Below are 55,557 nucleotides of genomic sequence, written 5' to 3'. Positions count from 1 at the left end.
TGCTGGAAGCAACGATCGTACCATGGAGCTACAACGTACTAACGTTAGTAGCTCCATGATCGTACACTCCTTCAGTGTACGATCTTTGCTGAAAGCTAGCTGTGCGCTGGAACGTGTTACACAATACTCGAGAGCGGAGCGTTTCGGCAGGGCTCTGGGTCATCTAGGGTCTAGTAGGGAGTCTCGTCTCGCTGTCATACCGGTTATAATTGACTACTTCTTCCGACAGTTTTTACGAATATTTTAATCCGGGTAACTTCTCTTTCCTTTAGTCGGGAAGATATTCATGCGTTTATAATAAGTCAATGAATGTCGTGCGACTGGTACAGGTTGAGACGCACAAGTCAATGCAATACTAATAGACCGATGCATATGTTTTTGTGTATGGACATGACGTGCCTGGATGGATGGATGGATGTCCTGATAGATTGAGCGGTAATCGTGTAGAAATGCACACCTACCGTTCGCTTCGCTGTTTGTCAATCAAATTTTGTGCAGCTATTGGAGCGATTGGGTATTGAGCTAATTCACATTTACTTATCAACGTGCAGTACACAGCACAATGCATCTGTAAACATTGGCCCTCTTAATCTGTGATCGTTTTGTCTATGGGTACCTGTAGAAATGTATCAAAAAGCGAGTACTTTCGATGTCATTTACCGGAGACTGCTGCTGTCAAAATTCTTCACCCGCGGATGGGGCAGTCCAGCAACTATCAAGCGGTGAGTTCAATTCAATATACCGGCAACTAGCCCCTTGATCTAGTATAACAACAACAAACCAAAACATAGCACACCTCTTTCCATTTGTGTGCAACTCATTATCTTGATAAGAAAATTATTGTTATCTTTTTAAATAAAGCAATCTAAACTTGTAGAAATCTATCACATCGGGTGGAAAAACAACATGACGTTATCCAGTTTGCTAGACAGTCTACTAACTACACGCAGCGCTGTCGCGAATCGCGACACAGTGTCTGGTCAGGCTAGACGGTCTATAGCCCGACCAGACGCTGTTACGCTATGCGAAAACAGCGTCTGACGAGCGCGGCATGCAGCCTCAAAGTGAGGAACCTCAACACAACTACAAAACTTAGGAAAATGTATACTTTTCTCCTTTAAACAGAATACTTTACTCACGTTAAATGCATGTTTCTATTACAGAAGAATAGTTCGCCACACCTGCACACTGGGTCCATGGAGACCACTTGCGATAAGTCCGTGGAACAAATAAAATGACACTTTCTGGCGCAGTTCCATGGTACGTCGACGTACCATGTACAGCAACTGTGCTGTGTTCAAGTGTATAGTTAGGCCTGGCGTGAAAGATTGTGTACCGTGTGGACATGCTGGATATGATGATCAATTTCAGTAAGTTTCATTGCGTACATTTGAATACTGATAGCATCAGATGTAGAGTAAATATTGAAGAGTATATTTGATGAGTTTGAGGTGACAAAAATGATGTTAAGTATCAAAATTCAAAGCTATCGTGATACGATTACGTCGCTCTCCTAGTGGTTGGTGGTCGCGCGCGTACAGCCCTGTCGCGACGTACCATGTACAGCGACTGGGCTGTGTATAGTTAGACAGTCTACATAGTAGTAGTACATAAGATCTGAATCGAATCTTGTTTGTGGAAAAATTGAACGAAGAAACCCAAGCTTCTCAATTATCCTAATGACCCACTAACCGTTACTGCACCATTGAGGAAGACACAATTTAAAAACACAATTTCACTGCAGTTCTCCAGGAACTTTTGCAGAAAGAACGAACATAATAATCAATAATCAGTGCATATAGCGCCCAAATAGGGTGACATAAACAATGATGCTACAAATCAATGAAGATTGTTATCAATATTTGTTCCTTTGCCTTGTATCATGTCTACAAATAGTAGTTTCTGATCTGTTACCGTTAAATACTTGACAGCACCCATTCCATTAGATTCTATTTCTAAGCAAATTTCTCTCGTGTGTGAGTTCATTTTCATGAACTGCAGCCTGCAGGATTGTTTGTATGCTAAAACCAAGAATGCCAATATTCCAAAGTCATTTTGTACATTTATTTACCCTGTGAGAACTGTTTGTTCAATGTTATTGTTAGTCTTAAAGTATGCTCTGGTAAAAGTGAAGTTGATTTCTGTCTTTATTTCCCTTCACATTAGGCAATTTGACTTTCTGCGAGTGCTAGCAGACCGTTCAACCTGCCAGCAACTAGTGGATGAGAACTATCCTGTTAATGTAGACAGTGTAAGTCTGAATGAAATTAGGGGCAACTTCAGTTCATGTTCAAATGGATTTTATGATTTTGTATTATGTAATGTTAATACTTATGATTGAAAGCCAAATAATTAATGATAATGAATTGATGATGATAATAATGAGAAGAGTACAGTCCAACAGACTCAGAGTAAGTTCTGTCAAAGATTGTTCTAAAATCAGACAACAAAAATACATAGGAAATGGGAATTTTATGTTGTGTGCTTTTGCAAATGGGGATATTAGTCTCAATCACTCAAGAATGCAAATTAGATGCAGCTGCTGTCACTGCCTCATGACACTCTATTGGTTTGCACATAAAATAAAGGTAATTATCCATTTTGTCAATATTTCAGCAGCTGTACACTTGCAGCTAGCATAATGTAATGCCAAGGAGATAATTTCTTATGCTTGATTTTATTGCTAAAGGGAATTTAGAGAAGTTTTGTGCATGAGAAAGTGTGAGACTTTATCACCACACCAACTTTGTTTGCAGAAAGAATATTGCTTTAAATACATAACATCATATGAAAATTCAAAAATCCGTTACCATAAGTTCTTATAAATTGCAAATATTTTGAATTGATTTATGGAACTTTTTTGGCCCTTCTGTAAATTTGCTATGTTCCTGTATTCATTGAGATCAGTGTGAACAAGGGGTGTAGCAATATTGCTTTTAATAGTACAGTTGAGTGAAACTGGCTCAGTTGTTAAGTATCAATCAAGCACATTATTCCCATAAAATTATGATATTCGTAATGGCTGCCAACAAAATGTTACTAAATGTGCAAAAAGTTTAGTAGTTGCTTTGTACATGTAATTTTCATCTTAAGTGTGTATGAGAAAGGGTATGGTGATTTGTGTGCACACTTAAAACTTTCTTTCCAATCAATAGTCATGATGTTATCTGCACACATGGTACTTGATTTTCATAATTCATGAGTAGAAATGTCAAAACTAAGACTATTATATTTATTTTCAGTAATTTCTGTGAATGTGTGTTCTGTAAGCTGTTAAACTGCATGAATGTTGCCATTCTCTCTCTCTCTCTTTACCTATCTTTACCTATCTATAGGATGTTGAAAAGGGCGAGGTGCGGATTTTGGAGGGCCATTTTAGGTCCCCATTCGACAAATATCTTCCAAATGTGATGCCAAATGAAGTCAAAACAGCAAGGTGAATGCTTTAATTTTCTTATTTTTTAGGTGGTTCTTTTTTTTTTTTTTACAGGGGTGGAATGAATATCATAGCCACTTTTACTCTCTTACAAATCATACTTCTTTGTTTGATTGTACTTGGTTTTGATCTGGAATCAAATCATGTTAAAAACCTTTCATTAAGAAGTGTAATGTGGTGATGTCTTCTGTAGGCCATTGTAGAATGAAAGAATTGTTGCAAAATTTTATCGCGTTGTTGCCTGTGACTTACCCATTCAATATTACAGTACTTATGAAGTTTGTCACGTACATAGATATATGAGATTTGAATTGCTACTCTTGTCCTGTGGTTGTGTCATGTGCAAATTGCAAGCATCGTAAATGAGCTCTATAACTGGAATCATGTTTGATATCATGGCATCTTTAACATCACAATCCAAGCAAAGATACCCTTTTGTACTTTGTCAAAACAGTCTCATAAAACATAGTGGGACAAGTAAACAAAGAAGTCTGATGTGGGGCTTCTGTGCTGTAACATCCTCGTTAAAGGGAATTTTGCTGCAGAAATAATCATTTTTTGGTCATGAAATTAGCACCCATGGATTTTGCTGCATATCTTTTATTGGAGAAGGATTACCATCGTAGGCGGAACTAGCTGAAGTTATCAAGTTAACTTTTTGGAAAATAAAAATATGTTGCCAATTTAAAAATGAGATACTGTATATGTATATTGAATAGACAAAAAGGAGGCTTTGGGAGATTCCACTTTGTTAAAGAAACAATTATTTATCAACACCAAAGGTTTCAAATGATTTTTTTTTTTCACTCTTCCTATTGGAAAATTTATAATGAATAATGGTGTATGGGTCATATAAAAAGATACAGCCCCAATGTGTATGAATATGGGTTCTACTGGAACTTCTCTATTGTTCAAAGTAATAAGCCATGTTCACAATCCCCATTATCCAAAATCGTGTTATAATTTAGATGAATTATATTCTGTTGGCACTTGGATATAATCCTGGTCAGAAAGAATATGATAATGAAATATTTATCCAAAATCGTGTTATAATTTAGATGAATTATATTCTGTTGGCACTTGGATATAATCCTGGTCAGAAAGAATATGATAATGAAATATTTATTCATGAATACAATGTAAGTGTACCAATGCATACCTTTCATGTCATTTGTAAACATGTTTGTCAAGTGTATGGGGTGGGGACATGATAAAACTGTAAGGCCACTTCAGTCAGGCACACTAAACTCATTTCCAGTGCTGTGTAAAATCTAAGGCAGATAGTACAATTCACCGTCATTTTGATTCCTTTTTAAATGATACACATATATCAAGTTTTTACATAGATATTCTAATTCTCTGTGGCTCATGTCTGGATCAAATTTTGAAGAGTCCAAGTTGAGAATTTTGTGATTAAGATACCAGAAGAATAAAGTTGTTCTAGACATTTTTTTTTTTTCAGCTTACATTCATTGTGTTTGTATTTCTACACCCACTATCATAGGTTTCAGCTTGTGGTGCCTACTCGTTGGCCAACCCATCGAAAACCTGTCTGTATTCACATGGCTGGCACAGGAGATCATGTGAGTAACAACATCTTGTCACTCAAGTGACCTTTCAGAAAAGGGAAGTGAACCTTGAGATTAAGGTTATTGCCATATGATATCTCCAACAGTAGTACTTAGCCGTCTCTTATTTTTGTCCTGTTTGTGGATTTTTTTTCCATGACAGCTTCAGATGGTTTACAGAATCACATCTCTTTCATGATAACTGAAGATTCAGATGCACTTTTTAATTCTTATTCGTATTTCTTCCACGTGATGTGATTAAAACAGAATGTCATCGCATGGAAGATGGCCTAGTCATCATCTCTAGCCTAAAAAATATCAATATAGTTAATGATGTTTCTTTGATTTCTGTGGTACTTGTAATTCTACCATAAGAGAATGCATCTACAATTTGCTAATATCACAGTCTTAACCAGTGCAGTTATCATGGTAGTAGCTGGTCAAGAACCAACATACTAAGTGGTTGGTAGTTGTTCCAGCAGGTTGTCTGTAGTGATGACTTGCTCTTACTTAAAAAGAAAGGCCCATCTAAGCATGGAATAGGGCCAAGAGCATGCTAAAGGACTAAATAATCAAGAGTTGAATACACCCAAGAACAAAGACATGTTTAGCAAGACATTGCTCAGATTCTATGTAAAATAGTCAGCAGTTATCTTCCACAAGTGCTTATTATTAGCTGAGATTTATTTTCGTGTTGAAAATCTTAAAGTCTATCTGCTTTATTTCCCACCCAGTTTTTCTGGAGGCGTCGTACCTTTCTTGCCAGACCACTCATCAAGGAATACGGCATTGGATCATTAATCTTGGAAAATCCCTACTATGGCTGCAGAAAGCCAAAAGAGCAACTGTACGTCATTATTGTAGTACATTGTGTAAATGTAAACACTGACTTCAGCTCCCACCCCAATAAAGGAAAGGACAACAAAACAGCAACAAAAAATAAGCAGGAAAACTGACCCCTACAATGGATAATGACATGATTTTCAATTAATTCGTTGAGGACAAGTCCAGAGTATACTCGGGCAGGTGTCTATGACCCCGTTTACAGTGCGAGGCTCGGCCGCGGCCGAGCCCAGCCCCGCTTCAGTGTAAACGCTCAAAAGGCCAAATGCGAGGCCAAAATTGGCCTCGCATTTGGCCTCGCTCTGGAGGTGGTCTCAGCCGCGGCTCGGCCGCTTCTTGGTGTAAACACAAACTGGGCCAAATGCGCGGCCAATTTCAGTCTGGCTTCCAGACCCTCTGCCCATACTATTTCGCTATTCACGATATTAACCTCCTCAACGTGGAAAACTAGTATAGTTTAAGGTGGTTTTGTCCTGCAAAGGATTTTTCCTTCGGCAAAGGCCTTTGCCTGAACGGCGACTTCGTCGCCACGGAATCCAGTTGGCAAAGGGTCTGAAAACCAGGCTATAGCAAATTGCGTTTGTTTACAAGCAGAGCGCCACTACGACAAAATATTGAAAGGTTTGAATTAAAAGCGCGGCCGAGCCCAGCAGTGTAAACGGACAAAATTGCGAGGCTCGGCCGCGCAATTGAGGCCGGGCTGTAAACGGGGTCTAAGGGAAATGATTGTTGTATCAAAATCAGTCCGTCCTCAATGGGTCAACATGCAGCTTGTTGGTCATGAGAGATTTTCAACTGAATTCCAGGTTAGAGGTCACATTAAACATTCTTTTTGTTTGAAATCTTGACTGTACAATAAAATGGCCCATTCTACGACCAAGTCACCAGTGTTGTATGATACAATGTATGTCTCTGGGTAGCATGTGGTGCAATGTAAAGGGGTATTATGTCACTTGCCTTTGTCATGTCAGATCCAGTGTGTGTCCAGAGTTTCTCACACCCTTCAGGTGAGGTTTTCATGAGAGAGCTGTTTGTCATTCAGATGTGTCTTATGATAACAATAACTATGCAGAAAAGCACTCTGAGAGTGCAGACCTCCGCCAAGCAGCTATACTTTCCACCAATGATCTTACTCTTCCACAGAGATCAGTGATTTCCACCCATACTTATGCATGCTGAAAAATCACCTGATTTCCCAATGTAGAAGTCTTTGTTACATCATAAACTCTCAACTGTGCGGCACCCCTTGCCCTAGCAGAAACTAGTGTATGCACTTTAGTGCGCATATGAAAACCTCAAAAAATGCGCAGCTTGAACTCCCAAGTTCATTGACCCTTTCTGCCGAAATATTGAAAACCCTTCATAAAATCCTCAAAAATTTCTGGATCACTACCAAACTTTAATTATCTCTTCTTTCTGTCATTCTCAACCTTTCCTAAAAGTTTCATCCAAATCCGTGCACAACTTTTTGAGTTATTTTGCACATGGACAAACAAACAAACGATAATGAAAACATAACCTCCTCCCTTGGCAGAGGTAATTACAGATCCATAGGCAAGCGCCCTCCCCCCTTCCCATGTCCCTCCCAACCACCAACTTGACAATATTTTAATATCACAAATGAAAGCAGTATTTGTTTTTGTACTCATTAAGATTTGAATGTGTTGGGCTTTTTTTTTTTCCGGGGGGGGGGGGGGGAGGGAGATGGAGGGGTGTTTTGGAGAGATTGTGGGCTCAAGCTCAAGATTACCAGACTTTTAAAGGGTGTGTACAGTTCTGGTTGAGGTGAGGATTTAGCTTTTAACGTTTCGCGTGATATTCAGAAACCATTCTATGAGATGTCAAAGAGCATGCAGTTCTAAGGGGTATCAAAAGTTTATTCGATGAAAATCGGTTTTGAAATGACTGAGATATCCAAAAACAACATTAAATAAAGAGATCCTAATAAAGTTGTGGCATGTCGCCTTTTATTATTAGCATTTTTTTGGATATCTCAGCCATTTGAAAACCAATTTTCATCAAATAAACGTTGAATCCTTCTTAAAATTATATGCTCTTTCATATTTCATAAGAGGCTTTTCACTATTTCACTTAGGAATGTTCAAAACATGCATCCCCACCTCAACCAGTACTGTACAGTCCCTTTAAGCGTAGTAATTCAAAGTTTGCACAGGTCTTATTTCATCTTTCCTATCTCGTGTTTCCCGCAGGCGCTCCAGTCTGCGTCATGTGAATGAGCTGTTTGTGATGGGAGGTGGTCTCATCCTAGAAGGGCTGGTCCTGCTACACTGGTGTGAGAGGCAGGGCTTTGGTCCCCTCGGCCTTACCGGCATCTCCATGGGAGGACATGTGAGTGACTTAACCATCTTAACCCGGCCATTACCATCGGCAAACTCTTTGTGTACAACGTGTGTGTCATAGTCATATTCAAAGGGAAGATAAACCCCAAGAACAATGTGGATTGAGTGAAAGCAGCAACATTAGTAGAACACATCAGTGAAAGTTTGAAGAAAATCGGACAATCGATGCAAAAGTTATGAATTTTTAAAGTTTTGATGTTGGAACCGCTGGATGAGGAGACTACTAGAGGTTATGACGTATGAGTGGACAACAATACCAAGAAAATATAAAGAAAATTCTGCAAAAATCCATTTTTCATGAAAATTACAAATTCCATCAACTTGATATTAATATATGTTAAGGGTAGCAATTATTCCCCCTGCTTTCTGAAAGCGGTTGGTCTATTGTTTTTTCATAATTCTAGAAAAGTGAATTTTTGTTGAATTTCCTTTATATTATTTTCTTTGTACAGTTGAACCTCTATTATCCGGCCTCCCTTTATCCGGATCTCTCTATTATCCGGACGCAATCTCGCCGTGATTTATATTAATAATTACGGGAAGAAAGGGGGATTCCCAACTCCTTGAGAACTCCTACCCAAACACACATGAATTACATATTACTTCCAATATGATTAACATACATTGCATCAAATTTCCTTCCAAATTGCTTACCTTCAGACATTTCAACATCCCGAAACATCCCCAAATGTAACAATGAAAAGGTTGCAGTATACACATTACTACATGTGGTACTACAATGGGCTACATCAGTACATGTGTATGTATATGTACATGTATAAAGCATTGAGTCTCCCGTATCCGGCCAAATCCCTTATCCAGATGAGCCCCGGTCCCGACTTGTCCGGATACGAGAGGTTCAACTGTATTGTTGTCCACTCATACGTCATATCCTCTAGTAGTCTCCTCATCCAGCGGTTCCAACACCAAAACTTTAAAAATTCATAACTTTTGCATCGATTGTCCGATTTTCCTCAAACTTTCACTGATGTGTTCTACTAATGTTGCTGTTTTCACTCAATCTACATTGTTCTTTGGGTTTACCTTCCCTTTAATTTTGTCATGAGAGGACTAATTCCTCATGATCTAATAGTGTTTGTAATGATAATGGTTATGGTGTTCACCATACTATAGTGAGCCATAATGGTACTAGTGGTCCCATTGGGACATTGAAATATTTATATCCTTGTTAATCTGTCATTTCATTGAAGATATGTATACTATTGTGTGTGTGTGTGTGTGTGTGTGTGTGTGTGTGTGTGTGTGTGTATATATATGTGTGTGTGTTTTATGAATATGTTACTTTATTTATGAATTCATTTATGAGCACCTTGTGAATTGTAGCTCCCATGGTGATAGTAATGACAATCCTTCTACTATGCATATTATAAGTAGTATTATATGTAGTCTTGGTAACGTTTTGCAACTCAGATAATGAGACAGTAATGTATCCATTAATCTATCCTTCTGTATACTTGATTTTAAATGCATCATATCTTGCTGCTGTGCTTGAGAATATCAGAGCATAGTCAATATGGTCAGTTCAAAGTTAAACGTCCATAGTTAAATGTTTGTAGCATCTCTGTAAAACTTGCAAGCCACAGTGCTATCAACTTAGCCCGACGACAGTATCTTACTTAGTGAAAGTTTCTCATTTTTTTAGGCTTGTTTACATTTGTTCAACAGTGAAAATTCATTAATTGATAAAAAGAATCAGAGGAATATTAATCATAGTATTACCAGTACAATCATGTGACCAAGACAACACTTTTAAGATGCCCATGTTAGATAAGCTTACCAACAAATAACACTTACCACTTACTCAAGATCGGTATCTGTTGAACTTTGCTCAGTTTGTCCCCAAGCTTTTGCTTTTATTTTCTGTGCTATTGACAACCTGTGTAGAATTTAAAGATGTGCACTGTGAAACAGTGAGACCATGAAATAATTAACTGTTTTGTTTTTTTTTTTCTCTCCTATACCTACCCCCATCAGATGGCCACGCTGACGGCCACCAACTGGCACAAGCCCATCCCGCTCATCCCCTGCCTGTCTTGGACCAGTGCCACGCCCGTCTTCACTGAGGGGGTGCTGAGCGGGTCCATCCCTTGGCCCCTCTTGGTCACCCAGTACCTGGGGCACACGGAGTATGAAGGGGAGATTATGAAGAAGCTGAGCAAATGCCCGAAGGTAAGAAAGCTGGGTGTGGACATTGAAGCCTACTTTGAGCATTGGTATCATTTTGTCATAGAAAACAAGTGCCCCCAACAAACACAAAGAATAGCGTACCAGTATATATTCTTCATTCTGTGTTTGCAACTATATGTATGAAAACATCGCAAGGATGCTTGCCATGTTTGTGGAGATAGGATGCACACAGAATAGAATTATATTATCCAATATTTTCATACTGTTATATACAAGAGTTTGCTCATGGGCATGAATAAAAAAATATATATATATCTATAACAGGTTACCTTGCAGGCTTGTGTTTAGGAGGAAGCTTTCTATAAAAATTATTGATCAAGTTTTCAAAATGAGCTCTCAGCTCAATCTTATCTTCAACCTTGTATTGAAAAGTGAAAATTTTGATCTATGTATTCCATTTATCAGCAGTAGTTTACTTTACAGATAGTTCTTACATCATTCTTTGTTTCTGTACAGTCTCTTGATGTGGATTTCTAAACGCATTCCTACAAAATCATGCATATTCATCAAGTCTTGTATGTGAATGCGTATTCATTGTGCTTGAAGTATAAATATGTTGTGTATTTATTTTACTCACTCGACAGACTGATGCCTTTAGGATCGGACAAGAGTTTGTGTGGAACTATCCAGAGAGTCTGAAGGACTTGAAAGAAGTCAAACTTACAAGGAAGTCCACTGCCCAAAGCACAGATGACACTAGTAAATCAGAACTACTACAGAAAATGCCTTCAACAAAAGTTCAAGAATGTTTGTCAGGATCAACGGCAGGAGCCAAAATGGCTGATGGGGATGCTCAAAGGGAATTTAGAAGTAAGGTGATGGAATGTAAAGAATCTGAAAGCTCATTGACAGTGAAAAACTTTGAAAGCCTGGTCAGTGAATCGCCATCAGAGTCGCTGAGCAGTAAGAGTGCAATAGAATTGGAGACCATGGCAAAAGATGGCTTACAGGCAACAATCGCAAAGTCAGTTTTGCAAGAGAGTATCCAGAGCAAGAGTGTGGAGGATCGGGAAGCCGATGTCTGCTCAGCAGAGATTCATACACATGACAGTAAGCCCAGCCATTCTGTCCAAACCGACCACGGCGGCCAAGATCATGATAGGAGGGAAGGCACGTCGGGCGGCGAGAGGGCGTTTGAAGTCAGATCAGCTGTAAGAGAGACCACTCTCAAGTCTTTCACAGTTAGTAAAAGTCAAGCTGTCAGTGGAACGTCGTCTGTGCGCTCACAGCAAGAGATCAAGATCACAAAGAATTACACAGACATAGCCAGAAATTCTTCAAAAGGTATTGTACACACCCTACATTGGTATTTGTGATATTTCTTTTTTATGGCTCTACTTTATTTATTTGCCTTCTTTTCCTCATATACTTCTATTGATTTGCTGTCATAGTCTTCACATGCAAACCTCGTATACAAAATAAAAATGAATATTCTCAAAGAAAGTCATTTTCTTAGAGTTCTGTTTGAGCCTATAAACTCTTGATCATGAGTTACATATATGCTTGTTATTTTGATTACAAGTCAATTCCCAGCTCTGTGTGAAGTTCTCTAGATAGCTTATTTTCATTCCTGATAAAAGATGAGTAATGCTGATATTAGGTATATACCAGTTCCTTAATTTATGTCTGATGAACCACAAACATATCCAAAGTTGACCCTTTTTTGTTTCTTGTGTTTTTCTCAGGGATTGGTGACTACAAGGACCTCAAGAAAGAGGCCCTGGAATTCATGAGGGGCGTCATGGACGTGACAACCTTTGTTGGCAATTTTTCTGTGCCAGTGGACCCAAGTCTAGTCATTGTGGTCACCGCCCTGAGGGATGGTTATATCCCCAGGAAGGGCGTCCCCAGTCTGGAAGACCTTTGGCCTGGTGTGGAGGTAAGGTTCAAATATCTGCTACTTACCACTCCATACCGGTTACCACTTACCACTCCACACCACTTACTTACCACTCCATACCACTTACCACTTACCACTACATACCACTTACCAATTGTCACTCAATTCCATTTACCACTTACCACTCACCGCTCCACACAGTTACCACTTACCACTCCATACCAATTACCACTTACCACTCCATATCACTTACCACTCCATACCACTTACCACTCCATATCACTTACCACTCCATACCACTTACCACTCCATATCACTTACCACTCCATACCACTTTCCACTCCATACCACTTACCACTCCATACCACTTCTTCAAGTGATGCATCTACAGTCCAACCTCAGTTATGTGGCAATGTCAGAACCAGCGAGCATCTGGATAAATAATTTGGCTGAACAATGGGGATATGCTCAAAGATGACACTTTCTAATTCTATAAAGAGCACATTCTGCTTGGGGTATACCACATCAATTTACCAATACTGTGATTATTTGCTTGGTATTGTCATGTTTTATCATTCAGATGATACAGAAATAAAATGAAACGTGAGTAAGCTATTCCTTTTCATATGTGTGTTTGTTTGATTGATAGTAACCAGGTAAGAGATTGAGATCTTGCATCATCAAGTTCATACTGCCGCTTTATGGTACCACTGCAGTGCTCTGCCAGTTGCCTAGCATAGCAACAATTGCCGTCATCTCTCTCAGTAATTGCGACTGAACTTCAAATTTGGTGCACAAGTTTTGCAGATTTTTCTAAGTTTCACCAACAAATCATTTACAGGAATACAAAATCCATAATTATTTGAGATTTGGCACTGGAAATGCCTGAAAACATGAAGAACATCAGAAGCCAGCCAACATCTGGATAAGAGAGAGATGCGGTTTTAGTGATGGCCAGGTAAATGAAGTTGGACTGTATTAATTTTCTCCCGTATCAGGGCAGTTACCCCCCTGGCTAAGTACTGGTTAGTGATAAGGTTAGAGTAAAAATTAGGGTTAGGGTTAGGTTTATGGTTAGAGTTTGGGCTTGGGTTAGGATTAGGGTTAGGGTCAGGTGAAGGGTTTGGGGTAATTGTCCAGGAGGTAATTGTGATGTGTGTGTGATTGTCTATTTGCTAAAACACCACACCCACATTCTAATAATTTTCTCCTTGAAAGTACTTCTGCCATCTAAACACTCACAATATCTTTCTCCTCTCTGATCCTATACATTATTTCCCCTCAATTTTTCCTGTCTCTGCTATCCAGAACAATGTCACTTTTCATTTTCGTACTGCTACTCATCTTCCATACAGCCCAGATGCGAAGAATATCAAGTGCACCTTCTCATCTGATCAAGAGAGAGATTATAAGATACTTCCATCTGAGTGTGAGGCCACTTGAGTAATGTGAGCAAGCGGCATTAAGGGCATTAGTATGTGTGAAATTATATGAAATTGTTTGATTGAAATGCAATATGTTTTTGTGTTGTTTTAAAGGACAAGTTCACCTTCATTAACATAAGGATTGAGGGAATGTAGCAATATTAGTAGAACACATCATTGAAAGTTTGAGGAAAATCGGACAATCCGTTCAAAAGTTATGAATTTTTGAAGTTTTTGTGCAGTCACCGCTGGATGGGAAGACTACTGCAGTGTATGATGTCACATGCGTACAACAATATAAGGAAAATATAAAGAGAATTTCACAAAATTCCATCTTTTGAAAAAAGTACACATTCCCTTGACTCGTTACTGACATATGTTATGGGTAATATTATTCCCATTGCCTTTCGAAAGAGGCAAGTCAAGTGCTCTTTTATTATGTGAAAAAAGTGAAAATATGTTGAATTTTCTTTACATTTTCTTTATACTGTTGTACTCATATGACATCACGAGCCTTAGTAGTCTCTTCATCCAGCGGTTCCATCACAAAAATTTTAAAAATTCATAACTTTTGCATTGATTGTCCGATTTTCCTCAAACTTTCACTGATGTGTTCTTCTAATATTGCTGCATCCTCTCAGTCCTTATGTTAATGAAGGTGAACTTGTCCTTTAACTTTGATTTTGTCTTGTGTGTTTGTGGTTTGTAATTGTTTGTTTTGTTGTCGCTGATGTTACTGGGCAGTGGCTGTACAGTGTGATGTAGCCACATCGAAGGATGTATCATTGTAGTGTATGCATCTGAAACAAATGACAGAAATCTGGTAGAATAAAGCCTTGGGGCCCCATTACTAAACACTGCCTCTTTCTCTTTCCCTGCAAAGGTTCGCTACGTTGACTGTGGGCACATTTCAGCCTTCCTCTTCAAACAGACAGAGTTCAGGTAAGGGTCATCAGCCGTTTGTAAGAGTATAAACCCCCGACACTTGCCCGAACTTGGCTTTTTTGTGCCAGTAGTATGTGCTATGTAGTGGCACTTGGTCCATTTTTTTTTTAAATGTCCAATTTACGAAGAGTGTACAAAATGTGTAAAATTTTGGACACACATTGACACATCATGTTTACGCATTCTTCACACATTGGCATTCTGTGCTTTGATACACTTGCAGTGGTCACTTTGTTTATTTCCTGTTTGGTCACATGACTTGTTTCAACTGGTTCACGTAGTTCCACACTGTCCCACATATGGCACGAGCTAAAAAGGCTACTGGTAATTTGCACATACATTGTGCATAGTTCACAAAAAGTTCACGAAATTTGTCCAAAAATCTAGTCATGCCCAAATTTTGGTAATGTTGACAATTTTGTCATGCATTTCACACGTTGACTGCATTTGCCAACATCCTTCTGCATGTTGCCATGCATGCATTGGTATGAAATTCTATGTGCCAACTTGCAGAAATTCACCATCAGTTTGCATATCCTTGGACAAAAGCTTAATATTAGCAAAAGTCTGTGTGCTATTTTGCATATTATTGCAAACAGTGAGATAGGTTTGCATCTTTTTGTAATGCCAGAATGCTATGATAAATTCTGAATAGTCCAATTACATCTGATTGTTTGTCATTTTCATTTCACAAGGTCAGAGGTCATGATCACAAAGCAAAAGTTAATTTAGTCATTCACGTCATGTTTGTCTGTTTGTTTGTTTGTTTCAGGAAAGCCATCAACGATGCCTTCAGCAAGTATCTGGCCAAGTACGATAATGACGACAACTGTGCAAAGAGCAACTCCCAGTCAGCAGCAGAAGTATGACGGTGCCTCTAGCAGTATGGTTTTTTAGCATCACTCACCGTATCTGATACAGGTGACTCCTGTTATAACACAGCCCACAGACCGGCAGTTTTCTTTCATGACAACGAAATTTCGTTAGGAAGTGAAGTATATAAAAATATATATGAATGATAAATTTGGGATCTAAGCTTTTTACTTCATTGCATTGGGAATTTCGGTATAACCATGTATATTATTACGGGAGTGCACTGTAGTGTGTGAATTGTATATCTGTTATGAATCATTGCATCTTCAGAGCGTATGTATGTGGATATGGTATGAAGGACATGAAAGGTAGGCATGTAGTGAAGAGCAATTTTGTAGGGATTTTTTATTAAACAATTACACAATCCAGTTGAAAATGTGATGTGTTTTGCAATTTATTTCGGTCAGTTTTTCCAAACATATAGTATGATATACAATTTTGAGAAATTTTTTCATTTGCAATTTTTCTTTCAGTGACTAAATTTCTTGCCATCCAATACTGAATGCTGCAGGCAAGAATTTGTCGAAAGAAAATCTTCCGTCGTTTCTCGATTGCCTCTGAAATTTTTAATTTTGATTGGAAGCTAAGATTTCACATTTGTGTTCCTTGTATGAGAGGGCATCAAACATATGCCTGTAGAGCAGTACATGTGTTTATATAGCAGACTACATTGTTGTAGCTAGAAACTGACATACCTTTTTTTTTTTTTTTTTGCTGAGAGACTTAGATCTTATTCTCTGAGCACATTGATCTGAACGTGGTGTGGCTAATTCACTTATTTATGGAATGTCATGAAGCAAATCTCCTTATTGTCCGTTGGTGTACTTCTTTCAGAAAATGTATAAATTTATATCTCATGAATAACATTTGAACAAATGTACTGTGTTATCAATTTACAGGTGATATAATACACGACGTCCAGGTCTTCTACTGAATAGCATAAATAATTTAATTTATGTTGGATGGATTGGTTGATCTGAAGCATTCGATCGAAAGGATGGAGTAGATTCACTTTTCAGCTAGTATTTAAAACTTTCTCAAAAGTTGATGGTTGTCTTTCAAGTACTTCTCCCACAATTTATAGTTTTTGTCTTCATATTTGCTTCTTTTCAGTCACTCAGCCAGATTATTCAAAGCTTTGAATGCATGAGTCACTCATGACTGGACTTTATTCATCAAATTAGAGTTTATGTCAGTTATTTTTTGATAGACTTACTTTATGGCATGTTATTTTATCTGTGTAGGCAATCATATTCCCTTCATCAGCATTGTATAACTTTGATAAAGTATAAATGATCAAGGTATTTCTGTGTGTATCATCATACCGTAGCTTTGGCACTTCATGTCAGCGTAGACCGTAAATATGTCAGTGGTCAAACTGCTGATTGTTTGTGCAAAGAGAAAAGAGTATATTTTAATTGACATTCAGGTTCATGAGATACTTTTCATGGATGTGTTTTTGATAATTGTCGAGGAACAACAAAGAATGATCCATATATTCATGCTTTAATTTGATATTCAGACCACAAACTCGATGAACTGTAGGCCCTACAATCTGTAAGCAAAGAATGAACATGTGTACAGTTTTCAGTGGAAGCAATGCAGAAAATGAAGTTGGCAATAGTGTTGTCAACATTAGAACTTCTTGTATGGATCAGATCTTCAACAGAATGTACTGGAAAACAGGAAATTTTGCTTCAGGAATTTTTGCGCATTTCGCATGACCAAAAATGAGTTCGAAAATAAGAGCACAAGAATACTTTTGCTTGCTTTGCTTTCAGTAATTAATGTCCTGATTCTGCATGATTAAAAAAAAATTATTAGTGGAAAAATGAGCAAAGAAAATGGGATTCCATCGGGATTAGAACCCGAGACCTCTGGATGCTAGCCCGGTGCTCTACCGACTGAGCCATTGAAAGCCCTAGTTCAGAGTTCGTCCCAGAAACCCTAAATTATCAATGCTCGGATGGTCACAAGATATAGCTGTGTGTTTGTGTGTGACACACACGCACACACTTGAACCTGGCATAAACCCTAAGGATTATTCATCTTGGGGATATGTGAAATTCATCTTGCCCAGCTGAGCACGAAGAATTTCATGCAAAAATATCCACTTTTACAGTAGTTCATTTTGTGTTTTGGGATCATTTGATATCCAGAATTATGTAGTGACATGCTATGTGTGGTATTATTTTTATCTTTTGGATCCCAAATGTACACAGATTCATATATACTTTGGACTCTGATAAGCCTGATATACCAAGAGCAGCTTTAGTAGATGTGTGATATTATTTGTGAAAATATGTTAAAAAAAATCAGATATTCTCAGGATTATTGTGATAATTCAGGCATTTGTGATAATATCACTCTAGAAGATTGTAGACTAGATGGAAGATGGAGAAGAATCCCATCTTATTCTTGTAAAATTGGTGATTCAAATCAATTAAGTTCTGATCTGAAATTCAATGTACAGGAAATTTATATCAATTTTTGTTACCTCATATTGATTATGCAGTATATGGACATGCACTGGACACCATTAAATCATTGTGATATCTAAGTGAAAACAGAGTTCTCATATGCCTTGTGGAACTGTCAATTTTTGCTCTGAAATGTACACATGTGCACAAGAAAAGTGTGAAATATTGCTGTAATAACATAATTTCAGTTGGGTATCAGTGAAAATGTGAAATATTAGCCAGAAGGGTTTGCCAGAAACAGTACAGTCCCGGAGCGAGCATACCTGATTGTGGTTGTGAATATTTATAATCGATTACCGATGGTCAACAAATCTGGCCACAGCAGTATTCACTAGATAGAATTGCATGCAGCTTCTTGGTAAATACAATTGCCAGGGCACAATCGATCATGTAATGTTGATCATGTAATGTTCTATGTACCTTCTGCTGAATGGAAAGGCTCTTCAGGAATAAAACTTGTATGCATGTGATCAAAATTATTTTTTTCTCTTTAAAGGGATGGTACATTATTGGTGGAGATGAGAATTGGGCTTTTAACTTTTTGCGAGATACCAAGAAAACACTTATGATATAGTACAGAACATACCATTTTAAGGGGAATTCAAAGTTTATTTGATGAAAATCGGGTTTGGAATGACTGAAACGTCCAAAAACAAAGTAAAACAAAACGATCATAATAAAGTGTGGGTCCCACACTTTATTAGAATCACTCTTTTTGGATATCTCGGCCATTTCAAAACCCACTTTCATCAAATAAATGTTGAATTCCTCATAGAATTACATGCTCTTTCATATTTCATAAGAGGTTTCTCATTATCTCACCAAAAAATGTTAGAAACCTGAAATTAGGTCTCAACCAGAACTGTACGATCCCTTTAACTCAAAATACAACTCATTATCTTGGCAAATCACATCAGCCAGACAAGTTTCTTGGACGAGCCCTTTTGATGTATTGCAAGCAAATTCCAAATGGTGGAAGATGAATTTTTTAGCCCTTCTGAGAACTGGCTTTAATCTTTTATTAATTTACCCCCTGATGTGGTATACAATACCATTAGCATGGTGTTTGGGCTTGTTCATTCATGTTGTGAATGTGTTGATTAAGGTGAAAGGAGCCCAAGGGGCAAGGTCAGAGGTCATAGGTCAGTTGATTGACCCTGAAGAGACAAGTTGTAGCTGATAGACCATTAAACTGCTTGGCAATGATGCTAAGATGAAAGATGACTGTATGGCTTCAAATTTATAAAATTCTTCCATCGAGATGTTTTAAATGCAGCTGATTGCCATACATCAACGTGAATAAGCACTGAATTGATCGATGTTTTAGTAGTAGCCATGATAAAAGAAATTATGGGCATACGTACTCGAGCAGGATTCGAACTTCGACCTGGATTCGAACTTCGACCTGATCTCCAAACAGGTGTCATCTCCACTAGACCACCGAGCTTTTGCCAGACAGCAAGTGTTGGTTCTAATCCTTACAGCATGCAGTGGGTGTTGTATGGCTTGAATTCACTTGTGTTCAGATACAGATTTGCCGGTCTTTCCTTTTGTTTGTTTGTTTGTTTGTTTGTTTTTGTTGTATAAACTCAGAAAAAATGTATCAAAGGCGCATGAGGGTGAAGACAAACTTTTGGCCCAGGGGAGATGGTGGTATAGCAATTTTGTTTGTGTTTTTTGCATTCTTAATACATGTACCATGCCTTTGATGTTGCTGTGTACTGCTCACACATCTTGTTTTCTTTACTCCAGATGCGTTCTGAAAACTTGAAAATAGTTGCAGTACCCGACAGCACACTTATCCAAGAGAACCTGCACATGGTTCATCAATGACTTTACTCTAGTAGCCTTGACTGACAATAATGGCAAATAATTTGGCAACCTGAAGCCCTAAAAGCTGATTGGCCAATTGTGTGATAGTTGTTATACAGTAGCGCTGTCATAATCTTAAAGGCAACTTTTACATAACCCTGAAAGATATACTTACCAAGAAAAATTTCTTGTATGACTTACCAAAAAAGAAACTTGAAAATAATGTATGCATTGTGTGCTTATGCAAGAGTAAAAGCTGAATGTGAATACAAAATTCAAAATAAATGCAGAACATGAATATCGTATTCCGTATACTTGCTTGTCTCAATGTCTCTTTGCAGTGCTATGGTTCACCATAGATTGAATGAAAATTAAATACACAAAATACACATAGTGCTAAACGTAGGATCAGATACAAATTGTACAATGTATATATGCTGTGTTCAGTTTATTTTGGCACACAAATTTTCGAGCTATTCGCTTTCTCTCAAGTTAACACTTGAGAAAGAGAAACTGTTGGTTAACACAGCATGAACTTGGTTTCAGTTTTATTTTTGATGATTTTTTTTTTCTTTCTCCTTGGGTGGGGGAGGGGAAAGGGGAAGGGCAGATGGTGGGTTGGGCTGTTACTGTTCAGAACATGGAGTGCTAGATGTGGAACAAGAATTGTGTTACATTCAGAGAACTTCAGCTCGTAAATTGAAATGTGCTGAAAATGTCTGTGTAACAATCATTGCAAATATTTTGTACTACACACAAACATATGCAAAGCAGAAGCAAAAACTCATCCCCAGCATCAGTTTTGCACCAGACAATACAAAATGTGCAGGTCAAATATCTCGTTTTCAAGTGATGCTTTGCATACTCGCACTCACAAAGACATGCCTTCACATCAAGGACCATTACTTCCTTTGTACAAATGTGAACCAACCATATCAAATACAAATAATGGTATGCAAAACCCCTTGGCTTGTATCAAAAATATTTAGTCAATGTCCATTGAGACCAAGTGTAAATTCTTAGCCTAAAAAAGGAGAATAGACAAGACTTGAGGCATTAACAAATGCACACCGCGCACACACACACAAATATACACACACACACACACTTTTTTTTTTTTTAAATATTCTTTGAGTTTCATTCAGTATCAAATCCATATTAACAATAAAATCAATATGTCCACCAACAAAAAAAAAGCAGCTGTATTGTTCTTTCTTGTGCTGCTAAATCATTTTTCAAACATACAGTACAATATATTTGGGTCTTTTTACCAAATCATACCCTGTTTTTTAAGAGAAATGACATGAAATTCTGCATAATTCTCAGAAAAAGCTATTTTGATCAGCCTAATCAAGCCAATCCAAATGTGCCTTATCACTCACACACCCAATAAGAAATTTGTGTTTTCTCTTTTTTTTTTCCACACACACACACACACACACAGACCTTGAGAGGCTCAACAAAACTGATGCAACTATATAAGGGAATGAATATGTATTCCAATATGCGAATTTATTCGGAGTTTTAGTCAAGTATCATAACTCCATTGCTTTACGCCTACGCATTTCACAACCTTCATGTTTATAAAATCCAAAAAGAAATCGAGATGTAAACTGACTAATAAACAGAAAATTAGCACAAGTTAAAGGCTACTTTGCCTTGATTCACCTGAAAAAAAAAATATTTGATACATGCCAATATTTTGGATGTATTGATGCTAATAAATGCAAACTCTTGAATTCAATTTGATTTAACAGGAACAAAGTTCCCAGAAAAAAAAAAGAAGATACATATTTCATATTTGGAAGTCTACTTTCAATTTGACATGATTACAGTGGAAACTCGATATAACGAGATGGTCAGGACCGAGTCGATTTCCTCCTTATAGCCGATATCTCGTTATATCAGTAGGCATAAAAGAAAGCATAACATAAAGACATTAATTTGCACATGTGGGACTACCCATCATCTTTCAATCAATATTGATAACTTGGTAATGTGTGTGAGGTAATTACTCACCTTTATGGGTAAGAAGATGTTTTTTCACCTATGAAATCCGATATCAAGAATGTTTTTCTTATCAATTGTAGATGTTTGAATTCGTAAATCTATATGTAGCTTGCGATTGTGTGAAGATCGTCTGTGGATTGATATGTGGTTATGGTATGGGTGTGTGTTGTGTGTGGAAAGCTTGAATTGAGGAATGGTCTGCACAATGCTGTGTGTTACACATTCTGTATGTACATTATGACTGCGTGTGTGTGGAGATGGGGAATTCCCTACGTAGAAAGCCAATCACAGCATCAGATTGCCTCACACTTGCTAAACGTCATGACGATGTCATGTATACGGCCGTCCCACCACATTTTCTGCATGTATCAGTGTGCGCACACACACATGTATACAGAATGTTTTTCTTATTAATTGTAGATGTTTGAATTCGTAAATCTATATGTAGCTTGCGATTGTGTGAAGATCGTCTGTGGATTGATATGTGGTTATGGTATGGGTGTGTGTTGTGTGTGGAAAGCTTGAATTGAGGAATGGTCTGCACAATGCTGTGTGTTACACATTCTGTATGTACATTATGACTGCGTGTGTGTGGAGATGGGGAATTCCCTACGTAGAAAGCCAATCACAGCATCAGATTGCCTCACACTTGCTAAACGTCATGACGATGTCATGTATACGGCCGTCCCACCACATTTTCTGCATGTATCGGTGTGCGCACACACACATGTATACAGTGTGCGCACACAGTGCGCACACAGTGCACACACACATGTATATCAGTGTGCGCACACACACATGTATACACGTACAACACCTGTAGAGTGAACTGAAGAAAATATGTGTGTACAAGACAGTTTTTGGCGCATCGAGCTTTACAATCTCGGAACATGTGATAGCACAGGCGAAGTAAAGCTCTACCCGAAGACATTTTGCTTTACCTCGCTATAACAGGTTTGATTGGCTATGTTTTTCTTTGTTTGGAAATCACAAAATTTATCTCGTTATAGCAGTTATTTCGTTATAGCCGATCTCGCTATAAGAGTAGCATTTTACATAGACTTATGTGGAAGCAAATTTGGGACCGGGAAAATTTCCTCGTAATAACCGATATCTCGTTATAGCAGTGTTCGTTATACCGAGTTTCCCCTGTATTTGTTATTAGGAAGAAAAAGGGGAAATCTAGTGTAAATCAAGAGAAAAGAGAAAAAGACTTGCTTCTGACAAGATAGTAAACCCGCAGAGAGACAAAATGAACTTAAAACCTTGCTACCACGCATACTACTAGTCAAAATACCACTTTTGTGCATGTTAAGAATTGCAGTTCACTATGAGACAAGGCTGATAAGCTCCAAGAACTCTTCTCATATGTAAAATTTGTTTTATCAATAAACTGAAAACACATGAAAATGTTTGAATGACGATGACCTTTGGCTTCAGTACAGTACTTGAAAAATTTGGGTCAAATTAACAGGTAAATTGGACCAATGACACTAAAAATGAACAAGTTTTCCAGAAGCTACATTTTGTATAAAGCTGTCCTAAATAAGTGGGAGAAACCCATAAAACTACAAGGCATGAGAAAAAGAACAGAAAAAGCTACATTATGAACCTTTGTGGATTTCTGGGTAACTATCAGGCACATGTTCATAGCTTCATTGTCATATTGCAATCATACAACATGGACAATATGATTACATGTGATAGCAGGTATCAAGAGTTAAAACAAGACGCTCATATGACCCAAAAATAAAAAGCAAAACAAAACAAAAAAGTTTTGATGGCAAAATATTCCCAAACGCATTGACTACATTATGCTTGTAGTGCACATGATCCTGAGCAAGTTTTTTGTTTTGTTTTCATTTTGTTTTTTTTTTAATTTTCTTCGTCTTTCAAAAAGGCTCAAAACGGGTCTAGCAGTGCATACACATACACGGTAATCTGCATAATCAGCCATTCCACAAGAAGTTTCATATCCAGTACCTGCAAAATGCATTGTATTACAAAACTACCAAACCTTTACCTCAAGAACAATGACTGAAATAGGACGAGTACTTTATCAGACATTACAAACATCCCTCTTTTTGGACTTTTCAATGTTTAGCATAAAGACTCTTTTCAAATTGAGGATCTACTAAGGCCACTGTTCTTTGGTGAAGTTACATTGATATCTGAGAAAATGAGAAGCATGAATTTGGGACATCCAAAACTGCCAAATATTGAGCCAATCAACAACACAACCTGCACAATGAAGTGGGAGATATAATGTGGTCCCAACATCATACGCTTCTATAACTCACAAAATGTTTGCGGTATTCTCCAGTTTTTAATTGGATGCATCTCACATTCCTAGCTCTACCTTCATATAAAGAATATGCTATGGGATCACACAGTGTAGAATGTGTGTTCTGTAAAATGACGAACATGACACACTACACATGGGCTTCATGATACTTTGAAGAGAAACATTCAAAATTGCCAAATTTTGAACCTATCAAAAAAAAAAAAAAAAAAAAAATTGCACAATGAAGTGGGAGATATAATATGGTCCCAACATCATACGATTATATAACTCACGAAATGTTTGTGGTATTCTCCAGTTTTCAATTGGATGCAGCTTACATTCCTAGCCCTGCCTTGACTTATAAAGAATATGCTTTGGGATCACATAGTGAAGAATGTGTGTTCTGTAAAATATTGACCATGACTCACTACACATGGGCTTCATGATACTTCGGAGAGCAGCCCCCCCCCCCCCCCCCCCCCCAACACATCTTCTAGCCATCTTGTTCTCCAGGGCTCTTTCTCTTGGTGGTCCTACATCCTCTCTACCGGCTGCAGACCAAGGAGGTCGAATCCCTTGGCCATCACGGCAGCAGTCGCTTCACACAGCAACAGGCGACCTGTGTTCACACTCTGGATCTCACCTGCAGGAGTATTGATAGAAATGTGAACACATCTCATTTATATGCAGAATAATACTATATATGTGACTCATGATGACATTTTCAGCTTCCCCTGCAAAGTGGCCTATCAAAATTGATGAAAGAAATGTGACCTTATCACCTGCAGGAGGATATGTGAATACAACTCATTTATGCGTAATAATGACATATGAATATGTGAATCACGTTCACATTCTCAGTCCCCCCCCCCCCCCTGCAAAACAATAAAAAATGCTCAAAGAAATGTAATTTCATTGCCAGCAGAATTGCACAATATCTAACTTATGTTCACACTCTCAAACTCACCAGCGACTGATTCATACAGACATTAACGCAGCCCATCTAAGGTCAGTGAAGTATAGTCAGGAACAAACCCTGACCATTCATAAGAAACTCTTTAAGATGACTTAAGAGCCTTTTATTTAAAAAATCAAAGCAAAACTGCAAGATGCTAAAACATATACAGAGAGACTGAAATGGATGAAGAAGACAAAGATATAGAATATAAAGCACAAAGAGGATCAAGCAGACAGATATGCAGACATGTAGATAGAGATTTAACTTGATGTTTGAGAGAAAGACCCAGTTTTTACTTGAACCTAGCACATAATATCGAAAAATGTTGCAGATCAAGACTCTAACCTGTCTGTTTGTCTTTGACGATGCAGTAGCAGACTTCGTAGAACTCGGTGAACGTGTTGGCCAGCTCATAGAGGTAGTCACAGAGGGTGTGCAGGAAGAGGTCGTCCACGATGCGGGAGATGATCTCCGGGAAGCGCATCAGGCACTTGGCCAGCTTCCACTCCTTGGGGTGGTCCAGGGGGACGGACGTGGTCTCGGCTGCCTTCCGCAGGGCTTCGGAGGACATCTTGGCATTCCTGGCAATGGACCTGAGTTGCCATGGAAACAAGTATCATCATCATTACCACCATCATCATCTCGTGTATTATCCCAAGACAGAACATGAATCCAAGAGACAAGAAATCTGCACTTACATAACAGAACATTTAACACATCCAACTTTTTACAACATCAGGGATTGCAACAAGCGTTTTGAAGTAGTCTTTAACCTTTGCATGTTTTCCACAGTATTTTACACTAAATTTCTTCACAATGGGAAATTGTTCGAACTATCTTTTTTTCTGATATAACTGACCCTGATTACTAATGCCTGTGTTGTCCTTGGGGCAGAACTTCACCATATAAATTACAAATTATTCTGTATAAAGTCTGATGTTCAAGCCACAACCTATGGAATTATTGATCTTGTCTCCAACTCACTTGATTCTGGTGTACGCATAGAGTAGATAGACAGCAGTGTTTCCCTTGTCGTCAAGCATCTGTGATAAGACACAATTAATAATAATGATGTTAACAATGATGATGACAGTATTAGTTACAGTAGTAGGAGTAGCTGTATTAATAATACTACTAAAAATCATGATGATAATAGCAAAAGGAGAATCCAATTCAAATGAAATGATTTTCTTTCCTACTGTGCCTTTTAAGCACTTACAAATGTAGCATGAAACAAAGTACAAATGTATATATTTCTATTATCATCATTGATATCACTGATATTATCATTATCACTGTGTTGAGGATAATATTGATGATGAGGATGACAGCTTGTACGGACAGCAGATGACCTTGCAACTGATTGACAAATCCCCCTACATCAACATAAATAAGCACTGAATTGATCAGCATTTAAGTAGTAGCTGTAATAAAAGAAATCATGGGCGTACATACTCGAGCAGGATTTGAACCTGCGACCTCCTGCTCCTGCTCGAGTACGTACATCCATGATTTCTTTTATCACGGCTACTACCAAAAACACTGATCAATTCAGTTCTTATTTATCTCAATGTAGGGCATTTGTCAATTAGTTGCAATAAAAACATCTCAGTGGAAGAATTTCATGAATTTGAAGTAGTTGACCTTGTCAAAAGAGAAGACATAGTCATTGGTCCTGCGGTGACTGAGATCTGCATACTTGATGCAGCCATAAGCCACAGACTCCTGGGCAGCCTTCAGCTCTTCAGCTGACAAAACCTGCAGGATGAAAACAAAGAGCAACAATCTTTGTTAAAGCATCAAAATAACAAGATAATTTGAAAAACATTGATATGATAGACAAGTAAACAAACAAAAAAACAAAAACAAATGCAAAATGATCATACACATAAGGCTGATCTATATCTCACAAAGCGATGAATTTGGGACAGAGCTGGTAACTGTCTGTCAATTTGATACAAGTCCCACAAGGCGTTGAATTTTACACTGATTGTATCATGAAACACCAATGTCCAGGGAGAAAGCATTACCCTAACCTCACCCTGACCTTCCCCTTCTCTTTGATGGTCTTTCAGAACAACTCAAACCCTCATCTCAAAAAATAAATAAATAAATAAATAAAATAAAATGATAAAAACCATCTCAATTCTTCCTTCCTCTTTTCTTTGAGGGTCTCTGAGGATCATCTCATCTCACCTCATTCCTCCCTTTCTCTTCGAGGGTCTCCAAGGAACATCTCAAACCCTCATCTCTTATCATCCATCATCTTTTAATCGAGGTCCTCCAAGGAACGCCTTGGAACCGTTTCATGAAGGCTGTCAGCTCTGACAAGTTGTCAGTCTCTGATAATTACCATAGTGAGTGAGTCAGTCAGTGACCGGAGCTTTTCAGCCAATCAAAACCAAGGATTTTACTGAAGTTGTCAGAGATTGACAACTTGTCAGGGCTGACAACTTTCATGAAACGGTGCTCTTACCTCACTATATCCCTCCCATTTCCTTTGAGGGCCTCCAAGGAATACCTCATATCCTAATCTGACCCTGTCTATTCCTTTTTTCTTCAAGGGTCTCTACAGAACACCTAATGGTGACATCTTACCTTGTCCCTCCCCTTGTCTTTAAGGGTCTCCAAGGAACGCTTCATGCCTTCATCCAGGAGGTCCACCAGCCGCACCGTGTCACCAGATCGTGTCTTGAATTTTTTCCTGACAAATTCAGATGATTAGGGTACTTTTTACAAATTTGCGGTTTAGCACGATACAGATACTAAACACAAATAAATCTACAAAACACAATTAAATTTGAGAACTTATGGAAACAGTTTACGGTTGCTAGACAGACATCACGTTTAGCCTCTGTCAAATGCCAAAAGCTAGGGCATCATCATACCAATACTCTTTGTACTATGACTGCCACTTTTACTACAAATACCACTTCTGCAAGTACATTATTCTTAGCACAGTTTACAGCCTCGCTAGCCACAGAATCCTAAATAGTCGATGAATTTTGAAAACACAACTCTCATTGAATTCATCATCATCCTACGATGAACATCGATGAAGTCCTTGACAATAGGTAAGATCTTGGTTGATAGCCTTGCTGGGAAAATGCCAACATACACAAAAAGCCTCGTCAATCTACTCACTTGTCTTCTCCAAGGACGACTCCAAAGCCAACATGCTCTATCCTGGTTTCAGCGGGATCGTACCAGCCCAATTTGCGACATCCACTAAAGATTGCGTCAAAGTGAGTTCCCTGTTGTTTAAAATATTGATGTTACTTCATATGACTTACTATGTGCTAAATATTCTCTGCAGAATGCTCAAGGCTTGGCAAAGAACAAATCAAGGAATTACCACAAAAACAAAATTACTACAGAATTAACACAACTACCGAAGAATTAAGAAGATACATTTTAAAGTGATTCTCAACAGAATTAGATGATTTATGTATCTCTGTGTTTTCAAGGAGGCTGTCCTTCACAGAAGGCAATGCATGCACGAAGGATCTTTCTCCCCACGTCATAGTCAATTTTGGAATGCCAATGGCGCAAGAATTTGATTGTTGTAACTTTTGAGCAGGTGCATAATAACAAGGAGCAGAACTTTAAACGCAGCGAAAAACAATACAATCTTTCATTGGTAACCAGTGCAGAGATTGCCAAATTTGACAAAATAACAATGCAAGCTACAGTGTTCTGAAGTGTTTGCGATTTAACCACCTGAGTTTGGGAGAGATCAAACAAAAGGAGCATTACTAAAATCCAGCCAGGAGAGAATCAAAATGTGGACACAAGAGTTTCAATGTCCTGAGCGAGATTTGAACCCATGACATGGATCCAGACCCTAATCCACTATACCCAAGTGCTCCAACATCTAAATTTGAATTCATTAAACGTACTTTAAAGTCCTATAATGAGCAGATGGCTTCTTTCACGGTCAATATTTTACTGCAGTAAGCAGTTACTCACACATAAAACTCTACGTCAATGGCATATCCAAAAGTCCATCACTGGCAGATATATAACATGACTTTTTTGTTTCCAATGAACTCTGCTAGTTTTTTTATCTACAGTTCGACCTCGATTATCCGGCCATGTCGGGACCGGCGCTCATCCGGATAAGCGAATTGGCTGGATATGGGAGACACAATGTTAATGTATACAGCTGCCATCCAAGCTGCCGTCCCAGTGCACTGACAGCTAGGCAGGTAGCATACCCCGCAACAGTGGTGTAATCTATGCTAGCCTGCGCAAAATTGTAGTCCCTTACTTTTACGATGATAATGTGGTGTTGAATTTATGTTAGTTCTGTCGGGAATATTGTAGGTAAATCGTGTGAGTTTTGTAGAAATTTTAATTGAGTTTAAAGTCACTGTTTTTTTTCTAAATTTTTGGATGAAAAAAAAAAAGTCCTTCACTCCGTGAACGCGTGCGGATAATAGAGATTTCCAGATAAAAGGAGGCCGGATAATAGAGGTCGAACTGTAACTCTTTTTTAGTGCAGTACTGTGTAGAGGTCTCACAAACCTGACCCATGTCAACAACATAGATCAACCAATCTCCCTTCTCCTCATGCACTCGCTGACGGAGCGTCGCCATGTCCGACGTGTCGTAGGTGTACCCTCCGTCCGACTTGACGATAGTCAGAGGAACCGAACTCCCCGGGGTGAACATGATCTTCCTTCCCTCATCCTCTTCTAGCACACCTTCAGGGGGGAAAAAAAAAGACAAAAGAGCCTGGACTAAGGCCAAGTAGGGCATACGTTACTTAACCATTTACGACAACAACAACATCCTTAACCCTATTCTAACTGGGCTATTTGAGATCTCGGCCGTCAATCGCGCGATCGCCGCAAAATTTTGCCTGTACATACAGCCAGATGTCAACTACAAGATTATATGGTCATAAAATAGAAAAAATTTGATTTTATATTTTTTTATAAATTAAGTATGCAAATTTACGCATGAAATCATATTTTCACCGCGAAGGATTGCTAAATTTTTGTGTTAGAGTTTCTCAAGACATATCGAACGATTTTCTTATAAAAAAACAGCGCATTCAAAATCAGTTTCTTTTGTTTTGTATTGTTTTGTTAATTTCTTATGTATCTTATTGTTTTTTCGACCTTTTGTTTTCTATTGTTTTTTTGCCAAAATTTGTTGCTGGCACTTTTCCAAGCTGATCTACATTAGAATTGATTAATTTCAATGGTTAAAAGTTGAAATAATCTAATTTATATCAATTAAACAAAAAAACACAATTTGCATTGGATTTGCCCACAAAATCATGAATTTGAGCTGTTTTTGGGTTGACATGCATATGCAAAACATTGCGTAACTTCAGAACGGCGTACGCGGACGTCGCAAATTTGGTCTCAAAATATGCGGGAGACTTCATGAAAAAAGTCATAAAACGCAGCGGCAAAATCTTTGCGCGTTGCAGAATCGTGGCGCGAAATGTCGAGGGGGGGTCAATTTGACCCCCCCAGTTAGAATAGGGTTAACCCTTTGTATGCTATGAGAGCTGATTGACACAGAAAATCCCATAGTATTGTACACACTGTATGAAGTCCCTGGCACAGAAAGGGGTAATGGATTTTTAGCCAAAAATAAAGGACTAGACACCTCCAAATAACAACTAGAAATGTCGCTACAGCGACTGGTTATACCCCCGCCAAACAACATTTCATAAGCTTTGGTCAAAACAACATTTCATAAGCTTTGGTCAAAAAACTGAGGAAGTAGTTAAATCCGCAAGATCTTTCCTTGATCTTCTGCCATTAATATGCCGTTACCATGACAACGTACTTTCGGGTACTGTCGAAAAATGCGTCTTGCACATCTACAACCAAAGGCACACACCTGTACCAAGTTTCATGGAAATTGGGCAAAAACTGAGGAAGTAGTTTGCAACACAAAATTTTCCATCATTTTGGCTCATAATATGTGAGCTGTTACCATGGCAACATACTTTTTGTCACTGTCAAGAAATGTGTCATGCTGACCTATATCCTAAGACAAACATTCAATATGAATTCCATGAGAATTGGAAGAACACTGCTGAAGCAGTTTTGCCATGAAGCATTTTGCCCTATATTTTACCAATAACATGCCGTTACCATGGCAACGCACTTTTTGCCACTGCGGAAATATGTGTCTTGCACATTAACATATTCAGATGAACATCTGTACCTAATTTCATAAAAATTGATCAAAAACTGTGGGAGGAGTTCGCGACGCATGATTTGTACCCATTTTTGCCCATAATATGCCGTTACCATGGCAACGTACTTTTGGGTACTGTCAAAAAATACGTCTTGCACATCTACAACCCAAGGCACACATCTGTGCCAAGTTTTATGGGAATCGGTTGAAAACTGAGGAAGTAGTTCGCGACGCAAGATTTGCAACGGACCGACCGCCCGACGTTCGACCGCCCAACCGTCCGCTGATTCCTATATACCCCCTTCAAACTTTGTTTGGCGGGGGTATAAAAATACAATGCCTTTTTAAAAAAATACTGGGAGGTTTTCAAGACTAAGACATCCCCTGTCATATCCAGAAATTCTGCCGACAACATTCTGTTCATTGGCATTAACATCTACAAACTCAAAAACACAAGTGCAAAACACACAGAAATCATGTCATATGAGTATGTAAAAATTGTCCCTTTCAATCCACTATCACTATGCACTATTTCAAACAAAGCGATATGTCCTACGCTATAGTATATCATACATGACTCTCCAACTCATAACACAGAAACATTTTCATGCATGCAAGGAGACCATGGTTTTGGTACACAGGTTGACAATCTTCATAAATGCTGACAAAGCACTTACCCCTAATATCATACCTGTTTCATTTTAACACCAGCTTGTCCTTTAACTGGTAACTGTATTACCGGCAGTAAAACTCTCATTTCACTAAAGAAGCAGTAAAAACTGAAGGCTGGAAAAAAAACCTTGCTAATTATTTGTTTATTGTTGTTACACAGTTGAAAGGATAAATATTTGTACCAACCTGCCTTCTCAAGCATTTCCACCACAGAATTCATCCTCTCCTGGTAGAAAGACTCTCCCCTGGGAACCAGATTCTTTATCTCCAGTCTGTCATACACCTTATTGAACTCTGTGGAAATTTAGGGAGAAAACCAGAGTGGCATTTCATCAAAAGTTTTGTCACATTACGTTTTTTTCTGACAAATTTTCCCTTAGCCAATCAGATGCAAGGATATCAGTAGCATAAAACAATTTGTCAGTAAAAATACCTGACAAAATGCTTGATGAAATGCCCCCAAGAAATGACATTGCCAGTTGGAGCCTTGATCTCAAGGGTATTGTCAAGAATATCTTGTGACATGTTTTACCACACAGTGATCACCTACAAGTGTACCACAAGTTGAAAACCTACAGACTCACAGAGACAACACATGATGTATAATCATGACAAATAAATAACTAAGGTAGAAATATCACATTATAGTGGAATGAAGACATGGCGTTCATAACTCACATTAACATACCTGCCAACATTTCAAAATGAAATATCTTACTCGTGGATTGCAAAAATCTTATTTTATATGCAAACTGAAGTTAAAAATCTTACTTTCGGTCAAATCTTCAGAAAATACACATGAAAGGTATATCTAAATATTTTTTAAAAATCTGATTTCTCTGACAGAAAATCTGATTTTGCTACTTTTACCGTAAAAAATCTTACTGAATCTGATAAAATCTTACTAGTTGGCAAGTATGCATTAATACGTACATCTTTCAATACAGGTAAAAATTACAGGCAATAAATTTGATTTGAGTCAGATGATGATTAACAGTGTATGGCACAGTATATTTGTTTTTTTTTAAAAAGTCAAAGGCACAGAATCTTCCAAGAGAGGTAGTAATTGAATGTCTGGTGAAATATGCGAGTCGTGAGTGTCGCTTTCAAGTGCACCAGATTAGTGAGCTTTAGATGGACGTTGAGACAATGATTGCATTGGCCATTCTCTATCCCTGTGTAGTGTTGCAAAGTAGCTTTAGAGCTTTAGATAACGCCAAGACATGACCTATAAAAAGTAGGATGTCGCCCCCATACGATCATTGCATCAAGGAGCTCTCTGTGTTCTGAACTGAACTTGTGAATTGAATAAACGCAAAAATGGCCCAGAATGCATAGTGAAAATTCAGACGATGTGAGATTGATTTGGTGCAAGCGCAAAACAGGGTTTTTTTTGTTTTCCCTCTGAACATCCGTATTGCAAAAAGTTAAAGCTCCCTATCGTCAGTTTCACAGAGAAATGATGAGAGGAACAACAGAGGATCAGGAGAGAATACGTTTTCACATTTTCATCCAGTCTCAAAGACAGAGAATGACCTCTGACCTCTCTTGGAGATGTCACAGATGAGCTCCCAGGCCTTGATGATGTCTGGTTCGTGGCTCTGGAGTCTCACCACCATGCTGTAGGCTCTCTTCTTGAACTCCTCGTCAGAGTCAAACCTCACCTTGGACTCCTGGTTCAATCAAATGGCAGAAATTATCATTCATAAGAAACTCTCAAACCAGTCAATGGATATGGGTACATGTTTGCACCAATTGCCTTTTGTCATCCATATACATTGTACGGTACCTCATTTGCATATGCATGTATATCTTTATTTGTCAACTATCGTTTATCCTTTGCACAGTTGAACATATGCTTATGATATAATTCCTGATTTATTCTGTGTTATGTTTTGTTGGAAAAAGGAATGAAAGTTAATGAATTGAATGGAATGGAACGGAACGGAACGGAACGGAACGGAATGGAACGTAATGGAATGGAATGGAATTGAATTGATTTGAATTGAATTAAATTGAACTGAACTGAATTGAATTGAATTTTTAAATCACCACTAGATTAAGATCAGGGGCCAAACTGAATTTGGACGCTTTCATGAATTCCCAAGGGAGTTGGGGGGGGGGGGGGGGGGGGGGGTAACAGGTTCAAAGAACCTAACGCCTTTCCTGCTTTTTTAGTGTCACTAATACCTCAGACATCCTTTGGTGTACAAGTGCAGTTATATGATGATGGCTCAATAGTGTCAGACAAAATAATAGGATTTCAATTACTGCTTCGTTCTACACAATCACCAGCATACATAACTTCTTCCAGCTACAGTGCACTCCTGTTATATCAGACACATTAACAACAAAATTGTCGACACAATGAAGTAAAAATTCAGGTCCCATAATATCAACTATATATATCTTCTATATACTTTACTGCTTGGCTATAGTGAAAATTTGATAAAACGAAAGAAAACTGCCGATCCAAAGGATATCATTATAACAAGAGTCGACTGTATTCTAAAAAAAATGCATTTCACTGCAACTATTGAAACACAGTCTTTAATGGTCTTTTAAAAAAAAGTAATGCCTCTTAGCTGACCTTGTAGAACTTCTGGAGGTCATGGATGGGTGGAGACTCATTGAGGTAGTTAGGAAACTGGTCTGCCAGGTGTGTGATCAGCATGCCAAACTGAGTCCCCCAGTCTCCCAAGTGGCTCACCTTCAGGACGTCATGACCTTGGGAGGAAAAAAAAAATGGGTCAGGAAAAGTGGCAACTTCATTAAAAACAGTCTTTTCAACAATTTGAATAATTATACAGTGCCCACTGCATGATGTAAGGATTAGAACCAGCACTTGCCGATGGCGGAAGTTCGTTGGTCTAGTGGATGAGACACCTGTCTGGTGATCAGGAAGTCATAGGTTTGAATCCTGCCCAAGTATGTATGCCCATGATTTCTTTTGTCATGTCCAAGTTGTCACGTTGTCACGTTGTGACAGTGCTTATTTACCTTGATGTAGGGCAATGTGTCGATCAGTTGCAAATAATCTTTCTTCACACATCTCCTGGTTTGGCAGTGAACAAAAGGTAATTCTCCTATAATAATTACTTTAAAGACTATCAAACACATCCTCACTTCTCCTTCAAAAAACAGTGTCTCTTAACAGACATACAACATCTGAATTATATGTGCACCAGTATTCTCAAATTTAGCAAACATTTACAAAATACTGAAATTTTGCTTTCTTTGCCAGAGTATATGTTGCTCTCCAAGCAAGAGGTTCCCTGTAACTTCTGGTTCCTTGGTTCGTTCTGGCCCATCACTCCCGGTAATTTGTTAAATTCCCCTAGCTTTGAGAACTTACCCACAAATTCCATGAGCCGGGCAATGCTCTCCCCAATGATGGTCGACCTCAAGTGACCAACGTGCATCTCCTTGGCGATGTTTGGCGAGGACATGTCAAGGACAATCCTCTTCCTCTTCTTGATGGGTGGGGGCATCACCCCCTCGGTGAGGATGGAAGTGATGAGGGGGGCAACAAAGGCCTTCTTCAGATGAATGTTGATGAAACCTGGTCCTGCAATATCAACCTGTAGTAATGGATAAAAGTAAAAAATCTGATTAGACTTCGTTCATCAAGATTAAAAGTGCAATATGTTCTACTTGACTTCTGAATACAGAGTAAAACCACAAAAACAGAATAGTGGAACTTAGATGTGAAATCAATTTACAGCAGGAGAATTTCAAAGTTTCACATTTTTGCCTTTTAGTGATATTGGGCACAACCAAGTCTCTACAACCACAGGCCCTTTCCTCACAAAAGCATACAAGCTACAAAGTTTGTGGCTTGGCAACTGACTTATAGCTAACTCGACATCTTTTTTTTGTTGGCTACTTACTGTACTTTCGCATGATTAATCTTTCGCGCTGCAAAATTGTTAACCTATTCAAAATGTGTTCTACTCAAGAGAAAATTGTGAAGATATCTTTGAGGGTTTTAGAATTATAGCTACCCAGAAGTAGCTCGAAATATGCAAACATTAATGTAACTAAAAAATGTCTGTGTTCACAGTAATGCAATAGTTGAGACCTCACCTTTTCTATGACGTCATTGGATGGGATGTTTGCCTGGATCTGCTGGGCAACAACCCTGGGAGAGACGGACGTTCCCTGAGCTTTCAGTTGCTGTAGTGGTAAACAAAGTAAAGTCACATACAACACATGTGGAACTTCATCCTGTGAGATCTTATTCGTTTCTGCTTTAAAAACTACACTACAACTGATTACTAAAATCCTTCATGAATTGTGAAGATCTGCTTTGCAGCAAGAAAATATGTTAGCAAAAGAAAAGAATGTACAGAAAGATTCCTTTTTTTCAGATGAAGATGGTGCTGTTCTTCATAAAGCAGCCTTAATTTCTTACTATGGTATATTTTGTGTTTAAAAAAAAAAAAGTGATTCAATTCACATGAGTCTTCAACCCGTTACAAAAAATATACAGCCTGAATGTCCCATTCCATATCAAGAGCTTTGCCTGTGTATACGGGGCTCGACATTCATGGTGGTCCAGTGGCACGGGCCACTAAAAATTGATGCTGGGCCACTAAATTTCCAAAAAGAGTATCGTTTGGTCTGATCTCCCGGCGAAAACCCATTTTTGGAAAATCTCCCGTTCTCCCGCTTGAGATTTGATTTCTCCCGCCCTGGCTCTGTGTCTCCCGTTGGAAAGGATTTCTTATACTTATTGCTATTGTATGTTGAAAAAAACATAAGCCTTAGATCAGCACCAGAGAGCATCTAGAACCCTAGGAACTTCGCGCTTCGCGCACATCAACTTGGAGTCTTCCGTTTGCTAGGGGTTTCAGGCGGGAGAATCTCCAGATCAGAAGGTGCTTTGGGTTGGAGTCTCTGTATTGCTTCAGTGTCAAAATTGATTCTAAGTAGTCCGCCTGGCTAGTTAAAAAAAAAAAAGTTAAGTGCGACCCCTGATATGTATATCTAAAACTTGATATATATGTATGTCACCTAAAACATGATATTGTTGGATTAAACATATAAAATCACCTCATATAGACTAAGTAACACTGCCAGATTACTTGAACCAAAGACCTGATGACAAAGAGTCTTAAGTCTTATCCACTATACTAAGACATATAGTGGCTGTGAATTCTCACCTGAGCAATGGCCATTGCACTGTTGCATTGGTAATCACCGAATTTCTCCTGCTGGCTGGGCTGCACCGTCACGGGGGCATTGGGGAGGGCAGGGTAGGCTACCCTCAGTGCTGTCTTAAAGATCTGCATCAGCTTATCGCACACATTGCCGCCATCATCACCACCCTGGGATGATTCCTCTTCTTCTAGACTCTGAGATACACAGAATCAGGGGTGGATATCATTAGATAGATAAAAATGAATAAAGAAAAGCCATTTCGAAACAAACATAGATACAAGCATAGATAAAGAAAGAAATGAACCAATAAATGAAAAATGATATAAAAACATACAATATCTTATCATAAAAATTATAAAGATACATCAAAATAATATAGTTTTGTGCTTAGAGTTTTTGAGTATTAAGTATGAAGCAACTAGGGTGAATAAGACTCCACATGAGACAGAGATATAACAAAGTTTCACTCATAGAGCTTAGTCAAGTAATAGACTTGAAAGAAATCAATTCTTATCAACAGCCCTGCATGTGAAAACTCACATTTCTTTCTTTTGCAAGAGTTTTATTCAAGCGATTTTTTTTTTTCACATACATTCACATATTAAATCTCTAACTCTTACAGGAAAAATTAAGGAACAAGGGAAAGGAAGGATTTTCACTAATTAAGTTTAAAGTATGATCACCCATTCATGAAAACATGATCCCTTCATCAATCAATCATCCATTCCTTCATTTCTGCAGGTAACTATCTATTCATCCATTTCATTCAACTAGTAGACAATTAATTCATATACTTTGCACACAACTGAAGACATTTGAATTGATACCTAGAACCACTGCCAAGCTTGTTTTTGTTTTGTTTTGTTATGTTTTGATTTTTGTCCCCTACCCGCTTGAGGTGCATGATGCGATACTTCAGCTTCTGGTTCTCTGTCTGCAGAGTCTGGAGTTCAGGAGGAACAGTCTCCCAGTCGGCCACGCCTCCATTCTGGAGCTCCTGAATCTCTTGCTTCAGAGATGCGATCTGCGCCTCCTGCATCAGTTTGCAATAAAAAAAAAAAAAAAAAAAAAAAAAAAAAACATTGATTGAGCATTAATAGAATAATACGTGGTCGACTAAAAGTGCTGATCAAATGTGGAATTTCAAAACTATAGGTTTTTGAGTATGATAGCATATGAACGAGTCATAGGGTGCTCTCTGATTCAAAACTTGCTTGAAATAAATACTGAGTAGAGTCTAGAATGGGTAAGCCTAATATAGACTCTAGTATGAATAGGAAATGTTGCAATCAAACGTTAGAAGAAATGTTGCAATATACAGTTCTATTTCATACTAGTTTATGATTAAATTTATAGCCTTTATTCAGGTCTAGGCCTACCTGCATAAAAAAAAAAAGAATAGAAAACAAACGAACACCAATCATGTCAAAGATGAGCAAAATAGAACCAATGGTAAGATTATTATAAAACCACTACCAGGTAACTGTTACAGCTTGAGACAGACACTAGCTATACTCACTAGACCTAGAGTACTTTAAGTTTACTTAAATAGCAACCGGATTTCTAATCCCTACTTTCATGACTTTGGGACAAAATTTGGGGGAAGCTTCACGTGTACCCTCCTCTCACATTAACAATAACATTAATAACAATGCACTCGAAGTAAATTAAGTATTTGGTGCACCATCCCATCATTGGTGGTTCTATGGTATTCATTTCTATTTCTGGAAAATTTCTATGATGACAAGCAATTCAGGCCCGGCCCCGGGAACAAAAAAAAAACCCATAACAGACGTTAAAACCTTAAATTACCTGTTGCGAAGCACGTGTGGTTAAAGTCTCAACCAATTTCTCCATCATCAGTCTTTTATACGGCAGCCTTAATAATCTGCGTAAATTCGGGTAGGAAACGACTTGAAACAGCAAAAGGGAGAGCTCAGATTGCTTGTTCTCTGTTCGCCAGTCACTACATACAGCAGCAGTTACTCAATGGGCATATGAGATCTGAACTTGCAAGTCTCGCCGCCGGCGCCGCGCCTCCGCCCGTCAAATAACGTCGCGTCGACAGTCGCTTCCCTTCCCTGCACGCACACGTGTGATGCTGCTTAGCTAGCTGGATAAGTATGATCGTGGCTGACGAAATCTGACTGAAATCGTAAACGTCCTTAAATTGGCAACATACCATGGAGATGTGTGCTAACCACAGAACTCTTGGTAAGAGCATGGACCTAGTGTAGGTCCATGGTAAGAGCAAGGAGGTTCAAGAGAGTGGAGTCACAACTGTCGTATTTCCTTTGAAGTCACGTTTGATGCCGCCACTCCAAAGTATTTGAAGCATGTGGCAAACTGGATCTGCCGCGCAGATAGGAAGACAATTGACTCATGTCTCATTGCATAATCATCAGCCACTTTCTAACGAAAATATGTCTTTGTGATGGTAATTACTTTTCGCCATCCCTACTTATAAAAGATAGGTGTTATATGATGGTAAGTAGACACGGGGATGCGCGAATAGAAATTGCGCAAAACATGATGAAATGAAAATGAAAATTACTCGACTGGCCGTGCCCGGCCACTAATCTGATATATCTATTAATATAGAATTATACTCGAAGATTATTCCATATCAGTTTTATTTGGAGGAATGAAGTGGAAAAGTGATAAAACCGGCTTTACGGGAGGGTACAGTTTCAAACACTTTCACATGATACAGCTCTGATTTACACTTTTGCACATATTTCTTGAAGGGATTGGCCTTTGTTTAATGAGCTTTATCATTAAGTGAGATTTCGTTTCATTTAATAAATAAACAAGCAAAATATAGCCAACATTAAGTTAACGTTCAAAATGAATCTTCAGATTGCTCAGCAAGACGGCGGCATCAAACCCCGTCACCAAAGGCACAGATGCACCTGTGGAATTCTTTTGTACATCAATAGAAAAGTGACAACTGTTTGAATAATTACAGCCAGTTGGAACTCCATCTCTTAAACCTCCTTGGTAAGAGTTCTGTGGTGCTAACGTACGTAGGTACCTCTCGTGCCCACAGAACTCTTCCTGTGTGATCACTGACCGTTCTGTTGCATAGAGATATGATGACTACGCGAAATAAAAAAAAAAAAATAAGTTTAGTTTTTGGAATATGTATAAATCAATAAAATACTAGGATAGTTATGTAAGAAAATAATTCTGTCTTTGAGTTCAGAATCTAACGACTTTATTTTACAATAAGGCATTCATATGTATGTATATATATAATTATATATATATATATATATATATATATATATGTTGATAAGGTAGTCCACGTATTGGCAAGATAAAAATATAAGTAACAAAGCTGCAACAAAGTTCATGCTGTATTCACCAACGGTTTATTTCTTCAATAAACCGTTGGTGAATACAGCATGAACTTTGTTGCAGCTTTGTTACTTATATATATATATATATATATATATATATATATATATATATATATATATATATATATATATATATATATATATATATATATATATATATATATATATATATATTATAGGAGTCTATAATTATCTAGAAAAGCTAGAAGCTACAAGGAATTAGGAAAGAGAGAATTAGAAAACAGGTACCGGTAATGTAAAGAAATAACGAAAAGAAAGAATGATGAATTACATAGATATTCTAGAAAACGAGATTGCGAAAGATCAATGAACAAAACGGACAATTCATTCCCGAATCTTGCTATGCATGCACATACAGTACGGTACAGAACTGCACAAGAGTTGCATTTGCATTGATCTCTTAGGCTGCGTTCACATAGAAGTACAGTGTATACTATTCGGGTATTCGGGCTCGTTTTTCGAGGGCACGCGAATAGCTTGAATCGAACGATAGGATTTCCTCACACCGGTTCACATAGGAGGGAGGGCACTACTAAGTATTCGAAAGTACCGAATAGCTGCGAAAAGTATAGCAAAGTGGGAATCGAACTTGTTCGATTTTCTTGCAGCGTATACCGTCTCTCGTTTATGAAATAATGACAATTTTGGTCTGGATTTGCCCTTTAGCAAAAATAAGCATGTAGACTGACATTCTGATGCAGTTTAGAAATTGTTAATAAGATTTGCTGGGATGTAGGAGGAAGAAATCCTCACTGCATGGGATGGTGAGTTGACGGTGCGGGTGATGGTGTATTCGGGGCCCGAATAGCGAATACCGAATAGCGAATAGCGAATAGCGAATACTTCTATGTGAACGCAGCCTTACAGACATCAAACACCGGCACGTACGTGCACCCGTGCCCGTACCCGGTCGTTACCCGTACCCGTACCCAGATCTCGCATGATATACCACGCACAGCCGAAGTACAGCCCGAGCAAGAAAGTTCTCAACAGGTAGGGCTGGGACCAACCCCTCGACCACGATTTTGCCAAGAAGGATGTTAATCTCAGGACCTGCTGTTCTCTTGCAGTTTGCAGGGCAAAAGTTGATATTCCTGCATAGTAGTGCGAGTACTAGTACTGTGTTTGCCTTCTTCACTGATCTTTTGATGTGGTACTGGCAGTGGTAGGACGATTTTAGGTCATCTGCTAATTACTATAGTGAGTCCAAGGTATGGATGTTGTGATCACAATGGATGTGTAACTGTAATGTAACACGTTTACCGAATAGTGTTAGGGTGCCTACTTGTGTACTTGTGTTGAGGATGTGCCCATTTCATTTGATATGATACAAATATGAGGATTTGGCATCACGATCACTGCTCATCACTTGGCATTTGTCAGCACTGAACCTCATTCCCCAGTCAGATGCCGTATGATATGCCCATATTTCCAGTTGAGATATTTTTCTTGATATTGATAAGATCTAAATCTTCTTGCAACTTGAGATGATCCCGCTATACACAGCCCTGTCACTGTGGCGCTTACATTCACATGATTGATGAGCGCGAGCGATGATAAGTATTCACATTTACGCATTTGTGAGGCAATGTGAATAAAATATGAAGTCTTAAGTCTTAAGAACCAGCAAATACACAATGCCTGACAAAAAAAAGTGGGTAAATTGCCGACAGCCAATCATGCATGGATAGTCTAGCAGATAAACTACATTGTAGCTTGACCGTACGTAAAGATCGATCTGTCTGTATCGCAAATATGTTCCACCAAAACTAGATCTATATCTGGCTTCACGCCATGAACTTAAAAAAAAAAAAAGAAACAAAAAAATTAAAAGACTCCTCCGGATCAAACAGACAGAGTTTTCTGTCTAGCAAATGGCTTAAAGTGCCTTGAAAATGAAGCCAGTGAAAGGAGTGATCACAGCCATCTTTAATGAGGTAGTGTGAAATTCATGTGGTAATGCACAAATTCATGTTATTTTCTTCAACACCTATTACTATTTAAGTATTAGCATATGAATTAGAATTCAAATGGCACTCTCCAAACATATTCATGCATCATGTTAGCCCGACCAGATGGCGTCCCCATGTGCCACAGCAACATGCAGGGCTGTGTTTAGTTAGCAAATAGCATCATGCATACTTGTGGTAATAAGCGATATGATCTAGATTTATGCACATTTTTAGCAGGCTCTATTAACCCTATTAGGCTGGGGGAGGCCCCCTCTTCGACATTGCGCGCGGTGTGTCGCCATTGCAAAAAGCCACTGACGAGATGTTTCACAACTTTTCTCTTTCAAGTTTCCCGCATCTTTTGACACCAAATTTGCAACCCCCGGGCACGAGATTCTGAAGTTACTCATAATTGTGCATGTCAGACTATAAAATGCTCAAAAACATTTATTTTCGTACAATTTCAGTGCAAACTGTGCTTACAGTCAAGTTTCATGAAAACATTGTTATTTGGGTGTTTTATTGATTAAAATCAATTTGTAACATTTTCATGCTTTTCAACAATGTCATGTCAAGGACAAATTTCATCAAAAAAACAATGAAAAACAAAGTAAAAAACAGAGAGATACATAAATTCTGAAAAACGATAGAGAATACCAGTACCTAAGAATTTTTTTTTATGGCAATTTTTTTTTTTTTACTTACATTTGCTAAGGACACTAGAAAGAATATTTATACAAAAAAAAAATGTGCCTGTTTTGAGCTTTATTTAGTGATTTATAGCAGATTGTAGTCTCATTTTATGCATGAATTAGCATAATTTAGCATTATATTTTAATATATTTTTAAAAATAAACATTACATTTCTTTAGATTACGCCACAGGCAATGTGTGTGTCAGTTTTTGTTGTGATCGCGTTGCCTACAGCCAAGTCCTGAAGGGGGGCCTGGGAGCTCCCCCCACCCCCAGCTGTATCGTCCTAAATACCTACACAAACCTAAAGAGCCCGGCTTAGTTAGTATTACTGTACGAGCTGAAATTTTCGCGGTGGTTTTATTTTCGCGAATTTCGCAAATCGCCTTTGAACCGCAAAAATAACAACATGCGAAAATAACAACGTGCGAAAACAAAAACGTGCGAGACCCTCGCAACCGCGAAATTAACAACACGCGAAAATGTCCTCCAAGTAGCAGTTTGCGAAAATATCTGTACGCGAAAATTTCAGCTCGTACAGTATCTCACAGAGTCACAGGTAGTCCCAAGGGTCGATTTTAGCATGCCTGACAATACTCATGCCGGCAACGAGAAAGATTTTGAGTTTTGGATACTCGCTGAAAGAATTAATAACCTTTTTTTCTGTAAAAATTGCAAGTTTGTGATCATAAGTGATTTGAACAGTTGCCATAAACCCATTATTTTCTAAATTCAGGTATTTATTTGTTCTTCTATTCATTTATTTTTTTGTTTATAAAAAATTATGTCATTATACATACACACACACATATACATTGTATGTGTATCTCATTCATTTGCTCCATTTATGTTGACTGTCTTACATCAATATAGCCTGCAATGTCGCTCTTATTGATACAGAACACTGGTAATTTGTGCTTGGTACTGTTGACTGATCATCCCAAGTCACCATGGCAACCATTGGATGTCAGCTATGCAATAACTCGACAGAAGCCATCGAGCTGTACGAAGCCAAGAGTCTCTACCTCAAACCTATCGCCAAGATTAACATCTCGGTCACTCTGCCGCAGCTGAAAGTGCCAGGTCAGAAATCAAGTTTTTTTTATTCATTTCATAGTTATAATAAATTGCTTTATGTTCTATTTATATAGGGTATGCATCCCTTATGTGGTAGAAATTTATAAACTCATCTCTTGTAATCTCTTGTCAGCATTTAAGCAAACAAGTTACATGGTAACTTACTCGATCCTAACAAACATGAAATAAAAGAACTGCCTTTGTACAAGCCAAACAATATGTACAATGCTATATGTTTATCAGGGGCCGCGGAACCGGATTGGGGGGGGGGGGGGGTGGCAGGGGGGCTGCAGCCCCCCCCCCCCCCCACTTTTTGATCGTGAAAAAAAAGAAAAGAAAGAAAGAAAGGGGAAAAATCGGGGGGAAAATCACACTACCCGAATTTTTCACAAAAAGTGTGCTTCAGATTGCTTTATCTTGATTTTAAAAACGCAAAAGCTCCGTCGACCTCCCCTTCTACCGCATTAGACTTTGTACATACACACAGATGATGCACACGCGGAATAAGAGCTAAATGCCATGATTTTGCGATTAACACTTTCCTGAAAAAAAATCCAAATTATTTCCATTAATATTTTTTTTTTTTGGGGGGGGGGGATGGGGGAGCTAGAGAAAGATTCCAAGTATTGCACCAAAAGTTTGTACCAAATCGCTGAATTTCAGGTCTGAAAATGTAAAATCACCTTCGTGTGGGAGGAGAAATATCCCTTTTGTACACCAAGTCGATAAAAGACGCAAAAACATGCATCAAATTAAACCATTTACAACATCAAAATGCAAAACGTTCTCACCGTGGGATAGGGAACACCCCCCTCCCACACCCTCCCCCCCCCCCTTTTATTAATATTATGCTGTATTCATGTGAGTTATATTTGTGCAAGGAGCTACCTTGATTTGTGTCAGTAATGAATAAAGTCATCAAGGCACCTTGTATGGTTGCACCCCTCCCCCCCCCCCAAAAAAAAGTGAAATAAACATAGAAGCTCGAATACCACTATATCCGAAAGCAGTATAAGAAAAAGCTTGTCCTTTGCACGAGGACAGGAACTCCCTATGTTGTTATGTTTACTTTGGTGGAAAGTCAGTAAGTGATATTGAATCTCTCTGAAAGTATATCCCTAGTAGGTAATTTACACACAGCTAACTGGATGCTAATGTACTTTTGTGTCCATGTAGATATCTTGAATTTTGGACACCCAAATTGCACCATGGTATAATCAACATTTCACATGTACACATTAAATCCTTTGACCCGTTTGTGCCTGTCCAGCAGGTTTTCACTTCCGTTCTGTCAATTGATGCCAGAGTTCACACAAAAAATGAATGTGCTGCTTCTCATGTAATCCAGGGAAGTCCATCAGTAACTGGGAGGTGATGGAGAAGTTGAAGAAGATGGCCAAGCCGGATACTTTCCTTGTTCTCCGCGTCACCAAAAGCTCCCTGGAGTTCATCCGCTTTGAGGCAGAGCTGGAAGCCCGCTCCATCATCAAGGTCATGATCACACGTTTGGATAACAAAAATATCAAGCTCAGTGGCTTCACGGAGATCATGAAGGTGCGCGCTGCTGAAACCAAGATCCCCTTTCCGTCCAGGCACGACTGGGATGCGTTCTTTCGCGATGCCAAGAACATGAATGAGCAGCATCCCGGCGAGAGGCCAGACACAATTCACATAGAGAACCTCCCAGTCAGATGGTTCTCCATCGACGTTGAGCCGGACAGACCCAGCGAGATCGTCGTCCGGAACGTGTTTGGGACGTGCGGCCAACTCAGGAACATTGACATCCCCGTGCTTGACCCATACCGCCACGAGAGCCAGGTGACGGGCGGAAACTTTGGCAAAATCTCATCGCTCGGCAACAACCTGACGTTTAATGTATATGTGCAATTCATGGAGTACATAGGATTTGTGAAGGCGATGGACACGTTGAAAGGAATGAAACTGCTGCGGATCGGGCAGGATGGGAAAGCATACACTGCAGAGATCAAGGTATGGTTAGCAGAGCACTACGAGCTTACAGGTTGTGTACATACCAAGTTTGCCGAGGGCAAGCAAAATTCATGGTTTAGCAAGTGAATAAGTAAAGGCATTGGTCTTGTTAGTGTATGAAACAATTACTCATTTGCGCCTTCATAGAAATGTGGAAAATGTGTTCTACAATGCTCTGGTTATGTAGTTAATAATATGTGTCATTTGTCTATCAAAACCTATCTTGTATGCCAACCCATATTTCATTTAATCAAATATGAATATTTTTTTACATACATGTTAAAAGTGCCAGTTGATGTGGGATAACTTATTAAGAAACTGTCAGAGGTAATTGTTGATGTGGGCTGGGAGTGGAGTGGATGAGATTCTGTTATCCCTTTTTATTTGTTTTGAATGTATTGAATCATAATGGAATGGAGAAAGGGGTAAATAGACTTACTTTTCACTTTTTTCACTTTTTATCTTTGACATTCCCAGGTAATGTAGTAAAGATAATTAGAATCTTAGGAGTCTCTACACAAATTACCCAAGTGAATGTATTGCACGAGAAAGTCTTCCATGGCAGTAAAACATTTTGTCCTACTGTTCTTTGCTAGGGATATGATTTTGCTCATAGCCACCTTCAGAATAGATATGCAGATATAACTTCTGCGATACATTACAAGTTACTTTCATTTCTTGATTACGACCAATCATTTCAGTTGTTTGTAGCTGTCAGAATGCACAAGTGCACAGTTTATGTTGTGTCTGCTTGTTTCAGGTGGACTTTGACAAGACGCGGCACCTCAGTGCAAAGGTCATCAAGAAGCGAAAGAAGGAGAGGGACAAGCTGATGGAACTCGAGAGACAGAGAGAAGAAGAGAAGAGAAAGGAAAAAGAGGAAGAGGAGAGAAAGAAGGAAGAAGAAAGGTACAGTATTTCATTTAACAGTGTCTAGTTCTCTATATGCCATATTTTTTAGCAAGTCTATATTTTCGCAAATAGGGACCTCCCTACGATTTCGCAAGTGGATGAATTCGTGGTCACAGAGTACAGTCCTAAACGGAGAAATGTATATGTGCACGTCACATTCTTATCGGGATTAGAGTCAATATTTTCGTGCGTCCTTAAATTTGTGAATAGCACCTGACTCGCAAAATTCACGAAAATAAAACCCTTTCGGCTTTATTCGGCATATACAGTAAATGTCAACCCTTAAATAGGGTTTATACATGTAGGAATCAAACAAACAATGAAAAGTGCTTGAATTTTCTTTGGCCTCGACTGAAGTTTGTGACTTTTATTTGCTGGTGAAAATTTCCAGAAATGTTCTTGAATTTTGAAAGACACCTCTTGGAAAGTTACAGTCATGACCCAGTCACCATAACAGTAAAGAAAAGCTTTGTCACTAAACAAATCAAAGGGTACAGTGTTATGATAGGTCATTCTTCTTATACAAGAAACACATACCTGGCTGTTATAGTGTGAAATGTGTAGAATGTCATAGTTTAGAAAAAGTGGAATCTTGTATAATCGATAGTGGCCTGGTGCCATTTGTAGAGATGTCAACGTTCTGTAATTTTGTGCAGTATTTTGTTTTGTTAATGGCAGAAATACTGCATGTTTCACAGTACTTATGTTTTACAGTACTTTGCTGATATCTTTTGTACAGGAAAAAGAAAGATGAGGAGGAAAGACAGAGACAGGTGCAGAGGGAGATGAAGATTGTGATGAAGAAGAACAGACAGATTGAGCGAGAGGAGAGGAGGAGGAAGCGGAGGGAGGAGCGCCGTCTCCAGCGAAAGATCCAGATGGAGGAGAGGAAGCTGGTCCTGGCCCAGCGGAGGTTGGAATCAATCAGACTCCTGACGGTACTCCTGGATAAAGTGGAGGTATTAAAAGTGGCACCAAGATGTGTGGGGTGTTAACCATAAAAGGGCTAGGGAGGGGAAACCTCCCAGCGGAGGTTGGAGTCCATCAGACTCCCGACGATGCTCCTCGATACAGTGGAGGTAAAGTGGCATCCAAATAATTAGAGTGTTAACCTTAAAAGGGCTAGGGAGGGGGAACCTTCCAGCAGAGGTTGGAGTCCATCAGAATCCTGGCGGTGCTCCTGGACAAAGTGGAGGTATGGCAACATCAAAATGTGTGGGGTGTTAACCCTAAAAGGGCTGAGCAGGGGAGACCTCCCAGGGGAGGTTGGAGTCTATCAGACTCCTGATGGTGCTCCTCGATAAAGTGGAGGTACAGCAACATTGAAATGTGTGGGATGTTAACCCTAAAAGGGCCAGGGAGGGGAAACCTCCCAGCGGAGGTTGGAGTCTTATCAGACTCCTGATGGTGCTCCTTGATAAAGTGGAGCTACAGCAACATTAAAGGGACTGTATAGTACTGGTTGAGGTGGGGATTCAGGTTTATAACATTCCTATCAAAGTGAGATAAGGAGAAACCTCTTATGAAATATCAAAGAGCATGTAATTTTAAGAAGGATTCAATATTTATTTCATGAAAATTGGTTTTCAAAAAGCTGAGATATCCAAAAAAAATTTTTAATGAAAGGTGACAGGCCACGCCTTTTATTTGGATCTCTTTGTTTCACCTTGTTTTTGGATATCTCGGCCATTTCAAAACCGATTTTCATCAAATAAACTTTTGATTTTATTGCATGCTCTTTGACATCTCATAGAGTGGTTTCCGAATATCTCACAAAACATAAAAAGCTAAATCCTCACCTCTACCAGAACTGTTCATACCCTTTAAAATGTGGGGGGTGTTAACCCTAAAAGGGCTGGGGAGGGGGAACCTCCCTGCAGAGGTTGGAGTCCATCAGACAGTCCTCGATAAAGTTGAGATACAATACAGCAACGTCAAAATGTGTGGGGCATTAACCCTAAAAGGGCTAGGGAGGGGGAACCTCCCAGCGGAGGTTGGAGTCCATCAGAATCCTGACGGTGCTCCTGGATAAAGTGGAGGTACTAAAAGTGGCACCAAGATGTGTGGGGTGTTAAAGATAGGTCATATCAGGGCAATTATCCCCCGAGGACAATTACCCTCGGGCTAGATACTGGTTAGTGATAAGGTTAGAGTGAAGATATGGGTATGGGCTAGGTTTAGGGTTAGAGATTGGGTTAGGGTGAGGATTAAGTTCAGGATTAGGATTAGGGTTAGGGTCAGGGGAAGAGTATGGGGTAATTGTCCAGGGGGTAATTGTCCTACACCTAATATGGGGATTCGTGGGTGGCCTGATTCATTTGCTGCCTATGGGGGTACATTCGAAAATCATGAATAGCACAGGTCAGCGAAAATGTACATCAAAGTGTATGCTCATTGGTCAAGATTCTTTAGCCATGTGTGTAATTACACGGAGATCAGTGATAAAGTGGTGTACAATTTGTTATGTGATTCTGGAATATATCCCAGTGAGACCAGCCTTCCCACTCCTTAGTAACCTGATGCTACAAAAGGTCTGTAAGTAAGAGGGGGGGTTACAAAAATCAAGATTTTCATTCAAATCATTTATTTTATAATGTATTGACATTGTAGGTGTAGTCATGTCAGTTACATATATCCATTGACAGTAAAAAAAAAAAAAAGAAGAAGATACTTATGAGAATGTCTGTGTTTTTCCAGCAAGAATGATGTAGATTTCGTTTGTAAGTAGTGAATGGTTTCTATGAGGTGAACACATTACTTTTAGAAATTATCAGTTGCAATGTATTATGATTTTGATTCTTTTTAATGTTGTGCTAGGACCATGTATTGTATAAATTGCATAAACAGACATTGACTCGAGTAATAATGAGGGTATGTATTTCCTTATAACCATGTTTGTTATAATGGGAGTGCACTATACTATTTGTTAGAAAATTCTTTGCCTAGTGTGAGATTACTTTTCACAGCTCTCTCATTATTTTTCCTCCTTTTCATACGTCCGTTGCCCAGGTCCATCGGAAGCAAGAGGAAGTGATGAAAAAGGTGAACGAACTTGAGGAGGCCCGTCTCAAGCAGCTGGAGAGAGAGAAAGAGCGGAAGGAGGCGGAGGAGAAAAGGAAGAAGCGTGCCCTGGCGAGGAAGGAGAAGCAGATGAAACACAGGGAGAAGAAGCTGCGCTCCAAACTCATCAAAGTTTTGCAGGTGAATAATGTTTGATGCCGTACATAAGTCTGCCATTTGGTCTGGTTTTTGCTCCCTCTTTATAGAGTCTTTGTATTCAGCTATGCATCACATCAAATGTTTGTGATATTCAGTGCTTGCGTCAGTTTCTTGTTGTCAGTCTGCCCCTGTACCTGGCATTCACACCTTACACTACGGTTAGGGTATTATGGGTAGTGGTCTTTTCAACCTGTCCTTCTCCTCCCCTCCCCACACAGATGTTTTGTTATACCCCCGCCAAACGAAGTTTGAAGGGGGTATATGAATCAGCGGACGGTCGGGCGGTCGGTCGGGCGGTCGGTCGGTCCGTTGCAAATCTTGCGTCGCGAACTACTTCCTCAGTTTTCAACCGATTCCCATAAAACTTGGCACAGATGTGTGCCTTGGGTTGTAGATGTGCAAGACGTATTTTTTGACAGTACCCAAAAGTACGTTGCCATGGTAACGGCATATTATGGGCAAAAATGGGTACAAATCTTGCGTCGCGAACTCCTCCCACAGTTTTTGATCAATTTCTATGAAATTAGGTACAGATGTTCATCTGAATATGTTAATGTGCAATACACGTATTTCCGCAGTGGCAAAAAGTGCGTTGCCATGGTAACGGCATGTTATTGGTAAAATATAGGGCAAAATGCTTCATGGCAAAACTGCTTCATCAGTGTTCTTCCAATTCTCATGGAATTCATATTGAATGTTTGTCTTAGGATATAGGTCAGCATGACACATTTCTTGACAGTGACAAAAAGTATGTTGCCATGGTAACAGCTCACATATTATGAGCCAAAATGATGGAAAATTTTGTGTTGCAAACTACTTCCTCAGTTTGTGCCCAATTTCCATGAAACTTGGTACAGATGTGTGCCTTTGGTTGTAGATGTGCAAGACGCATTTTTCTACAGTACCCGAAAGTACGTTGCCATGGTAACGGCATATTAATGGCAGAAGATCAAGGAAAGATCTTGCGGATTTAACTACTTCCTCAGTTTTTTGACCAAAGCTTATGAAATGTTGTTTTGACCAAAGCTTATGAAATGTTGTTTGGCGGGGGTATAACCAGTCGCTGTAGCGACATTTCTAGTTTTCCACAGAATTTCACCTGGATATGGCATATCAGGAGAGCACCAACCAGCAGGCATCAGAAGATGATGTGTTTACTCGTAATTAAAAAGTCAACTATTCGATGTATTTCCTCTTGGTTGCTCCTTTGTCATTCCAGTGTGCTGAAGATAGAATTATACTTTTTCTTTTTAAATTTGCTTTTATTGGAATCATAATGCAATGCTGTATGTTAATTTCTTAGAAGGTAATTTTTAATAAGTTTTCTGACTACAGAGAGTAGAAAGCTGCTTCATGCTCACTGGTATGCAAAATTTCTCCAAAGGTAAGGATTAATTTAGGGCAAAGCTACACAGCAATAGAGAACCTTAGAAAAGAGGAAGGATTAAAGGCAAAGTCATCAAGATAAGGAATTTAGGGTTGCTCCTCCAAGATGTGCTCTGTACCTGAAGATGTAATTTCCTTGAAATATGTATTGTAAACAGTTGATTATCATTCTTATATTGGGTATTCTTTCTGTGTACCTTTCTTTTCATCCACCACACAGACCAAGAAGGAGAAGGTGCAGGAAGAGAAGCGAGAATCACTCCGGAAGCAGCTGAGTGGAAAGATGCGGCTCAAGTCTGCCATCACAGCCGCTCCAGCATCCTCTTCCTCCTCTTTGTCACACAGCCGTCGTCCAACGACGCCCGAGGGCCCATACCCCGACCCCTTCCAGACCCAGGTCATCTCACCAGAGGCGCTCCGCCGTCTGGAGGAGTACCACCGGAGCCTGGCCATGTACCAGAGGCAGCTGGCAGCGTACCACAGGCACATGGCATCCAATGCATGCTACCAACAGCGGCGCCGGCCGAACTGGACAGGTTCCTACCGTTCCCCCTACGGCACCTTCACCATGAAACATAGGAAACACTATGCAAACAGAAAAGGTGGAAGGTCACCGGCAAGCTCACGAGACAAAAGGGCAAGATCTGCATCAAGGTCAAGAGATAGAAGGGCTAGATCCTCATCAAGGTCCAAAGATAGAAGGACAAGATCTTCTTCAAGATCCAGAGATAGGAGGTCAAGATCTTCCTCAAGGTCTAGAGATAGAGATAGAAGGACAAGATCATCATCAAGGTCCAGAGATAGAAGGACCAGATCTGCTTCAAGGTCCAGGGATAGGAGGTCAAGATCGTCCTCAAGGTCTAGAGATAGAGATAGAAGGACCAGATCCTCATCAAGGTCTAGAGATAGAAGAACCAGATCTGCTTCAAGGTCAAGAGACAGAAGAACCAGATCTGCTTCAAGGTCAAGAGATAGAAAGACAAGATCGTCTTCAAGGTCCAGAGACAAAAGGTCACGATCCTCCTCAAGGTCCAGAGATAGAAGGGCCAGATCTGCTTCAAGGTCTAGAGATAGAAGAACCAGATCTCCTTCAAGATCTAGAGATAGAAGGTCTAGATCCTCATCAATGTCAAAAGGAAGAAGAACAAGGTCTCCATCAAGGTCTAAAGAAAGGTCAAGATCTTCATCAAGGTCCAGAGACAAAAGATCAAGGTCTCTCTCGAGGTCTGGAGATGAGGGGTCACCAACAAGGTCAAAGAAAAGCAGATCACCACCGATATTGCCCAAGTCAGAGCAGGGTGACTGTGAAAGCGATGATTTGACAGGTGACCAGGGAAAGAGTGAATGAACTTTGACTGTCGTGGGTTCAAGCTTATCGGTATATCAAATACCACATTATCATGGCCTAAGATTTTTTTTTTTTTTTTAAACATGAGGCGTACTGGGGGCTTACAGGAGACTAAACCCCTGGAACAGTATTGGTATTAATGTGTTTGTAATTTTTTCAATATTGTGTTTGTTGTTATTGATATTTTTATTAAGAAAAAAAGGGGGTGGCTACAGCCCTGCAGCACTCCACCCACCATCCCATGATTGTGACCATACTTTTCTTCCAGTACTGCAGATCATGACGTTGGGCTGATTGTGATGAGCAGCAGACGAGTACGACATGGCTTACCATAATATTGTTGGCACCAACCAATAGTTTAATGCTAAGTAGTATAAATACACATGTACGAAATGCATTTTGAGTCTGAAATTTCATCCACGGGTCCAAAGCCACCATCACTCTCGTTACATGTAGTTCACAGTTCACACTTCAGAATCGCAGCCAACCAACAGCACACCAGCTTTATAAACTCTTAATGAAGCGCTTTAATAAATGAAAAATTTACACTCCAAAAGATGGTAACCCACAATGGGCTCATGTGTCAAGTATTACCTTTGAAATGAGATTCATCAGGATTGAAGTCGATATTTTGGAATGTAGGGAGTAGGGCCTTTCTGCTCTATGCCGACTCTCTAAATATTCAAATGAGACTGAGTTGTAATCTTGTGCCAACTGTTTGTATACTTAGGTCATGACTGTGATTTTATTTCACCTTATGCAGACAAGCATTGAACTTGCCAGAGTGTAGTCCCAGCTTGCCAAACTCAGGAACATCTTTTTGTGCATTTGTTTGAATAATCTCAAGTGTTTGTGTGTTCACTTTTTTGCAGTGAATGATGTTTAAAGTGTGTTTTGCTTCGCTTGTTTTACCTAGCAAAAGTCAGGTGTAATTTTTCCTCTCTCTTTGTGGAACAAAGAGGGTGCATGTGATTCTATCTCATGCAGAAGATTGATGTGGTCCGATTTGTTGATTATTGAGAATCGATCGTAAAACATTACACAGCAACCACCCTTGGACACGTTCTCAGATTGTAATACTATCGATGTACCTTTTTGGCTAGAATTTCACATTTTCGTCTTTACCCAACTAAAATTGTGATATCACAGCCTTTTTTCACACATTTCTTATGCACATGTGTCCATTCTAGAGCAAATTTGGACAGTTAATCTGCAGATGTAGGGAAATCATGTTTTGCTTTAAAAGCCAAGATGAAGACGATGCAAAGTGCCAGTAACCATGGAGCTACATGTACAGTAGTAACCATGACAGTGTGAAGATGTTGCATGCAGAAATAGACATGAACCATGTTATATACAGTCTGTTCTGCATGTTTAGTTAAATTGTTGTCCTTTTTCCTCTACTATCATGCTATCAAACGCATCAGTTTCGATACCTGTTCGGATGTTCGAATTCAATTTTCATAGGTAGCGATGAGTTAACACTTGCTGTGCAAGAAGAGGGGTTATTCATTGAGTTGAGTTTTTAGTTGTACATAACCAACCCAACCAATATTGTAACTGTTTTTCTGAGTGTTAGCAGACACATTGTTTGGGGAGATGACAAATATACATGACATTAAAGTTACTTTGTCACAAACTTGACAAGATGTCAGGGGAAAGCTCGATATAACGAACTGGCGGAACACTGCTATAACGAGCTATGGGTTATAACGAGGAAGCTTTCACGGTCCCAAAGTTCCTTCCAAACATGCTTCTTTATGTCAAGAGATATCAGCTGTAACGAGGAAAACTGCTTGGATCCGACCTCCTCGTTATCTTGAGTTTGCCCTGTATGTAAGAACTCTGTTACATAGTATAACAAGGGAGTTTTTAACTGGACAGGAAACTCCGCACAGGTCAAAGTCACATAACTCAATATCACTTAACAATTAAAGCCACAAGAAATTAATCGATGTATAAAATTGTTTGAATGTACCGAAGTCGCAGAGTCAAATGTTGGGTATTAAAAGTCCAAGGAAAATTGCAGTTCCTCTTACTTGAAATGCAAAAGAATTTTACTGATCAGGGAGTTGAAGTACAAATTTTGTTACACCAGATGACAAGTGGTCGAGTCTTTCCACGTTATCTTACTAAGCAAATTTGCATCAGTATTCACTTTGAGTGTTCCATTATTCCACTATGTTATGTTCCTTTTTCCTGCATGTGTATGTTACTGGTTCCACGCATAATGTGACCAGTCCATCTTATTACTGAAGCCAAAGCAGCTTTTCTTTTCTATGTGTTGTCTGTTTGTACACCACAATGTAAATGAGTTCTGTTTTTGGATTAAACCTGAACAAAACGAATGTACACTGTATTCAGTATTTTTTTTTTTTTCTGTGGTGCCTGCACGTGTAATTCTATGATTACTGTAAAAGTGCATCTTTTTGTAATTGTAATTGTTTGTGTTCGGCTGGGTAAGACGAGTTTTGCTTGTCCAGGGCAGATCCAGGAATTCCAAGAAGAGGGGTGCCAAGAATATTTCTGGTGCCACTTCTGGGACTCATTGGCCAAC

At 39.0% G+C, this 55,557-nt stretch overlaps 3 protein-coding genes across 3 annotated transcripts; 2 read left to right on the top strand and 1 right to left on the bottom strand.

Moving 5' to 3' along the window:
- The first annotated feature begins 624 nt into the window (after window positions 1-624).
- On the top strand, window positions 625-15,878 carry LOC140234741 (protein ABHD18-like). The gene is made up of 11 exons (XM_072314781.1): window positions 625-722; window positions 2,167-2,251; window positions 3,336-3,436; window positions 4,941-5,019; window positions 5,739-5,851; window positions 8,058-8,196; window positions 10,203-10,397; window positions 11,000-11,699; window positions 12,101-12,294; window positions 14,563-14,621; window positions 15,397-15,878. Exons 1-11 carry the CDS (start codon window positions 625-627, stop codon window positions 15,491-15,493), a joined length of 1,860 nt encoding a protein of 619 aa, XP_072170882.1. The 3' UTR covers window positions 15,494-15,878.
- Window positions 15,879-24,576: 8,698 nt separating this feature from the next.
- On the bottom strand, window positions 24,577-39,022 carry LOC140234608 (arginine--tRNA ligase, cytoplasmic-like). Its single transcript, XM_072314635.1, has 15 exons — window positions 38,854-39,022; window positions 37,931-38,074; window positions 37,044-37,235; window positions 35,965-36,054; window positions 35,234-35,459; window positions 34,469-34,605; window positions 33,422-33,551; window positions 32,065-32,172; window positions 29,569-29,747; window positions 28,186-28,295; window positions 27,640-27,745; window positions 26,686-26,799; window positions 26,026-26,084; window positions 25,387-25,634; window positions 24,577-24,726 (listed from the first exon to the last, which is right to left on the bottom strand). The coding sequence occupies exons 1-15, from the start codon at window positions 38,899-38,901 to the stop codon at window positions 24,617-24,619; spliced, it is 2,001 nt and encodes a 666-aa protein (XP_072170736.1). The 5' UTR covers window positions 38,902-39,022; the 3' UTR covers window positions 24,577-24,616.
- Window positions 39,023-43,992: 4,970 nt separating this feature from the next.
- Window positions 43,993-55,348, top strand: LOC140235290 (uncharacterized). The gene is made up of 6 exons (XM_072315321.1): window positions 43,993-44,152; window positions 45,495-46,135; window positions 46,896-47,044; window positions 47,787-48,006; window positions 50,057-50,248; window positions 51,873-55,348. Exons 1-6 carry the CDS (start codon window positions 44,020-44,022, stop codon window positions 52,998-53,000), a joined length of 2,463 nt encoding a protein of 820 aa, XP_072171422.1. The 5' UTR covers window positions 43,993-44,019; the 3' UTR covers window positions 53,001-55,348.
- Window positions 55,349-55,557: the final 209 nt, after the last annotated feature.

The sequence above is a fragment of the Diadema setosum genome, chromosome 11 (assembly GCF_964275005.1).
Source record: "Diadema setosum chromosome 11, eeDiaSeto1, whole genome shotgun sequence".
NCBI lineage: Eukaryota > Metazoa > Echinodermata > Echinoidea > Diadematoida > Diadematidae > Diadema > Diadema setosum.
The sequence above is the reverse complement of the archived record's forward strand: the minus strand, read 5'-3'. Positions and strand labels throughout refer to the sequence as shown.

What these genes read in the sequence shown, in the direction of transcription:
- LOC140235290 (XM_072315321.1), top strand. Translation starts at nt 44,020, where the DNA reads ATGGCAACCATTGGATGTCAGCTATGCAATAACTCGACAGAAGCCATC. An exon ending in GCCGCAGCTGAAAGTGCCAG is followed by an intron (nt 44,153 to 45,494) that starts GTCAGAAATCAA and finishes CATGTAATCCAG; the next exon opens with GGAAGTCCATCAGTAACTGG. An exon ending in CATACACTGCAGAGATCAAG is followed by an intron (nt 46,136 to 46,895) that starts GTATGGTTAGCA and finishes TGCTTGTTTCAG; the next exon opens with GTGGACTTTGACAAGACGCG.
- LOC140234741 (XM_072314781.1), top strand. Translation starts at nt 625, where the DNA reads ATGTATCAAAAAGCGAGTACTTTCGATGTCATTTACCGGAGACTGCTG. An exon ending in AGAAAGCCAAAAGAGCAACT is followed by an intron (nt 5,852 to 8,057) that starts GTACGTCATTAT and finishes TGTTTCCCGCAG; the next exon opens with GCGCTCCAGTCTGCGTCATG. An exon ending in ACCTTTGGCCTGGTGTGGAG is followed by an intron (nt 12,295 to 14,562) that starts GTAAGGTTCAAA and finishes TTCCCTGCAAAG; the next exon opens with GTTCGCTACGTTGACTGTGG.
- LOC140234608 (XM_072314635.1), bottom strand. Translation starts at nt 38,901, where the DNA reads ATGATGGAGAAATTGGTTGAGACTTTAACCACACGTGCTTCGCAACAG. An exon ending in CCGGCTCATGGAATTTGTGG is followed by an intron (nt 34,606 to 35,233) that starts GTAAGTTCTCAA and finishes TTTCCTCCCAAG; the next exon opens with GTCATGACGTCCTGAAGGTG. An exon ending in GGAAATGCTTGAGAAGGCAG is followed by an intron (nt 29,748 to 32,064) that starts GTTGGTACAAAT and finishes TCCCCCCTGAAG; the next exon opens with GTGTGCTAGAAGAGGATGAG.